Genomic DNA, 72,089 nt, shown 5'->3' with positions numbered 1-72,089 from the left:
CACCACATTGTGCATGATGTGCTCCAGTTTCACAAAGTGTGTGGAAGATGAGTGCCACGGCAGCTGACTCCTGACATGAGAGAAAGACGTGTTGATGCTTGTGAAGAACTTCTTCGGCGTTTTGAACGAGAAGATGATGGATTACTTGCAAGAATCGTTACTGGGGACGAAACCTGGGTTCACTTCGACTAACTGGAAACGAAGAGAGCGAGCAAGGAATGGCACCATTCTTCGTCACCAAGTGATTTCCATGTGTTTGGACCACTCAAAGACGCAATGGGAGGAAAGAAGTTCCGTTCTGATGAAGAGGTACGTCACGCGGTGCATGAGTGGTCGCGCGGACTACCAAAAGGTTCTTTTTTCTCTAAAGGAATTTATACACTTTGTAAGAGATGGAGGACTTGCATTGAGCGTGGGGGAGATAATGTTGTAAAGTCATACAGCTTTGTACTACTTCTGCACAATGAATAATATTTAAAAAAATATTTAAGATTTTCATTTGACTCACCCTCGTCCTTTGTGGTTATGAATTTGTTACTTTAACAAATGCCAATGGCATGAATAAAACATCTGGAATCCCTAGTGTACATTAAACTACGTCATGTAATGGCCTGCCGAAGCCTGAATATGCTAGTCTGTTATAGTAGCAATCCATTTCAGACTACAGCACCTGCTCAAGAACCAAGTCTCGCCTGACACTACACTGGAACAAACTATTTGGACGAAGAAAGCGAGGTTAGTACTACTTACTGAACTCTGCGATCTTCTCCGATGCGTTAAGACCTAACTGCAACTTCCAAACAGACTGCAGCCTCAGTAGAAATGATGTCAATGCTATAATTTAAGGGGCAATTATCGAAAATAAATTAAATTGTCCTACGTTTGACTCTGTACATATATCGTGTTTGTGCCTTGTTTTTAAGTTTATTTACGATCTCCGTTTGCAGTATGTCAGGTATCCCATCAGAATTTGTTTTCTTGCAAGTCCACTGTAATGTGTCAAGTGTTCTTCAAATACAGCGCCGACGTCTTGTTATGAGTTTGACGAGATCAGCCATTTAAGATGATGTCCAATCTCTTTTTTTCAGCCAGTCCATCAGTAAATATCAATAGGTTTCAGCTTTGGCGAACTGGCTGGACGTGCTGTGTATCCTATATGGAGCAGCCACTTGCCTAGAATTCAATCAGTATGCAAATACATTTCCAACAAGACGGCACGCTACTGAACTATCTTAATGAAGTCTGGTATTTGATCATTATTTCGCAGAATTAACAGTCTTTCAAAATGTCAAGGTACATTGATCTGTGTACTGTTCTCAATAGAAAAAGGAAGGGCGATGAAATGTTGTTCTTGCTTATGTTGCAAAATCCTTTAAATTGACAGCTATCACGAATGTGTTCTGAGCTATACTGAGAAATTTCACTGCCAGTACTTTGAGATTTATGTGTATTCACTTGTCACTTAGAAATTAGATCCTTCAATCAAGATGATGTTTGTAATTAATTCTTTCTCTTCATCCAAACAGTTCAACATTTCGGCACCGAAACTGTTAAAATCCATTGTATTTATTTCCTTTAATTCTTGCACAATATTGTAAATCTGTATGGTTTAACATGCCAACGTTTCGTCAACACATTCCAAAGCACGACGTGTAGAATTTGCAACTCATGAGACACATGTCGAGTCGATTTGATAGGACTGTTGACTTGATGTATGACCTAATTTGACACTTTTGGCTACTTAAGGATGTCACAGTAGCGCTGTCGTCACAGAATCGAAATATATGACGTGCACGTTTTTGTTTAGTGAAAATTTGCATCTTGCAACAACTGACACTAGCGCTTAAGGCCGTGCGTGCGATTCGATACTACACTATTACGCTAGTCAAAAGAATGAATGATAGCAGGGCTAAACTGGGCCATTACAGTAGATAAAACATTAAATATTGTTGTCAAGAGTAAAGTTTCTTGAAGTCAATTTTGCTTTAAAATAACAATTCGTCACAAAATACTGTAGATATTTTCGGCGTCATGATTGTTTTCACATAGGGATGCTAAGGTGATAGTTTTTGTCCGGAGGATGATCTTTTGAGCACTGCAGTTCTTTGCACTTCCTTGCTGGCGAAGAGAAACTGGCCATAATTTCCAGCTTATTTTACATTTATGTTTCAGCACTTTTTGTTTATTATTCGGTCTTACATATTGCTATCAGCTACTTTGAGCCGGCAGTGTTTATGTACCATACTTTACACTGTTATGATTTATGGTGCTTCACTGTTTATTACTGTTACATCAGAGGTATTAAAACACTTACTTGGTCAAAGTTCGGAGTTTTGACAGTCACGATATTTCATTTCATCACGAAAACATATAGCTGCAGAAAATTAAACTGAAATTCCCTCCAGTTTTTTCAGAAACCGCATGCTTTCACGATAAAATGTTAAAAAAAATCCATGTGTAATTGTTAAAACGGCGATAGTGAACGAAACACGGGGTGATTCAAAAAGAAAGAGGAGATTTCAGTGTTTAATACACACAAACTCTAAAAGATAGAAACACGCTGCGCATTTCGCTGGGCAGAGGAAGCCTCAAAATTTTTGACTCAGCTTCACAATGCAACTGCACCACAAGAGAAATCATTTTGTGTGTTGGAATCTGCGCGAAGTCAGTCTACTGTTCAAGCGCAATGTGCATTCCGCCACAGATTCAGCAAGAAGCCGCCTCTGCACAAGCAGATTTATGACTGACATACACAATTCTTCGAAGTTGGTTGCATGTGCAAAGGGAAGAGCACTCGTCAGATGAAAATGTCGAGCGTATCCGAGATGCGTTCACACGGAGCTACCGATTCGATGTTTCTCGAGCACTGCACGGAGCCCATGTTGAGTGTATGGTATATTGTCTGATTTTCGTTATATCTATTCTAAATTTTGCAGTGTTCATTGTAATACCATGGTATCTAAGCACACCAAACAACATATTAGACAACAGCTTAAGACTCATCAGCCTCTTTGGAGCACTGTTGATAGTGTTGAACTGGCTACCAGCCAGTTATCTCAGACTTCATGGCTCACCTAAGTTGTGGCATTGAAGTGGTACGTGGCAGTCGGTTGTGTGGAATCGGCACGGTAAGATGGGTAGACATGGTGACGTGTCAGGACAGAATGAGATATTCTGTTTGGACGCGTCCATGACAGAGCTGTGGACGAAGTTGCCCGATTTGTTGGTGCGTCAACACGATCTGTCCAACTTCTCAACAACAAATGCTGTATCACTCGCAACCATGTAACACAGCGTAAGAACAACGGTCATGAGAAGACCCTGACCTACAGGGACTGACACGTGTGTCACGCATTGCAACTAACAGTCTGTTTCATGCTCGACGGGAATTGCTGATGTCTGTGAATGAAGGTCCATCTCAATAAGTTTCAGAGTCAACTTTGTTAAGCAATCCGCTTTTAACGGTCTTCCGGAGTAACTCGCGGAAAGCCAGTGATCACAGGTGCACGTAAGGCAGCGTGTCTTCAGTGAACCAAACAACTCAGCAACTGGACATTAACTGACCGGCTGTAGCTAGCGTGCTCCCATGAGTCGCAATTTTTTTTTTTTTCCAAAAGATGCAAGTTGTGTGGGAACCGTGGGCCCAAAGAGGTATTAAGCTCCCAGACGTGCTTCTGTAATGATGTTTTTAGAGTGTATTACGTATTACGTAACATATCTTGGGACCAGTCATTCTGGTTGCAATGAACATGAACCAATGTGTTGAGTTCAATATTGTCGGCGACCAGTTGCTGCTCTTTCTTCATGGCGAGTATGCAGTGCATACTTCCAAGTTGACTACAGCCGTATTCCCAAGAATGCATGAGCGGATGGTTTCACGAACACTCTGCCACTCTGCTACATCTCGATTAGCTCGCTAAATCACCCCAGCTCAATCCTATAGAACTATGTGACATGTATGGAACACCTGGTGGAAGTGATGATCAGCATCCCCACAATTTGGTAGCACTGCAGGACTTAATAATGATGAGTGGCTTCAACTGGACATGTCGTACTGGGAGAAACTTTTTTTTAGTGGGACGTCGCCCAGGGAGTCCTGTGTGCGTAAGTCGCGAGTGTCCAGTGCAAGACATAACGTCATGAGATATGCAGGTGCGGGCAGGGGATCATGATAAGGGATTGATCAGTAATGTTAGTTTTACGTTTTGCAATGATTTCATCATCTATCATAGCAGCCCCGTAGAAGGCAGCCGTGCAGTAGATGTAAGGCGTGGTTCACACTGAGGCGATACGATTCGCTGTAATAAAGGTCGCACGATGCGATGCTTATCGGTGCGTCATTCGCGTTCCCACTGAGGCTGTACGATATGCTATGCGATCTGCAATACAGCAAAAATCACGTTTTTGGCTCAACTGCAATCATAAGCTCTTCTTAAGAGAACGCTATTGTGTCTTATCAATATTTAAGGCTCAAACAACTGAAAAAGAAAAGCAAGTACAGGATGCACCTATACAATGCTATTACTATCAAACATAGCTTGGTTGTGGTTTCTCATGAGCTCTCCAAGCACGAACATAAATTCCTCACAATCTGTAGAATGCGTCCAGACAGTTTCCACTTTTTGGATAACTGATATCTGCTACTGTGACAAAGCAGGACACAAATTTTCGAGTTGCCACGTCTTCTTTTGAGAAGCTACTGATTACAAAATATAGGTTTGCGGAAGTATTTGAGTGACTTTGAAAATGCCACAATGAAAAATTTATTTTTAGTAAGACCACCTAGTTTGGTACTTTAGTCAGTGTGGTTCATACACAAATAATGGTAACACATTAATAAAGCTATGATTGTATTTGTACAGCTCTTCAACTTAGCAAAGTAGTTTACAATTCAGTTTGAGGAGTACTGAGAAGAAATATTGTTACAACTGAAGCTAAATCAACCATCAATGGCGTACCAGTGGGTGGTGAATTCTGCATAGGGGTAGACAATGTATTTGAAGAAATAGTCTGTGATGATGAGGAAAATCCCGACGTGTCCTTGGGTTCGTCTAGGTGCTCGTTCAGAAGTAACAGGAATTCAGCTTTCAGATCTCTTTCGGAACCGTCACAAAGATTCCTGTATCAGGGAGGGGAGAATGAAAAAAGCATCCAGACAGTGCCATCAGATGATGACTCCCAGAGTGTTTTCATTTCAGTATTTTTCCATTTCAACGTTCGGCTTGTATCGGCAGCATAAGCAGAAGAAAGACACTTAGCTCCGCATCCAGAGAAGCAGAGGGCAACAGCCTCGCTTGTGGCGCCCAGTTGCCAACGTCGTCGCGGACAGCCTCCAGTATGCCTCAGGTATTTTCAGTTTTGTCATGTTAACTGTATTTCATACGCATTAATGTACGTCGTAGAAAACACCAAACGTAAACTGGCCAGCGTCTACATTTCTCATTGAAAACTTTTCAAAAAATGCGCCGTGTTTTACTTTCCTTAGAAGTGTCTCAGTAACTAAGGCAATAACGAAAATAAATCCAGTTGATCATCAAGCAATGATGTGTGGCTGTAAGATGGCAGACAAATTAATTTTTTTTTAGCGAACAGTTTCTTCAAATTCGAATGAGAAAGAGTGTCTTGTATATGAAACACAGGAATGTGAAGGAATTGAAAAGGGTGGGTGGGAAACTAGTGACTTCCAGCCGCACGGGTCATTTTGGAAATGCAGTGCAGAATGTAGAAAATGTGTGCCGGACCGGGCCTCGATCCCGGATTTACCGCTTCTCATGAGCGGCTGTTTTAACCGCTTTGGCCAACCGAATGCGATCACTGATCGACTCAAATTTCCAACTTATCTCGTTTATTAACCCCCTACTCGCAAATTACTGATTCCCATAAAGGTTTGGGCTGTATTACTGTATCCGCACTTAAACAAATGTCATGGAGCCGTCACGAGTAAGGTCTGCTCTAGCGGAGATGTCGACACAACTCGTATTTACGCTTTCCAAATTTCCAACTCGAAAGCCTGTTCAACTGTCTGACCCTGTGAAACAAACTATGAATAGCCGACTCCTCTCACATCGAAAAAGCAGATCAGCATTCTCTTAATCTTTGATCTCACCTGAGGAACTTTCCTGAAAGAAGGCCCAACGGTATCGACGGCACGGCCGGGAGAGCGGTGTGCTGTCTACATGACTCTCCGTATCCGCATCTGGTGACGCCAAAGGTCTGAGGATGACACGGCGGATGGTCGGTACCGCTCACGAAAATCAACCATTTGCAAAAACGACAATCACACAAATTAGTTGCCTCTGTAAAATCTGCCGAAACTAGTCCTGATCTTGTTCAGCGACGCTACTCAGCTTACAGACTCTGCAATGTTCGCTCCATGCGCTGCTAGAGACGACACGCGTTACTACAAAATCTCTGCCCACCAAAACATTAGTCCGGTTACTTTTGGGAACCCAATCCTACACACATTTCTGAAAAGGACTGCGTAGTGGAAAACACGCGCGAATCCTAAACCAGCGGGTTTTATTTTCTTTCGCGAGAAGTAAAAGCTCTACTGCCAAAGTAACTGCAGTGTCGGATGTAGCTTTGCTTCACCTTCAAAATACGATTTTTTTAAGACTAATCGGATGCGTTGCGTGGAGCGACTGGCACTCCGTGTTAAGCCGGGGGGGGGGGGGGGGGGGGTCGTATCGGTGGCGTCCCAGTGTGAAATCAATAAAGCCGCTTTCATTATGTTACTGCGCGCTCCACGGACGTGGGTTACTTCTGCATCGTAAGGCTCGCCCTCAACGCTCCAGTGTGACCGCGTCTGACAGTAGTAGTGCCGACACCCTTTTGGTGGTGAGCGGCTTAATAGAGAGGCGGTGCCGCCGGCCAGCACGGCCCCGGGCCTTTAATGCTTCCGCCACGCCGCACGTGCTCCTGCCGACGCCGCCTTTGTGTGCAGCCGCGCCGCCGTCGTGTGTGCCTCGGCACTGCAAAACTTTTCACTGCTGTCGTCCTCAAAAGTCACAGAAGCTGTTTACGGACAACTGGTTTACCCTCGCCTTTCCACAGTCACAAGGGTCGGCCATCTGAATATAATAATAGGAATGATAAACGGAACGATTTTAGTTCCTCGATCACACATCCGTACCAAAGCAATGAGCAAGTGAATTGCAACAGTAAAGTGAAAGGACAGAGATGACGTAGAAATCCATGTTGTTTCTGTTATGTTGGTACACGTGACGGAGTATAGGCTTCAAGGGGGAGTGCGCTGTGTCTGTAAAGGCACCGTTTGGAGTCCTTATCAAGTAGTGACAAAAGGCAGAGAATTATTTCTGAGACTAGCTGCCAGGGTCGTAACAGGTCGGCACAGCCAGTAGGAAAGTGTAACAGAAATGCTCTGGGGACTTAAATGAAAATCCTATTAAAAATAAATAAATGAATAAATGAAACGACGACGTAGTTCCCGCGAAACGCTGCGACCTGTATTCGAAAAAGACTGAGACGGTTACGATGCCACAGAAGTCGTTGGATAGCGATAGCCACATATGTAGACAGCGATAGTATCGCACACACTAGGGATAAAAGCGCACTGCATTGGCAGTGCCGTCATTCTTACTCAGATGATTTATCTGATTATAGCCGCACGACGGGATTTAACAGACTTTGAACGCGAAATGGTAGTTCGAGCTAGATCCATCAAACATTCCATTTCGGATATCGTTAGGGAATTCAGTATTCCGAGATCCACAATGTCAGGAGTGCGCCGAAAATACCAAATTCCAAGTATTACCTCTCACCATGGACAACGCAGTGGCCTAGGGCAGTGGCTGCGTTTGCATTGAGTTGTCAATGCTAACAGACAAGGGACACTGCATGAAATAACCTCAGATATCAGTGTGGGACATACGACGAACGTATCCGTTAGGACAGTGCGGCGAAATTTGGCGTTAATAGGATATTACAGCAGATCATCGATGCGAGCGCCTTTGCTAACCGTACGACATAGCCTGCAGCGCCTCTCCTGGGCTCGTGAAAGTGTCGGTTGGACTTTAGAGGACTGAAAAACCGTGGCCGGTCAAATAAGTTCTGATTTCAATTGGTAAGAGTTGATGGGAGGATTCGGTAGTGGCGCAGACCCTACGAAACTATGGACCCAAGCTGTCGACAAGGCACTGTGCAATGTGGTAGTGGCTCCATAAGTGTGTGAGCTGTGTTTACTTGGAATGGACTGGGTCCTATGGTCCAACTGAGCCCATCATTGACTGGAAATGGTTATGTCCGACCACTCAGAGATCATTTGACACCGTTTATGGATATTTTATAGGTGACAAACTGCCATGTCATGGAGACACAATTGTTCGCGATTCGTTTGAAGAGCATTCTGGACAATTCGCGAGCGAACGATTTGTCCACCCAGATCGCCCGGCATAAATCCCGTCGAACATATATAGGACATAATCGAGAAGTCAGTTCGTGCACGTAAGTCCTGCACCGGCAACACTTCAGCAGATATAGACGGCTATGGAGGCAACATGTTTCAATATGTCTGCAGGGGGCTTCCAGCGACTTGTTGAGTCCATGCCACGTTGAGCTGCTGCACTACGCCAAGCAAAACGAGGTAGGACATGGTATTGGGAGGTATCCAAATGGCTCTGAGCACTATGGGGCTTAACTTCTTTGGTCATCAGTCCCCTAGAACTTAGAACTACTTAAACCTAACTAACCTAAGGACATCACGCGCATCCATGCCGAGGCAAGATTCGAACCTGCGACCATAGCGGTCGCGTGGTTCCAAACTGTAGCGCCTAGAACCGCTTGGCCACACCGGCCGGCGGGAGGCATCCCTTGGCTTTTGTCACCTCATTGTATCACGCATAGGAATCACGAGAAAGAGATAAAATACTTTAGAGAATATACAAAGGCACACAAAGAGTCATTTTTCTCTCGTCAATTAATAGAATGGAATAGGAAAGGAAGTCGATTGGCATCATGTCCGCCATGTAGAGTACAATGGCGTGAGGAATATACATGCGGATGAAGATATTAGCATAAAAAATTCGAAAAGCTTATAAATTAAAAAAAAACAGCTTTAAATGTAGAATGTTCTTTCACAACTGAACCAGATGGCCTCTTCACGGCCAATCGGCCATCAGGCAGCCACCAGCGGAAGGCTGACGCGTCATACCGTCGGAAATACCCGTGCTGTGCTGTTATGCGCTGCACCCTCCACTCCACTTGGACAGGTACCAGCCGGACTTCGTCATGTGAGACAGCACAAAAAGAAAATAAAGGAGCGCCCATACAGCGCTATTCACTTAGCTCGCGCCGTAGCCACCCACGTCTTTTCTGTTGCTCCGTGTCATTTCATGTCGGTCGTTCTGTTGTTGTCAAAACGTGTTACAGGAGGTTCGAAATACCTGAAGTTCACTCATTTCTCGTTATTTTCGCGTTGTGAACCCTGAACGAAAGCTATATTCGGTGAAGAACGTTCTTTTCGTTCCACCGTGTATGAACGTTGGAGTGAAACTTCTGACAGCTTAAAACTGTCTACCAGACAACGATAATGTAACATTTACGTATCTTACTAAGCTTATCCACTAGATTGTAGAACACTGTCACTGAATAGTAATTAAATATAATTTCAGATAACTGCGACTAACGAAACGTTTATGGTCATAAACTAGTTTCCGAGCATATATCTGTCTGTGCTCACGACTGCGTACGTGGAACGGCTGAAGACTTTGAAAAGTGGAAAATGCTGTTCGGCGTATCCATGGTGCCGAGTGAGCCGACAAGTAACTAAAGGAACGCAGTGAAGATCATGGGCCATACCGGTGCGAGTAAGCGCAGTGTCGTTTACGTCAGCGCCACATTTGCCTTAAGACCAGTATCCCAAAGCACTCTGTCCACTGTAAAGCCCCCACAGGCGCCAATCTAATCGATGATACAAGTGATGAGGTGCACCACCCGGTCAGTATGGAGGGTGGAATTCCTGTCATTTTCACAGAATGAACCGAATGTTTTTGCTTTTTTTTTTGTTGTGGATCTGAAATTTTTAAGGACAACAAATGTTTACGTGTTGTTGTACCAAATATTCGTGGAACATACATCGAGAAAGGGACCTTGAAACGTCCCCTTAGAAAAATTAATGAATTACTGTGCTCATAAACCTCTTACGTTATTTAATTTTCAAACAGCTGAGCAGAACTGAACGTACTTGGACATTTCTCTCTTTACTTATTCTGATCAACACTAAACTGACACACAATATTTTTAGCGCAACGCAATCTGACTTTCAATAATCCCTACAAAAGAATGGCCCTCACTGACAATACTTATACCTTTCATGAATCACTTACCTCACAAAAATCTTCGTTACTCTAACTACTGCAGTACAGCGAGCGCCAATACTGCCGGCTAGATAAAAGAATCTAACTACTGAAGGCACTAACTACTGATAGACATAGCTAGCAAATGAAAGATTTTGATAGAGAACAAACAATGTATTTACCTTAATAGCGTTCAAAAGTCATAATATATATATCAGTTCATGACATCCAGTCCTACAAATTGACTGTCTCTGATCGATACATGTCCAGATCATCCGCTCTCAAAACTCCGCCATCTCACTCCCCACATCCACCACTGCTGGCGGCTCACCTCGCTACGCGCTGTTCACATCCAACTGCCCAATAGCGACTATTCCAACAATGTCACCCAGCTACAGACTGCACACAGCACAGCCAGTGATTTTCATACAGAGCGCTACGTGGCGTTACCAACATAAAAACCTAAACAGCCTACTTACAACCTGGTCCGTTTTTTTGCAGAAGGAGACGGTTTGGCAGCAGTCATTAAATAGTGCAACGTTAACTACAGTTAGACTGTAGAAATTGTCCACAGATGCCAGGAAATGTAGTTGACACGACATCCTGGCAGAGGATTCCTTCGGCGTGCCTCCCTTTTCCCCCGTTTCTTTCTTCCCCGTCATACGGCTGCAGGACACGCGTAGACCGCGATGTTTCCGTTAGGTGAGCGATGACGATACCTTCTGTGAACAAAGATGAGTTCAAGCAGCTCTATTTCAAGTTCCTCCTGCACTGTTTTGCTCTGATGGGCCATGTCTTAAACAGCTGGTAGTTCTTCAGAGGAAATTCGTCCCTGTGTTTTATTACTTGGCTCGGTGGCTAACTGCATAAGTAGCACAGTAAAGGTCTGGGGTTCGATCTCCAGTTTCTTTGTCTCACTTACCTCTTCCAGCTGTGGCAATGATCTTTTGGTGTGGTAAATACGGTAGTTCCAGAACGGTGGAGAAAGATCAAGGCATTCCACCTCCAATACGACAATGGCCAGTAGAGCACAGAAATATTCAAACCAACCTTTTTATGATCATCCTCCAGAGGCCATCGAAGAGACTATCTGGTTTCAGAAAAAAGATAAATAGTACGCTCTTCCTCGAGCGCGCCTTAGAAGCTTGCTGGATTCAGACCCATGACATGTAGAGGATCCAATGGCAATTTTACCAAGTACAGAACTTGAAAAAGATTATGACATGCTAATTTATTTAATTTTAGGTGACTGCATAGTAGTGTAGTATTCCTTACGACCACTGGCATGCTTAGCTGTCTCCTTAAATCGATTACCATTATCTCATACCTGCGCAACAATAATTGACAAATATCGTTTTGTTTTAGCATATATTCATGTCGAGCGAACGTCAAGCTGTGAGATAAATTAGTGTTATTTTGAGTTTGCTTGCGAGGACCGAAGTGTTAATTCTACACATGGTTAACTATATGTGGTACTGTAAATCACATTTATGTTATTTCTTTGAAGTCTAATCGCCTACGTCCTCACTCCAATCTGAGAGTAATGCACGTTTTGATGGCAACAGACGGATTATTTGGCTAGTGTTACCATGTGCGGAGTTGAGACAATTTTCGCGAGGAAATGCGTTTTGGAAGTATGGACTTCATCTCCTCGGTGTCTGAAGATACTGGGAGAAGACCACCGAAATGTTTGTGCCTTTCGATAGTTCTCTGTCGCTCTCTCGCTCAATAACTTCTGGAAATAGCGGTTACTTGGTGCCTTCAAATTTTCAAGTAATGCTGATAGTTTGTTGACGAGAACTGTGATATAAGCGAGTAGTCGCCCCACTTTTGGGTTCCCACGGAAGTGTTGTTCACGGAGCCTCCTGTGAGACTGCTGAGCACCTGGCATTGCGTCGTTTGTCAGTCCAAAGGAGGCCTTGCATGCTTCACTCTATGCGCTTATGCGCTTGCCCCAGATCTCATCAGGGGTTGGAGCAATGCTTCGTTGCAAGGCGTAAAGAGTTTCCCTGTACTTGTTTACTGTCACAGGTTCGAATTCTGCCTAGGGCATGGGTGTGTGTGATGTCCTTAGGTTAGTTAGGTTTAAGTAGTTCTAAGTTCTAGGGGACTGATGATCACAGCAGTTAAGACCCATAGGGCTCAGATCCATTTGAACCATATTTTGTACTTATTTACGTATTTATTAACATACAGAGGAGCCAGGAAGCTAGAAAATTGTAGGAAATGGAGAGAGACCTGCACAGGGTCGACGCTTGGTGCAGGGATTGGTAGTTGCATTTCAGCGTAAACAAATTTAACGTACTGCGTGTAAATCGAAGGATAGGCCTGCCACTATACGATCGACTGTTGGATAATCACTGGGAGCAGTCATATCCATCATATATCAACCGAGAGTAAGCGTAGGAACCATTTTAAAGTACAACTCTCATCTAAAATGAAATAGGAAAAGCATATGCCAGACTGAGATTCATTGGAAGAATAATCTGCTATGTAGTGCACCCACGAACGAGGTAGCTTACAAAATTATCGTTTGGCAATCTCGGATCATTGCCAGATAGGATTGCTAGAGGAAATACAGAAAATCCAGAGAGGAGCAGCGCGTTTCACCCTAGGCTCGTTTAGTAAGCGCGGAAGTGTACTCACCAATCTCCAGTAGCAGAATGCTACTTGAGAGAAATGTGCATGACGGTGTGATTTGCTGCTAAATTTATGAGATCGTTAAATAGTACACTAAATGATCAAAAGTATCCGGACACCTGGCAGAAAATAACTTACAATTTGGTGGCGCCCTCCATCGGTAATTCTGGAATTCAGTATGGTATTGTCCCATCCTTAGCCTTGATGACAGCTTCCACTCTAGCAGGCATACGTCCAATAAGGTGCTGGAAGGTTTCTTGGGGAATACGTTTTTCACGGACTGATGCATTGACGAGAAGTATCCTTGTTGGTCGGTGAGGCTCGGCACCAAGTCGGCGTTCCAAAATATGCCAAAGGTGTTCTATAGGATTCAAGTCAGGACTCTGTGCAGGCCAGTCCGTTACAGGGATGTCACTGTCGTGTAACCACTCCGCCACAGGCCGTGCATTATGAACAGGTGCTCGATTGTATTGAAAGACGCAATCGCCATCCCCGAATTGCTCTTCAACAGTGGGAAGAAAGAATGTGCTTAAAAGATAAGTGTAGGTCTGTGCTGTACTGTGGTAGTGACACGCAAAACAACAAGGGGTGCAAGCCCCTTCCATGAAAAACACGACTACTCTATAACACTACCGCCTCCGAATTTTACTGTTAGCAGTACACACACTGGCAGATGACGCTCATCGGGTACTCGCCATATCCACTCCCTGCCATCGGATCTCCACATTGTGTACAGTGATTCACCACTCGACACAACGCTTTTTCAATGTTCAGTTGTCCAATGTTTACGCCCTTTACACCAAGCGAGTCATCGTTTGGCACTTACTAGCGTGATGTGTGGCTCGACCAAGAAATCCAAGTTTTCTCACCTTCCGCTTAACTGCTATAGTACTTGCAGTGGATCCTGACGCAGTTTGGAGCTCCTGTGTGATGGTCTGAATAGATGTCTGCCTGTTACGCATTACGACCCTCTTGAACTGTCGGCGGTCGCTGTGTCAACAGACGAGATTGGCCTGTACGCTTTTCTGCTGGACGTGTCCCTTTACGTTTCCACTTCACTATCACATCTGAAACAGTGGAATGTCTAGGAGTGTGGAAATGTCGCGTACAGGCGTATGACACAAGAGGCACCCAGTCACCTGACCACGTTTGAAGTCTGTGAGTTCCGCGGAGCGCCCCATTCTACTCTCTCGCGATGTCTGATGACTAATGAGGTCGCTGATACGGAGTACCTGCCGGTAGGTGGTAGCACAATGCAACTAATATGAAAAACGCATGTTTCTGGCGGTGTCTGGGTACCTACGATCACATAGTGCATATTGATACCTCCTACGTACACCTCGCGAAATGAATGCAAAGTTAAATTTGGAGAGATTCGAGCTTGTCGATATACGGAAACTTAGCAACTACATTATTTCCTCGCGTCATTCGTGACTGGAACAGGTATTGGTGAAAATGATAATGTTATACCAAGTGCCTTCCGCCAGACACCATAAACTGGCTTGCGGAACATACAAGGTGTTTGAAAATTCCCGTTAACTTCTAGGGCTTATAGAGGGAATCAGAAGATAATATTTTGAATGGGAAGCCACGTCCGGAAACCTATCTTTTCTGTAATACGGCCTGTTGGAGGGAATGTTTGGTAGGTAGGAATGCAACAGGACAGTTATGTTGGAGGGTGGTTATGTCGGATCAGTTGAGTCATTTGACATTCATCCTACCTCTCTGACCTGGTTCGTGCCTCATTCACGCTTCCGTGAGTGTTAGCGCAACATGGTTGATTACAGGTTTTCAGAATACACCGACATGATCCTTTTGAATGTGAAGCTCTCGGTAAAGGAAGAGCTGTTAGTCTCCTTTATGAAGATCGTTTTGCATGATGTCCAATCCATCGCGTACCCTCCTCGTCACAATTGCGCAACGGCTTCGAGAAAGGGTGCCTTCAGTCAGCAGGCGTGGCTGTGGTGCTCCGAGGAGACGCCGCACACCCGAAGTGGAAGAGGCCTTGCTGCATCACGTTGAAGAGAACCCGTCAGTGTGTACACGAACAATTTCTTTGGCTTTTAATGAATGGAACTTTAAAACAAGTGGAGTACTACGTCTTGCATAATCAGTTACTTGTAAAAGTGGTCGCGTTGTCAATATATTTTCAAATTACTCTAGCATGGAAACAGTACGTTTCAGGATATATCTTCTTTTACTCTTTCAACAAGTCCTAAAAGTTTGTAACGGGAAATCCAAACACCCTGTAGACGTAGTTGTAGAACGCGGGCGCACCTTCTTGTAATTTCGTTACATTGCAATGTATGTTGTTGTTGTTGTCTTCAGTCCTGAGACTGGTTTGATGCAGCTCTCCAAGCTACTCTATCCTGTGCAAGCTGCTTCATCTCCCAGTACCTACTGCAACCTACATCCTTCTGAATCTGCTTAGTGTACTCATCTCTCGGTCTCCCTCTACGATTTTTACCCTCCACGCTGCCCTCCAACGCTAAATTTGTGATCCCTTGATGCCTTAAAACATGTCCTACCAACCGATCCCTTCTTCTAGTCAAGTTGTGCCACAAACTTCTCTTCTCCCCAATCCTATTCAATACCTCCTCATTAGTTACGTGATCTATCCACCTTATCTTCAGTATTCTTCTGTAGCACCACATTTCGAAAGCTTCTATTCTCTTCTTGTCCAAACTAGTTATCGTCCATGTTTCACTTCCATACATGGCTACACTCCAAACAAATACTTTCAGAAATGACTTCCTGACACTTAAATCTATATTCGATGTTAACAAATTTCTCTTCTTCAGAAACGCTTTCCTTCCCATTGCCAGTCTGCATTTTATATCCTCTCTACTTCGGCCATCATCAGTTATTTTACTTCCCAAATAGCAAAACTCCTTTACTACTTTAAGTGTCTCATTTCCTAATCTAATTCCCTCAGCGTCACCCGATTTAATTTGACTACATTCCATTATCCTCGTTTTGCTTTTGTTGATGTTCATCTTATATCCTCCTTTCAAGACACTGTCCATTCCATTCAACTGACCTTCCAAGTCCTTTGCCGTCTCTGACAGAATTACAATGTCATCGGCGAACCTCAAAGTTTTTACTTCGTCTCCATGAATTTTAATACCTACTCCAAATTTAAAATTAAAACCTACTCCAAATTTCCTCCCCCCATGAACCATGGACCTTGCCGTTGGTGGGGAGGCTTGCGCGCCTCAGCGATACAGATGGCCGTACCGTAGGTGCAACCACAACGGAGGGGTATCTGTTGAGAGGCCAGACAAACGTGTGGTTCCTGAAGAGGGGCAGCAGCCTTTTCAGTAGTTGCAGGGGCAACAGTCTGGATGATTGACTGATCTGGCCTTGCAACATTAACCAAAACGGCTTTGCTGTGCTGGTACTGCGAACGGCTGAAAGCAAGGGGAAACTACAGCCGTAATTTTTCCCGAGGACATGCAGCTTTACTGTATGATTAAATGATGATGGCATCCTCTTGGGTAAAATATTCCGGAGGTAAAATAGTCCCCCATTCGGATCTCCGGGCGGGGACTACTCAGGAGGATGTCGTTATCAGGAGAAAGAAAACTGGCGTTCTACGGATCGGAGCGTGGAATGTCAGATCCCTTAATCGGGCAGGTAGGTTAGAAAATTTAAAAAGGGAAATGGATAGGTTAAAGTTAGATATAGTGGGAATTAGTGAAGTTCGGTGGCAGGAGGAACAAGACTTCTGGTCAGGTGACTACAGGGTTATAAACACAAAATCAAATAGGGGTAATGCAGGAGTAGGTTTAATAATGAATAGGAAAATAGGAATGCGGGTAAGCTACTACAAACAGCATAGTGAACGCATTATTGTGGCCAAGATAGATACGAAGCCCACACCTACTACAGTAGTACAAGTTTATATGCCAACTAGCTCTGCAGATGATGAAGAAATTGAAGAAATGTACGATGAAATAAAAGAAATTATTCAGATAGTGAAGGGAGACGAAAATTTAATAGTAATGGGTGACTGGAATTCGAGTGTAGGAAAAGGGAGAGAAGGAAACATAGTAGGTGAATATGGATTGGGGCTAAGAAATGAAAGAGGAAGCCGCCTAGTAGAATTTTGCACAGAGCACAACTTAATCATAGCTAACACTTGGTTTAAGAATCACGAAAGAAGGTTGTATACGTTGAAGAACCCTGGAGATACTAAAAGGTATCAGATAGATTATATAATGGTAAGACAGAGATTTAGGAACCAGGTTTTAAGTTGTAAGACATTTCCAGGGGCAGATGTGGACTCTGACCACAATCTATTGGTTATGACCTGTAGATTAAAACTGAAGAAACTGCAAAAATGTGGGAAATTAAGGAGATGGGACCTGGATAAACTGAAAGAACCAGAGGTTGTACAGAGTTTCAGAGAGAGCATAAGGGAACAATTGACAGGAATAGGGGAAAGAAATACAGTAGAAGAAGAATGGGTAGCTCTGAGGGATGTAGTAGTGAAGGCAGCAGAGGATAAAGTAGGTACAAAGACGAGGGCTGCTAGAAATCCTTGGGTAACAGAAGAAATATTGAATTTAATTGATGAAAGGAGAAAATATAAAAATGCAGTAAATGAAGCAGGCAAAAAGGAATACAAACGTCTCAAAAATGAGATCGACAGGAAGTGCAAAATGGCTAAACAGGGATGGCTAGAGGACAAATGTAAGGATGTAGAAGCTTATCTCACTAGGGGTAAGATAGATATTGCCTACAGGAAAATTAAAGAGACCTTTGGAGAGAAGAGAACCACGTGTATGAATATCAAGAGCTCAGATGGCAGCCCAGTTCTAAGCAAAGAAGGGAAGGCAAAAAGGTGGAAGGAGTATATAGAAGGTTTATACAAGAGCGATGTACTTGAGGACAATATTATGGAAATAGAAGAGGATGTAGATGAAGACGAAATGGGAGATACGATACTGCGTGAAGAGTTTGACAGAGCACTGAAAGACCTGAGTCGAAACAAGGCCCCCGGAGTAGACAACATTCCATTAGAACTACTGACGGCCTTGGGAGAGCCAGTAATGACAAAACTCTACCAGCTGGTGAGCAAGATGTATGAGACAGGCGAAATACCCTCAGACTTCAAGAAGAATATAATAATTCCAATCCCAAAGAAAGCAGGTGCTGACAGATGTGAAAATTACCGAACTATCAGTTTAATAAGCCACGGCTGCAAAATACTAACGCGAATTCTTTACAGACGAATGGAAAAACTGATAGATGCAGACCTCGGGGAAGATCAGTTTGGATTCCGTAGAAATGTTGGAACACGTGAGGCAATACTGACCTTACGACTTATCTTAGAAGAAAGATTAAGAAAAGGCAAACCTACGTTTCTAGCATTTGTAGACTTAGAGAAAGCTTTTGACAATGTTGACTGGAATACTCTTTTTCAAATTCTAAAGGTGGCAGGGGTAAAATACAGGGAGCGAAAGGCTATTTATAATTTGTACAGAAACCAGATGGCAGTAATAAGAGTCGAGGGGCATGAAAGGGAAGCAGTGGTTGGGAAAGGAGTGAGACAGGGTTGTAGCCTCTCCCCGATGTTATTCAATCTGTATATTGAGCAAGCAGTAAAGGAAACAAAAGAAAAATTTGGAGTAGGTATTAAAATTCATGGAGACGAAGTAAAAACTTTGAGGTTCGCCGATGACATTGTAATTCTGTCAGAGACGGCAAAGGACTTGGAAGAGCAGTTGAACGGAATGGACAGTGTCTTGAAAGGAGGATATAAGATGAACATTAACAAAAGCAAAACGAGGATAATGGAATGTAGTCAAATTAAATCGGGTGATGCTGAGGGAATTAGATTAGGAAATGAGGCACTTAAAGTAGTAAAGGAGTTTTGCTATTTAGGAAGTAAAATAACTGATGATGGTCGAAGTAGAGAGGATATAAAATGTAGACTGGCAATGGCAAGGAAAGCGTTTCTGAAGAAGAGAAATTTGTTAACATCGAATATAGATTTATGTATCAGGAAGTCGTTTCTGAAAGTATTTGTTTGGAGTGTAGCCATGTATGGAAGTGAAACATGGACGATAACTAGTTTGGACAAGAAGAGAATAGAAGCTTTCGAAATGTGGTGCTACAGAAGAATACTGAAGATAAGGTGGATAGATCACGTAACTAATGAGGAGGTATTGAATAGGATTGGGGAGAAGAGAAGTTTGTGGCACAACTTGACTAGAAGAAGGGATCGGTTGGTAGGACATGTTTTGAGGCATCAAGGGATCACAAATTTAGCATTGGAGGGCAGCGTGGAGGGTAAAAATCGTAGAGGGAGACCGAGAGATGAATACACCAAGCAGATTCAGAAGGATGTAGGTTGCAGTAGGTACTGGGAGATGAAGCAGCTTGCACAGGATAGAGTAGCATGGAGAGCTGCATCAAACCAGTCTCAGGACTGAAGACAACAACAACAACAACACTCCAAATTTTTCTTTTGTTTCCTTTACTGCTTGCTCAATATACAGATTGAATAACATCGGGGAGAGGCTACAACCCTGTCTCACTCCTTTCTCAACCACTGCTTCCCTTTCATGCCCCTCGACTCTTATGACTGCCATCTGGTTTCTGTACAAATTGTAAATAGCCTTTCGCTCCCTGTATTTTACCCCTGCCACCTTTAGAATTTGAAAAAGAGTATTCCAGTCAACATTGTCAAAAGCTTTCTCTAAGTCTACAAATGCTAGAAACGTAGGTTTGCCTTTTCTTAATCTTTCTTCTAAGATAAGTCGTAAGGTCAGTATTGCCTCACGTGTTCCAACATTTCGACGGAATCCAAACTGATCCTCCCCGAGGTCCGCATCTACCAGTTCTTCCATTCGTCTGTAAAGAATTTGCGTTAGTATTTTGCAGCTGTGACTTATTAAACTGATAGTTCGGTAATTTTCACATCTGTCAGCACCTGCCTTCTCTGGGATTTGAATTGTTTTATTCTTCTTGAAGTCTGAGGGTATTTCACCTGTCTCATACATCTTGCTCACCAGCTGGTAGAGTTTTGTCATGACTGGTTCGCCCAAGGCCGTCAGTAGTTCTAATGGAATGTTGTCTACTCCGGGGGCCTTGTTTCGACTCAGGTCTTTCAGTGCTCTGTCAAACTCTTCACGCAGTATCGTATCTCCCATTTCGTCTTCATCTACATCCTCTTCCATTTCCATAATATTGTCCTCAAGTACATCACCCTTGTATAAACCTTCTATATACTCCTTTCACCTTTCTGCCTTCCCTTCTTTGCTTAGAACTGGGTTGCCATCTGAGCTCTTGATATTCATATTGCAGTGTATAATGGACAGAAAAGAGGAAACGAGACAAATGGGAAAAAAGAAAATAAACTGTTTGTTATTTCGAAAGTGATCGCCTTAACGGTTTTAATACATTTATCCCACTGTGATACAAGATGGACATTTTCTTCATGGAAAAATGTTCACTGTTGCCTACGAAACAATGATTGTATTTATTCGTCCGAAGCAAATCGACGGCAGTGAATGTCTTTTTTTCCAGGACTCCAAAAATATGGAAATCGTATGAAGAGAGATCGGGACTGTATGGAGGATGTGTAATTGCTTCCCAGCGAAATCTCTGCAATAGGCCCATAGTTGAAACAGCCTTAGGCCAGTATTACACTATCAAATATCTTTGTCCAGTATCTTTGTCAAAGATATTTGATGGTGTAATAGGGAACTTTTTCAAATGTCGTCCAATATTTGATCAAATCTAGGACCTCGCTGTAGATTTGATCAAAGAAGTCGCTTGTCTTCTGTTTACCGCAATGTGACATGTTACCACATGGAGCGCTAGCATCGCTGAATTCTGTCGTCTGTACTGTTTTTATAAACATTGCCGGTAAATACAATTGGTGCTTGCCAACCACTACAAAATTAATAGAGATGTATGAAGCTGATGAGACGCTTTACAACGTGAGGCACGCTGAATACAAAAATAGATTACGAAGATTGGAGACCTGACGAAACCTAATCTAACCTAACCTAACCCTCTCCTGTAGCAAGGAATCGGAGTGTTACAGTGAGCCTGTATTTTCCAGATGTAGCTGTTCTGAAGCGAATATTGTGCTTTTTGATATGAAGATACACTTCATTGAGCACATACAGAAATGTATGCTCATCCATTCTTGAGTAACTGATGTACTACTTGACGTCCACCACTATAAGTTTACGAAACAAATTTTGTTGAATGCTTTTATCGTGTCGTCGTAAAACCCACGGCTTCACCCAGGTATGTTTCCTTCCCCCCCCCCCCCCCCCCGCTTCTCTTCCGCATGTGCACACAGTGCAATTGTGGTACATGCAACTGCTGCGGTTAATAACAAGTTGCTGTTGTCAGCCATCTTGAACTTTGAGGAAAAATATGATGACAGTGTAATACCCCTTCTAGCGCTACGTCAAAGATCTTTGTCAAATATATTTGACGGAATATTTGATCACATCTTTGATAAAATCTCTGACAAAGAAATTTGATAGTGTAATACCGACCTTAGCAGATTAGGGGCTGCCACTATTCTGCGCACAATGATGCATTCCGTCAACACTCCTGGGCGTTTGGATTTGATTGCCACGTAGACACTTTGCAGTAGTTGAAGAGCTCATCAGCTCCAAATACCCAGGAGTGTTGACTGACGGCATCTTTGTGTTGCACGATAATGACCGCTCACATATTGCCAGGACTATTTAGACTTAGCTACAGGAATTTTGCTGGGAAATACTTACACGTCCTCCATGCAGTCCCGCACTCTTCCCATGCGATTTCCACATTTTTGGAGTCCAGAAGAAAGAAATTTGTGGCCGTCAATTTGCTTCGAGCGAAGGGTGCACGCCTGGGTAAGATGATGTTTGCATAGGCAACTGCAAACATTTTTCCATAAAGGCATTGACGATGTTGGCTCATAGCGGGATAGCTATATGAAAACAATCACAGCGGTCACTTTTGAAATAATAAACGGTGTACTTTTTACCATCTGTCTAGTTTTTATTTGACTGCCCCCTCATGTAATTGTCTTGCCCTCCTAATTACTCGTACCCTATTACATGAATGAACTGTCTTACAGCAAGGCTTTCACACAACCAGTGTGTAGATGATTTTCATCAACTTAGGAACTACATCTACACCTACATTTTTCCTCGGCAGACTTATGAAGTGCGTGGACAGGCGGAACTTACCATTGTACCAGTTGTTTAGGCTTCTTCCGAGTTGATTCTGGCATTGAGCACGGGCGGAATGACTGCTTAAACGCCGCTTGCGCGCTGAAATCTAATTTTGTCTTCACGATACCTGTAGGAAATATACTTTGAGAGTTTTAGTATATCAGCATTGGCGGCGAAGATATCAGGCATAAGAAGTCACCCTCACTATGCCAACGGTCGTGTCAAAGAGGGCGGAGTGACGGACAGAGGTTCATGGCACTCTCTTGCCCTTGTGTTGGGAAACCGCTCCTAATGGCGGAATAATCAGCAATGATCAATGGCATGAGGATGCGGAAGGCAAAGGAAACCACTGCTTTAAAGATGCGTAATGTGTATCCACAGGACATGTCGTCTGTAACTGAAAAACTGTCATGAAAATCTCTCCATAGGCAAAATATTTCTAACTAGTCTCCCTTTTAGATCTCAGAGAGGGGACTACTAGGGAGGAGGTGAATGTGAGAAGAAGACAAAATAACCAACAGAAAGATAACGTTCTGAAAGTCTGGGAATGGATTGCCAGATATTTGAACATGGTAGGGAAGCTAGAAAATTTAAGAATAGAAATGCTAATGCTGTATATAGTTATAGTAGGTGTCAGTAAAGTGAAATGGAAAGAAGTCAGACGAATATAGGGTAATATCAACAGAAGCAGAAAATGGTATAACGGGAGTAGGATTCGTTATGTGATTCCGAAATCAGATACTGGATTGTAAACCGTGCACAGGAGCAGATACAGACTCATGTCACAATGTAGTAGTGATGAATTGTAGGCTGAAGTTTGAGACTATGAATAATAGCTCAGTAGGCAGTATAGATGAAGGGAAATGGGAACCTTTAAAAAGGGCAAGAAGTTGGAAAGAAAACCTTAGGTGCAAAGAAGGTAAATGCGAAGAAACCATGGATAACAGAAAATACATAGCTTGATCGATGAAAGAAAAAAGGGCAAAAATATTAAGGGAAATTCAGGAATACAGAAATAAGTCACTTAGGAATGAATTAAATAGGCGAAGGAAACTAAAGCGAAATGGCTGCATGAAAAATGTGAAGAAATCGAAAAAGAAATGGTTGTCGGAAAAACTGACTCAGCATATATAGGAAAGGCAAAACAGCTTCCGGTATAATTAAAAGCTAGGGTAATAACAGTACGAGTGCAATGGGAATTCCAATGTTAAGTGCAGAGGAGAGAGCGGATTGGTGGGAAGAGTACATCGAATGCCTCTCTGATGGGGAAGATTTGTCTGATGTTATAGAGGAAAAAAGATGAGTCAATTTCGAAGAGATAGGAGATACAGTATTTGAATCAGAATTTAAAAGAACTGTGGAAGATTTAAGGGCAAATAAGGCAGAAACATTAAACTCTGTCCGAACAGGGCATGAAGGCCCAACGGTACTGACCGGCCGCCGTGATATCCTCAACCCAGAGGGATCCCTGGATGTGGACATGGAGGGGCATGTGGTCAGCACACCGCTCTCCCGGCTGTATGTCAGTTTCGAGCCGCTACTTCTTCGTCAAGCAGCTCTTCAGTTTGCTTCACAAGGACTGAGTGCACCCTGCTTGCCAACAGCGCCCATCAGACCGGATGGCCAACCATCCAAATGCTAGCCAGCCCGACAGCGCAGAAGGTCGGTGACATGACGGGAACCGGTGTTACCACTGCGGCAAGGAAATACGGCAGAAGGAGTAGATAATATCCATCAGCATTTGCAAAGTCGTTTGAGGAAATGGCAACAAAACGACTATTTACGTTGGCTTGTAGAATGTATGAGTTTGGCGACATGCCATCTGACTTTCGGGAAACATATCATCCACACAACTCCGAAGATTGCAAGAGTTGAAGAATGGGAGAATTATCACTCAATCGGCTTAACAGCTCACGCGTCGTAGTTGCTGACAAGAATAATAAGACTAGAATAATAAACAGAAAAGTGGGAAAGAAAAGTAAGCATATATTCGATGAAAATCAGTTTGGCTTTAGGAAAGGTAAAGGCACCAGAGATGCAGTTATGACGTTACAGTTGGAAGCAAGACTAAAGAAAAATCAAGACATGTTTCTAGGATTTGTCGACCTGGAAAAAGCTTTCGACAATGTAAAATGGTGCAAGACGTTCGAAATTCTGAGCAAATAGGGGTAAGTTGTAGGGAGGAACGGATAATTTACAACAGGCACAAGAACGAAGAGGGAATAACAAGAGTAGTGGAAAACACAGACTGAAGTGCCCGGATTAGAAAGGGTATAAGACAGGAATGTAGTCTTTCGCCCCTATTGTTCAATCTATAGATCGAAGAAGCAATGGCGGAAATAAAAGAAAGGTTCAAGAGTGGAATTAAAATTCAAGGTGACAGGATATCAGTAATAAGAATCGCTGATGACATTGTTATACTGAGTCAAAGTGAAGAAGAATTACTGGATCTGCTGAATGGAATGAAGAGTCTAATGCGTACAGAATATGGATTGAGATTAAATGGAAGAAAGACGAAACTAATGAAGTAGCAGAAATAAGAATAACGAAAAACTTAACATCAGGATTGGTGATCACGAAGTAGGTGTAGTTAAGGAATTCTGCTACCCAGGCAGCAAAATAACGGTTGTTGGACAGAGCAAGGAGGACATAAAAAGCAGACCAACATTGGCAAAGAGAGTATTCCTGGCCAAGAAAAGTCTACTAGTATCAAACGCAGGCCTTAATTTGAGGAAGACATTTCTGGAAATGGACGTTCAGTATACAGCATTATATGTTTATTAAACGTGGACTGTGGAAAAGCCGGAACAGAACAGAATTGAAACGTTTGATGCTATAGACGAACGTCGAAAATTAGGTTCTGATTTGATAAGGAATGAGGAATTTCTGCACAGAATCGGAGAGGAAAGGACTATATGGGAAACACTGACAAGAAGAAGGAACTGGATGATAGGATATCTGTTAAGACATCAGGGAAAGACTTTTGTGGTACTAGAGAAAGCTGTACAGGATGAAAACTGTAGAGGAAGACAGAGTCTGGAATATATCCAGCAAATAATCGAGGAGGTAGGTTGCAAGTGCTACTCTGAGATGAAGAGGTTGGCACAGGATAGGACTTTGTGGTAAGCCGCATCAAAACACTCAGAAGGTTGATGACCCAAAAAAAAAGTATATTCCTAAACTCCTCACTTAAAGCTGGTTATTTTAGCTTTTTAAATTGGCTTTATAGGGACAAATTGCTTCCACTTTAAAATGTCTCCCGTGCTATGGTACCTAACGGTTATTGCTGAACAGAGTCCATTCGAGCAAACCAATTGCGTCTCGTGCTTTAGGTTCTTGAGCTAAGCACCGCTCTGTTTAAAAAGAATAGTTCGATGTAGTCATAGGGTAGAGCCACTTACATCTGCTATCATGCCCCGCAATTAGTTCGCTGCAAATAATAACCCCTAGCTATGATCCTGCAGTCATGTCTATTCATTGCGTAGAATTGTGAGTTAATAAAATACGTGGAAATACAAAATAAAAGTTAAATGAATAATTTAAAAACAAGCGTAACGTCTGTAATTGATGCAGAAGATAAAGAATTAGGTTGAACAATATTTATTGAAGAAGTAAAGTCTCCAGTAAGTGGGAAGTGATCCAACGATATTCATTTAAAATACAGATAGAAAATGCCCTTATCAGATACTGTAAAGATACGTTGAGAGCGTTGTAAAAATGGTAGCAAAATCCCCAAACTAGATAGTCATAAAAGATACGCGAAAACTAGGTCCATTTTGTGATCACAATACACGAAAAATTCAGCAGCTCAAAATAGTTCAGAGTTCAACACAATGATTTACAAATTATCGTATGCAATAGAAAGAACAGTCATACTCTTTTCATCCTCAGTTCCATAACACAAGCGTAAAATATACGAGTCTTACTCTGGAGAAGATTCAGGCCTCTCGCAGTATGATGTGCCTTCAGAAGTTGAAGTATGGTGGCCGTCGTCGTTCACCACTCTGAATTAATTACCTACACAACTGAATCACGCACATTACCGTAAGCATGTCTGTCTTCTTCCAGCACTCGACATAAAGTGTCCAGAATCGGTCCATTGAGCTCTTCCTAGACTCCACTTGATTCCTGTAGTGTTCCACTGCTTTTTCTTTTCCACTAGCTGAAGGCTGTCCCCACCAAAAATCCACGGTTCTTAAGCTCTACAGTCATGATTTGTTTCAACTTGACTTCTCTCTAGACTAAACTAATATATTACAACAATATTTAAATAAAGAAATGTTGTAAATATTCGAGTACATTCAGATCATTTACAATAAATATAAGTTTATAAATAAAAAAGCCAGTATTATTACACAATCGCGTTCAGGATAAATAACAGCAGACTGTCGTTAAATATTGTTTAAACAATTATTTATGCCTTCATGACAGAAGCGTCGTTTGGTTCTCATTTCAGTTGTGGTGTCCGCCTAACATATACGCTGACCACTTTAAAATTGACTCAGTTTTTAATAGCACTTGCAATCAAAATTTAAATAATGTTGCTGGCAAAATATTAAATTGTTCATTAAACCACTGCACAAGTATAACAAGATATGAGGCGCTGATGCTGCGTTCATTTTCTGTGTAAATGTGGAGAATACTATGTTCTGACGAACATTTGCATAGTAAAGAGATATAAAAAGACACAGTAAATCAGGAAATGAAATTGACACAGATGTGTAGCTGTCAGAGATGATTGCCATAGTGGAATGCTATCATCTAAGATATCACATGCGTAAATTGCATGAAGTATTTAAAAGTTGTTAATTTAGAGGTTCATTTTGAAAATGTTTACTCACTGTGAAATGTTAACTATTGTTGTTTTACAGTGGTTCAAGTTCCTTTTATGTCATTGAATGTGCCTCGTTTTTCTTGGAGCGCCAATGTATTCAGATGCTGTATTCAGTTGACTATGCACCTGGAGTCGCCTGGACCTGTCGCTTAGCTGGATCTGCTGCGGCGTGTCCTGAGCCCTTGGGTCAGCTAGCATTCAGCTGTACAACAAATTCATCTTAGCTCGTACCAGTACTGTGCGACCGCTTAGCTCGTCTAACTACGCAAAACGTTATACCCAGTTCACGTTTTTCAAAGACACCGGTGAACTGTGATCGGTGCGCCATCTCTTCGCTGTAGCTACAATCAGTTTTACTTTTGATTCAGTCTTCTTATTGGTATTCCTCTGAGGCATGTATTTTAAATAAGGTCCGTTTGAACACAAGTACACATCGAAAGGTTATTTCAAAAAATAAATTTATTTTCAGAAAGTACATACTTCACTCTATTTTTCGACATAATTGCCAGGATTGTTCAAACATACCTCTCAACCACTTTTAAAATACCCTCTTCATAAAAACTTGCCACCTGCTCCGATAACCAAGAGTTCACAGCCGTTTTCACGTCGTCGTCATCATTGTAACGGTTGCTACTGAGGTGTTGTTTGAGGTGGAGGAACAGATGGTAATCGCGCGGCGCTAGCTCAGGAGTGTAGGGTGGGAGGTCTAAAACTTCCCAGCCAAAACAGTCCAATAAATCGCGGGTCTGACCTGCAGTGTGAGGTCTGGCATTGTCATGGAGAAGGACAATTCCCTCTGTCAGCATGCCGCATCTTTTGTTTCGAATCGCTCTGCTTAGATTTCGCAGGGTTTGGCAGTATGCTTCTGCATTGATAGTGGTTCCTCGTTGCATGAGGTCGACCAACAAAACACCACGCCTATCCCAAAACACTGACGCTAGGATTATGTACTGGGACAGAGTCTATTAAGCCTTCACCTTTACAGGCAAGTGCGTGTGTGTCCATTCCATGCTCTGTTGTTTCGATTTGGGCGTCATATGCGAAACCCATGTTTTGTCTCCAGTTACGATCTGTCTCAATAAGCCGTCACCTTCTTCGTGATAAAGAGTCAAGAACTTCATCACATACTCGAATCTTTGGTTTTTGTGGTCTAGGAGTTTCGGGACCCAATGGGTGTTCAGAAACAGTGTAACGCACTGATCTCGACACGTCAGAAAATTCGTTTGAGAGGCCTGTTATTGTGAAACGCCTGTTCTCACGAATCCACTTCAACTGAAGCCACCAAATCGTCTGTTATCAAAGAAGGGCGACCGCAGCGGTGCTCATCATGGGCGTTGTGAAGGCCATCTTCGAATTCTCTTACCCATTTATGCACTTTGCTTTCACTCGTAACAGTATCACCGTACACTTCGCAAATCTGTCGATGAATTCCTGCAGCAGACAGGTTCCTTGCTGATAAAAACTGTATCACTGAGCGAACCTCCCACGCAGTGGGCGACTTGATAGTCTTAAACATTTTGAAAGCACAGAACAGAACTGTAAAGGTTGTCTACAGAGCTGAAACTGGGCACAGTTGTTCCCGAGGCATGCCGGTACACGACGCACGCGCTCGGTGCGGTATGCGCGCGAACTACTAGTGTCTACAACAAAACGGTCCTTACTTAAAAAACACGCCTCGTATGACTGAATAAGGAATTCTAAAGTGGGTCTCCGAGCGGATTTCAAAAGACCGAGTGACACCTAAAGCCACTGGGCACTGTTCTGAGTCGCGTTTCGGAATCTGGAAGCTGGTTCATGACACCCAGTCTCAGTTGCAAGTTGTCAATCTAATGGCTTCCAGGGCAACAACAATTTGATTATCAGAATTTCATATGAATAAAGAGCAAATTTAAAAATTTTGTGTGCTGTCGTAAGCTACTCATTAAGAGGTACAATCTTATGTTAAAGCTGTAACACAGTAAGACAAGTACTGTAGATAGAAACTGTTTATATGTGTTGAGGCAGCATTAACTCACTGTGCACAAATACCCCGATTATATTCATTAAGTAATTGAGAATGAGAGCACTTACCGACTTGCAGCAAACTTCTACGAAACCTATTCTGCTAATGGAAGGAAAAATATTTATCCCTTACTATATTTTCGCTGTTCATGCAGCAAGACTTCAACACGATGCGTACTACAGAGTACTAAATCTATTCGCAGTACATGTTACAGTGACTACCCACGTATATCACTGAAATAGCACAGAACGTGCTTGCAAACTTACGTTGTAGTTCAACACATAGTTCAAGAGATATGACGTCGTTAACATTGAGCTCAGTGAAAAAGCAGCTTTTTTTTTGCACAGCGAAAATTTCCTATTTTACACCCATCTAATGTTTGATAAAGAGAACACTTAGAGACTTACAGAAGTCTGAATCTGTTTCATAGCTGGAAGTTAGACTCTTTAAAGAATCAGTTTACTGGTACATGAGCTATTCTGTGATTACGTGTCAATATAATCCCAACAATAACGGAGAAAGCTGACATAGGAACGCCCTTTATTCACTTTGTCTTGTGCTAACGACTCTTTCTCTTTCCTTTGCAGGGTCGATTTTTTTATGGGTTTGTGTCAGCTAATCCTATCAGTCGTTGGTCCTCCGGTAGTTTCTAACATAGTCTATCGGTTTCTTCTTTGGTCTTCCACTTTCCCTCGGGCCTTCCACTGGCCTCTACATCACCCTTCATCCAGTGCATGTTTGGTCTATTATCATGGCACGTCCTTACCACTTGAGTCTTTTGTTCGGGACTCTCTTGGACAACTTAATAACTTTCTCCGATTTTTTCAGCGTGCACCCTGTGATCTATCTCAGGACCCAGATTTACATTACTTGCCACAGTTGCTGCAAGGTCCTTAAAGCAATTCACTCTCATTAAACTTTCCCCCATTTATTAGGACTGTTTTACTATTATCACTTACCAAGCATAAATGTTCGGGTTTGTTTCACTAATTTTAAGCACTCTGCCATTCAGTGCTCTTACGTAGTTTTCTACCTGCCACTCTACATCATGTTTGTTGAACATACACCAAACGACACTGTATGGAAACAGCATGCAACTCCGTGCTTGGTCTCTAACTTTCTTTGATGTCTTTAAATCAAGTAAATCAAAGATGCAAGCGCTAGGTGTAGATTTATAGGGCGACCCAACTCACTGCTATCCATTCTGTCAGACTTATCACTGCTTTTTATTCTGCGTCGTGAATTGTAGTAGATGTGCTGTATGAGGCGTACTTACTTCTCTGCCGTTATCTTCTTTCTCCTGAATCTGCAAATTTCCTGTCGCTGGACTCTGTCGTGTACTTTCTCTTGGCCTCTGCACAAATATATGTAGTTCCTAGTTTCTCTTGCAGTGTTTATCGATAAGCTGGTGAAATGTGAAGCTCGCGTATGTTTCTCCTCATCCAGGTATAAATCCACACTTGCTCTACTGCTGATATTTCGTTCTTGATTCGTTTCTTCTACCGATATTGTTTTCACAGACTTTCGAGGTGGGTGACGCCTATTTAAATCATCTATAGTCAGTATTCTTGCATGTCGCCTTTCTCTTTGGATAGTTCATTCAGCAATGTGCACAGATATTGTAGCTGACTAAAGATAACTAAATGTAGGTGCTCTATCTGACCTCCGGAGTGCCAGATGCCCTCCTTCTCACACCGGCGATATGCGGATCTGCATTCACTCAGCAACGCGGCAAAGCAGTAGAACATTGCCCTAACTGCTTCGGAAGACAATCCAGCCAGTGGGGTTTATGCACTCCACGGTTCCGTCAGATCACTGACAACATGTGGCATTGGTTTCTTAGGCAAGTACTTCTCCTTCCCGTACGCGGAACTTTCTCTAGTGCATTCACTTTGAGTGTATCAGCCAACACAGACTTGTTCTGTGAGTGCGAAACACTTGCTGACAGTGCAGATATTTCAGTGAGTGTGCTGCAGACGAGTTAGCGCAGCGCTGACTTCGCTAAGCCAGACCTCGCAATGCTTATCAGTCGGCCCGTAGATATGGGCATGCACGTGAGCACGTATGAAGCTTCATTGCCCGGCCTTCTGAGCCAACAGCGTTATCGAAACAATCAAGCAGTAGGCAAACACTTCTGGCTGCGCTGTTTCCTTATACGAGAACGGCGGGTGTCATAAATCACTTGAGCTGCCTGATTAACGTCGCGGTGGAGACAAGTTTGTTCAGGAAACTAAAACGGCAGGGCAGCGTGTGATGGAAGTGGTAAAGTTCAAATGAACAATTAAAAACATAACAACAATATTTTTAAGCAATTTCGAAAATTTTCTAAAAATTTTGCTTTTGTATAATATTTTCTTTTATAGAAACAATATTTATAAAACCACTAAAAGTTCCCTTTATCCAAAACATTAGTCGTATTAACCCAGATCATAGGCCTAAATCCATAAAGGATTACTATACAGCCGGCCGGGGTGGCCAAGCGGTTCTAGGCGCTACAGTCTGGAACCGCGCGACTGCTACGGTCGCAGGTTCGAATCCTGCCTCGGGCATGGATGTGTGTGATGTCCTTAGGTTAGTTAGGTTTAAGTAGTTCTAAATTCTAGGGGACTGATGACCTCAGAAGTTAAGTCCCATAGTGCTCAGAGCCATTTGAACCATTACTATACACAAATAATCCAAAGCACAGACGGACACATGTGTCCCTTACACAAAATGGGCATTTACACTAACAGTGTGAAAGTTCTTAAACAAAATGTGCGTTTACTTTAACAGCATAAAAGCCTGTAGCGCCTAGAACCGCTGGGCCACTCCGGCCGGATGTAGAAAGATAAGATTTTACTTTAACTGAATCGAAGGTACCAAATAGCCAAAAGTCAGATACACCACTTTTAAGAAATGAGAATTGCACAAATAGAACCAAGACAGACAATGTGGTCGAGCGTGCCACACGTCACTTTTAAGAAAGTAGAAATTTACTTAAACAGAATTAAAAGCTATACAACACTTTAATTAAAATGATCTCAAATTATACAATAACTGGCCGTGAGGAGCGATGTCATTGAAGGGAGTAAGTGTTTCCTCCTTATTCTTATTAAACAATTGATACCCGTGTCAGAAGTGGAAAATAATATATCACCTCCCGCGCCTCAGTATGACAGAATGAGAAACCTTTAACAGCTGAAGCTATTTGTGAGACACGCAACGCAAAATGTCAAATAAAGAGCAAAAATTTAAGCAATCTTTCAAAATTTCGGAATAGTCACGATTGCACAACGGAGGCTTAGCATTAAAGGCCTAAGGCCAGTCATTTCAGTGGCTTTCAGAACAGGTTTTGATTAAGGCGTAAGTTGTAACTGAGATGGTATAGCGCCTATTGCTGAAATGCTGTGGTTAACCTTAAAACCAGATATTAAATCCTCAAGATAATTCTAACTACTGTTATCAATGCCAGCGACGAGAGATGACGTACTGCAAGGCAAAATGGCGCGGACGAAAGACAAATTTGAACCAACCGTCCGCCTACTCTCAACTGACACTTCTTAACTTATAGCTGTGCCTTCGCACGTAAACTGGACTATAGAGCAAATTACGGTAATCAAGTAAAATACGAGGACAGAATACAATCACCTTAGCACGAAATATTGACATCAGTTTGTAACACCATAGCTCTAATGCTGTACTGATTTATTTTGCCTTTTGTTTTATTTAGTGTCACATCGTTGAGCTTCTGCAAATGTGTTTGATTGAATCGAAAACACAAAATTGTATACTCCTTTCTTTATAAAAACTGTGATGTCTTTTAGAGTGTAGGAAGTGTAATCTATGAGCAAATTATATGTTCTGTCTTTGTCATATAATCTCTTTGGTTATCTTTAAAATTAAATAATTTTATTTAAATAATTTTTGTAGTAATACCAATATATGCAAATGTTCTGTTTTATTTAAAATGATTGTTTGCTGTTATGTAAATTGCTGACCTTCACCTAGGGTTCTTAGTTACACTCCTGGAAATTGAAATAAGAACACCGTGAATTCATTGTCCCAGGAAGGGGAAGCTTTATTGACATATTCCTGGGGTCAGATACATCACATGATCACACTGACAGAACCACAGGCACATAGACACAGGCAACAGAGCATGCACAATGTCGGCACTAGTACAGTGTATATCCACCTTTCGCAGCAATGCAGGCTGCTATTCTCCCATGGAGACGATCGTAGAGGTGCTGGATGTAGTCCTGTGGAACGGCTTGCCATGCCATTTCCACCTGGCGCCTCAGTTGGACCAGCGTTCGGGCTGGACGTGCAGACCGCGTGAGATGACGCTTCATCCAGTCCCAAACATGCTCCATGGGGGACAGATCCGGGGATCTTGCTGGCCAGGGTAGTTGACTTACACCTTCTAGAGCACGTTGGGTGGCACGGGATACATGCGGACGTGCATTGTCCTGTTGGAACAACAAGTTCCCTTGCCGGTCTAGGAATGGTAGAACGATGGGTTCGATGACGGTTTGGATGTACCGTGCACTATTCAGTGTCCCCTCGACGATCACCAGAGGTGTACGGCCAGTGTAGGAGATTGCTCCCCACACCATGATGCCGGGTGTTGGCCCTGTGTGCCTCGGTCGTATGCAGTCCTGATTGTGGCGCTCACCTGCACGGCGCCACACACGCATACGACCATCATTGGCGCCAAGGCAGAAGCGACTCTCATCGCTGAAGACGACACGTCTCCATTCGTCCCTCCATTCACGCCTGTCGCGACACCACTGGAGGCGGGCTGCTCGATGTTGGGGCGTGAGCGGAAGACGGCCTAACGGTGTGCGGGACCGTAGCCCAGCTTCATGGAGACGGTTGCGAATGGTCCTCGCCGATACCCCAGGAGCAACAGTGTCCCTAATTTGCTGGGAAGTGGCGTTGCGGTCCCCTACGGCACTGCGTAGGATCCTACGGTCTTGGCGTGCATCCGTGCGTCGCTGCGGTCCGGTCCCAGGTCGACGGGCACGTGCACCTTCCGCCGACCACTGGCGACAACATCGATGTACTGTGGAGACCTCACGCCCCACGTGTTGAGCAATTCGGCGGTACGTCCACCGGGCCTCCCGCATGCCCACTATACACCCTCGCTCAAAGTCCGTCAACTGCACATGCGGTTCACGTCCACGCTGTCGCGGCATGCTACCAGTGTTAAAGACTGCGATGGAGCTCCGTATGCCACGGCAAACTGGCTGACACTGACGGCGGCGGTGCACAAATGCTGCGCAGCTAGCGCCATTCGACGGCCAACACCGCGGTTCCTGGTGTATCCGCTGTGCCGTGCGTGTGATCATTGCTTGTACAGCCCTCTCGCAGTGTCCGGAGCAAGTATGGTGGGTCTGACACACCGGTGTCAATGTGTTCTTTTTTCCATTTCCAGGAGTGTATTTTGTATGTAAAAGTTGTTGTGGTTCCTCTCAGGAACGTAACTGTGTAGCGCGCGCAAATTGTGATTGGCCTAGGTAGAAAAGGTGGAACTGAGAGTCAGTCGGGGATGATCTACCAAACTGTCAGCTGCTCGTGTAAAAGTTGTGTATTGTGCTGGTTTTGAGAGAGGCTTTTCCTGGCGCTTTCCAATGCCTCCGATGTATGGAAAAAGAGCTGCAACTATTGTGGAATTGATGTCTATCATCGCCACCAAGAAATGACAGAGACCGGCAATTCCACCTGAAAATCCACCTACTAACATGCAATCGCCACCACATTGCGTAAGCACTTTAAAGGAACACTATATTAATGTACAGTGAAGGATCAGCTCATTGGATATTTAGTGTACTCAAATACAAGGTAATTTTTAACTGAACTCTTGTACCTACCGTGATTTATTCTCAGTCACATATCCACTTAGGGTCCCTCTCACGGTAAAGTGCTTACCGAGTGTCCTTCATTGAAAGAAAGTTAAAGTTAATGTGGCAAGAGAGTGAGCTAAAGTACATGATGCTTGCTGAAAACAATTTTTATATTAAAACTGCTTATTAATATGTTGTTGCCAACTTCAAAATCAAAAGTTCTTAAAACTGAGGCTTATAAAGTTTTGCTTAGTAAATGATCACATTGCTGCCTGTTGTAAATCGCAAAAGGTGAGTCAGTTGCTTACAGATAGGTGAAGTTGTGCTCTACTGTAGAAAGAGTTTAAAACTAATACTGTTGAAGGTTACATGTTCGTACTTGTTAAGGGCTTGTTTCTTTAGTGTATTGAAAGTGTGTTTAGTATGCTTTGCTACAGTGGTCAAGATTAAGGGCCCCACCTCGACTGAAAGTAGTGCAAATGTACAAAGTTACATAATTATAGCAAGTTTCAATTACTCTTCCTATTCAAGTGAACTTCTGTACAATATTGGATCCCCCCTTGTGTATTAAAAGTGCATGTTAATGTTGTAAGAGGATCTATAGTTTGCCTATTGTGCTCATGCTACATAACGATTAATAGAAAGACTACTATTTTTTATGAAAACAGTAACTTCTTTATTCAAAAGACAGTGAGAAGTACTCTGTTCGTGAATTCCATTTAAATTTCATTCTAATTAGAAAAGTATTTAGCTGAGATAGACTTATCCTATGACCAGTTCATAATTTTGCAGTGAAATACATTTACACTTTTTTGTCAGATAGGAAAGCGTTTGAAAAGTAATACTGAACCTATATCCAATTTATGTTTCTACAGTGAATATTAATATTAATGTTATAAAGACCATTTAGTTTGAATAAGCCCTGAAAGTCATAGTGTGTATTGTTAACTGTTATATTTATGCCAATAGTTCGTTCTGGTCTGTTAACTCCAACCTTAGTATGAACACACTGCATTCAGGTGCCAGAATTCATTGCACTGGCGTGTGGCAAAGTATAGGTTGTGTTTGTCCGTCAAAGTTACTCATACCTACTTTCTTAAACAAGAATGTTAATTATTCTCATGCCTAATTAGGCTGGCGACCGTTTTCTTATTCTTTGAACAGTGTGGATAAGTAAATAATTGTTTGTTACTGTTCGAATATTGACGTAATTCTGACTTCCACTTCCGATAAGCCACCTCCGTTAGGTACAACTGCGTCAACATAACAAAATTCCTCTCAGAGCGTAACACTGCTCTGTCGCGTTATAATATAATTGCCTTAACAAGATAGTTTTATTTCACGACCTGCCTTCAACTTTAAGTTTATGGTATAGCAGAAGCGGAAAGGAGTGTTATAAGTGGGCACTGTGCTATGCTAATGCAGTCATTGCAAGTGCGTCTGAACATTAATAAACTTGGTGCGAACAACAGGTTCATAAATCTCGTGCGGTTTCGGACCAAATTAAACTAACATCACATGACTCTTGAAATGACAATTAAATACAGCAACGAAATATTTTAACACTAAACAGTTATCGAGAAACCTCACTAAGAAAAAAATTCAGGTACTGCAAATGGCTGGTGCTATGCACGAGCTAATATTTTGCTCATCTAGGTTAATGAGTATTACTTTCGCAGAATCGTGTCTCAGAATATCTGATCATACATTCTCAAGCAATAAAGATACAGTAATGACACTGGCAGACGTACTTACACTACAGCTGAGTCTACGTTAATTGATCCCTGACAGCTGCAGTGGGCTGGGCGCTTCATCTTCGAGGCCCTACCTCAACCAATAACGTAGCGCGATTTGGTAAACATGACTATGGCAACGCCTCAGGGTTGTGACAGCTCTGTAGACGGAACTTTTTTCGCCTACAGTCGTTAGCGATCGCAGTCGAAGGATGGCAACAGCGCTGCGAGCTGTCAGGGACCATCTACGCCCGCTCGACTGTTGGCAACCCTCTCTACTTATACACTGGCAGTTATCACGAAGACGCGAGAAACGCATGGACTTGAAACAAATGTATTTCAAAAAGTGAGATTTCATAAGGACTGAAGTGCCACAAATGCACTAGTGAGCAACTCGGACTTGCGCCAGGCTTTGTCAGTACTAACAGAACTACGCATGCCTCCACTTTGTGACGATGGATGCTACGGCAGCACTCACCAGTCCAGTTTAATCCAACAGCATCAGCGGCACTGCCCGGCACCTCACGCTGTTGCCTCAACCCAGCACCAAAGACTTCCGTAGCTTGTAACCACCGGTATTTCGATACCCAAGAAACCATCGATATACCCGCTGCACGGCAAAAAAACAGTTCTCTTTACTGAAACGTAACTAGCTATCCTTCCTAGGCTGTTCTAATACAGGGTACATGCAAAACTGATAATGCCCTTCCGGAGTGTGTAGGCGAGGTCGTAACTGTCGACATCCATTCTGACGCCGTGAAAAATACAGTTATCATAGAGCTTTATTCTTTAAATGCTCTCTGTGAACTTGTTTCACTGAACGAGATGATTGTCTACAAATCCTAACAAACTAAATCACACAGCTATTGAATGGTCTGAGAAGGGCAGCAACACTACAACTTGACTTTTTTCTTGACACGGTTCTCGATGTTTGTGCGTTTAACCGTCACGAACCACACACTCTAAAGCACTGTTTTCAGAGACATGCAGAAGGTACTATGCTAATATACACTCCTGGAAATTGAAATAAGAACACCGTGAATTCATTGTCCCAGGAAGGGGAAACTTTATTGACACATTCCTGGGGTCAGATACATCACATGATCACACTGACAGAACCACAGGCACATAGACACAGGCAACAGAGCATGCACAATGTCGGCACTAGTACAGTGTATATCCACCTTTCGCAGCAATGCAGGCTGCTATTCTCCCATGGAGACGATCGTAGAGATGCTGGATGTAGTCCTGTGGAACGGCTTGCCATGCCATTTCCACCTGGCGCCTCAGTTGGACCAGCGTTCGTGCTGGACGTGCAGACCGCGTGAGACGACGCTTCATCCAGTCCCAAACATGCTCAATGGGGGACAGATCCGGAGATCTTGCTGGCCAGGGTAGTTGACTTACACCTACTAGAGCACGTTGGGTGGCACGGGATACATGCAGACGTGCATTGTCCTGTTGGAACAACAAGTTTCCTAGCCGGTCTAGGAATGATAGAACGATGGGTTCGATGACGGTTTGGATGTACCGTGCACTATTCAGTGTCCCCTCGACGATCACCAGAGGTGTACGGCCAGTGTAGGAGATCGGTCCCCACACCATGATGCCGGGTGTTGGCCCTGTGTGCCTCGGTCGTATGCAGTCCTGTTTGTGGCACTCACCTGCACGGCGCCAAACACGCATACGACCATCATTGGCACCAAGGCAGAAGCGACTCTCATCGCTGAAGACGACACGTCTCCATTCGTCCCTCCATTCATGCCTGTCACGACACCACTGGAGGCGGGCTGCACGATGTTGGGGCGTGAGCGGAAGACGGCCTAACGGTGTGCTGTACCGTAGCCCAGCTTCATGGAGACGGTTGCGAATGGTCCTCGCCGATACCCCAGGAGCAACAGTGTCCCTAATTTGCTGGGAAGTGGCGTTGCGGTCCCCTACGGCACTGCGTAGGATCCTACGGTCTTGGCATGCATCCGTGCGTCGCTGCGGTCCGGTCCAAGGTCAACGGGCACGTGCACCTTCCGCCGACTACTGGCGACAACATCAATTTACTATGGAGACCTCACGCCCCACGTGTTGAGCAATTCGGCGGTACGTCCACCCGGCCTCCCGCATGTCCACTATACGCCCTCGCTCAAAGTCCGTCAACTGCACATACGGTTCACGTCCACGCTGTCGCGGCATGCTACCAGTGTTAAAGACTGCGATGGAGCTCCGTATGCCACGGCAAACTGGCTGACACTGACGGCGGCGGTGCACAAATACTGCGCAGCTAGCGCCATTCGACGGCCAACACCGCGGTTCCTGGTGTGTCCGCTGTGCCGTACGTGTGATCATTGCTTGTACAGCCCTCTCGTAGTGTCCGGAGCAAGTATGGTGGGTCTGACACACCGGTGTCAATGTGTTCTTTTTTCCATTTCCAGGAGTGTTTAAGTGTAGTTACACCAAAAAAGGTGATGCAGTGTTTCAGAATTTGGCTCACATTTGGAAAAACGAACCATCCAAATACAGATTTTATAAATCACTTCGGATGAACAGAATTTTTCTTGCGATAGTATGTAGGATATTTTGTACTCCATCCTGGTCCAAAGGAACTTGTGTAATTAACGGTGGTGTTCTAGAGCGCAATTACCGAGTGTCTTATTTTGACACATTGAACTGATTCTCTTCATAGCCGTTACCATAGCTGTGAATTAATTTAGACAAGGCGAATTTTCCATTTTTGCTGTTTTAATTTTATTTGTTCATATCCAACTTCAGCCTTTTGAGCCATTCTCAAAGTGATGTTGTGGTTCTGCCATACAAAACTAAACGTCTTTAAATTTGGGTTTACATTCGTTTTGGTTCACAAATGTTGTCTTGTTGATTTGTCAGCTTGACATTTATGAAGTACTTTTACCTGGGGGTTAATGTTCAAGAAGCACTTAATTGTAGACCAGGGGAAGCTAAAGTCTTTAGTAAATGCTTACTTACAGTAAAATGACTCATTTTTTCACGGTAACAGGGTCAGTCTCCTCCATTCATCCGAAAATTTGCTCTCCTCCTACAGACTCTGTTCGTTCAGTAGTGGTAGACGACTTCTACTCCGGCGACCAGTCTACAGTTTCTATCCGCCTTACGTAAATAACAGTGTCAGAAAGAAAACCACCCAACTGGATACTCTGGAAGGCAAACTGGACTCCAGTTGGCTGTACCTGAGAGCCAAGACAGCGTAATGTTTCAAACGTAATCCTTTCCCTTGCTGCCGAATCTATGCTAAAACCCTTGGGCCGTCATGGTAAGCAACCTGTTCCTTGGTGGATCAGTGTTGTTGTGCAGTACCAGGCGGAGACACAAGCTGAATTCGCCTGCAGACAAATTTAGTCTTTCGAATAGCGAGAGCGAAAGCTGGACGAACTATAGGGGAGAGCAAGAAATGGTCACGGTGCGAATTTCTGAAGTCTTAACTGGGCAGAATAACCCATTGCCGTATAGAAATTAGTAAGGAAGATATCTAGGAAAAGGGTGTTATTCCATTTGCTGGTTTACCGGACAATGGAGATCCGCGCCACCACCTGTACAGATAACACAGACCATGGAATGGTATTCCAACGATATAACGTCATCCCTAAGTCCAGCTTTGGGTTTCAGACTTACCGAGAAGCTAAAGAGAGAGAGGACGGATTCATTTCAGGGTGTAGAAAAATTTCAGCTACCAGTCACAATAGAAGATTATTTTTTTGTCACACGGCCGGTTTCGGGCTTGCGCCCATTTTCAGATTTTTATACATTCATGTTCATGTTTATATACTGGCGATCACTGTATAAATACAAAAAAAATATTTGCCGGTGACTAATCAGATACAGGTGGGACAATTGTAAGTGGTATCTGTCGAAAATACATATGTGCTTACATAAAGCTGAAGCATCATTGTTATAGTTACGCTGTGGTGACCGTTTTTCCACTTAGTTACGCACTTATTATCATTTTCACGTCCATATTTCAGTTTTATAAAGTTTAGTTGCATGTTTCACTATTACAATGTGCACTCGTGAAATACACTGTGTTTACATACAAACATGTGAGCTGTGGTCAAAGAACTTAGACGTAACAGGTGTAAAGATGTTGCTCATGCACGAACATAAAGATTATGGTCTGTTCCTTCGCACATGCCCGACGAACACAACACCTACCTATACAAATGTGCTCTGCAAACTACGAAAAGCCCTTTTCCATGTCAGCAAAATGTTCTCCCACATATCAGTTTCACGCGACGCGAAGACAGTTAAAAGAAATTCGCATTAGTGTGCTTTGAACGCGGGATCTTTGACACGATGACCACACTCTCTAAAACGTACCCACAAATACGCATTTTCTGTTCCCCGTAGTTCTGGTGTTACTTTTAATTACCATTTACCTGTGTTGTACTGGGCGGCAGCACATAACACGAACGAAATCAGTGTTTTGGTTGATACTCTATCTACAAACAACGTATCTTACATCTGGAGGTTTGGGTGTTAGCTCCGTCACGCTGTACTCACAACTACACAGAACACTATTTCGACCACGACGGACACTAGCAAAGTATTAAGTAAGTGCACAGATGCCGTTCGTGGTTGAATAGAACTGCGCAATCCTCAGGCTTCGCTAGCAGCTACATTTATGTTCAAGCATGCATTTCTCGTGGTGTTTCCTTGTCTTTGTCCAGCCCCTGTGGACACACTTTTACTTTTCATTTATGACGGGAAAGAAATAACTGTTGTGATATTCGTCAGTTTTATGCTTTTTCCTCCGATTCTTATTAGAAAGCAACAGAGATTTACCTTATACCTGATTCAAAAATGGTTCAAATGGGTCTAAGCACTATGGGACTCAACATCTGAGGTCATCAGTCCCCTAGAACTTAGAACTATTTAAACCTAACTAAGGTGAGGACATCACACACATCCATGCCCGAGGCAGGATTCGAACCTGCGACCGTAGCGGTCGCGCGGTTCCAGTACTGGGCGGCAGCACATAACACGAACGAAATCAGTGTTTTGGTTGATACTCTATCTACAAACAACGTATCTTACATCTGGAGGTTTGGGTGTTAGCTCCGTCACGCTGTACTCACAACTACACAGAACACTATTTCGACCACGACGGACACTAGCAAAGTATTAAGTAAGTGCACAGATGCCGTTCGTGGTTGAATAGAACTGCGCAATCCTCAGGCTTCGCTAGCAGCTACATTTATGTTCAAACATGCATTTCTCGTGGTGTTTCCTTGTCTTTGTCCAGCCCCTGTGGACACACTTTTACTTTTCATTTATGACGGGAAAGAAATAACTGTTGTGATATTCGTCAGTTTTATGCTTTTTCCTCCGATTCTTATTAGAATGCAACAGAGATTTACCTTATACCTGATTCAAAAATGGTTCAAATGGGTCTAAGCACTATGGGACTCAACATCTGAGGTCATCAGTCCCCTAGAACTTAGAACTATTTAAACCTAACTAAGGTGAGGACATCACACACATCCATGCCCGAGGCAGGATTCGAACCTGCGACCGTAGCGGTCGCGCGGTTCCAGACTGTAGCGCCTAGAACGGCTTGGCCACACCGGCCGGCTGATACCTGATTCATTGCCCTTCAAGACCATTCCGATCCTGCTTGATACCTTTTTATTTTCATATTTTGTGAGGAATGAGGCACTTAAACCAGTAAATGAATTTTGCTGTTTGGGGAGTAAAATAACTGATGATAGTGGAAATGGAGAGGATATAAAGTGTAACCTGGAGATGGCAAGGAAAGCGTTTCTGAAGAAGAGAAATTTGTTAATATCGAGTATAAATTTAGGTGTCAGGAAGACTTTTCTGTAAGTATTTGTATGAAGTGTAGCCATGTAGCGAAGTGAAACATTGTTTAGACAAGAAGAGAATAGAAGCTTTAGAAATGTGGTGCTACAGAAGAGTGTTAAAGATTTGATGGGTAGATCATGTAACTAATGAGGAGGTACTGAATAGAATTTGGGAGAAGAGGAATTTGTGGCACAGCTTGACTAGAAGAAGGAACCGATTGGTAGGACACGTTCTGAGGCATCAAGGGATCACCAGTTTAGTACTGGAGGGAACCGTGGAGGGTAAAAATCGTAGAGAGAGAGAGACAAAGAGATGAATACACTAAGCAGATTCAGGAGGATGTAGGTTGGTGAAGTTAATAGGAGACGAAAAGGGTGCGCAGGATACAGTAGCATGCAGAGCTGCATCAAACCAGTCTATGGACTAAAGACCACAACGACAACAAGGAATATCTATCTCTATGAAAACGAAAGATGTGGTGTTTGACCATTAAAGGTAAGAGGAGATGATTAGAACAGCACATACACCCGGTCTCCGAGCGAACAAAATCTCCTACCCGGGAGGAAAGACACTGAAGCGCCAAAGAAACTGGTATAGGCATGCGTATTCAAATACGAAATAAACAGAGTCGTCCATTGATCGTGACCGGGTCAAATATCTCACGAAATAAGCGTCAAACGAAAAACTACAGAGAACGAAACTTGTCTATCTTGAAGGGGAAACCAGATGGCGCTATGGTTGTCCCGCTAGATGGCGCTGCCTTAGGTTACACGGATATCAGCTGCGTTTTTTTAAAAAAATAGGAATCCCCATTTTTTATTACATAATCGTGTAGTACGTAAAGAAATATGAATGTTTTAGATGGACCGCTTTTTTCGCTTTGTGATAGATGGCGCTGAATTTAAGCACTTCCGCTGGCCACCAAACTTCCCAGACCTGAACATTATGGAGCATATCTGGGATGCCTTGCAACCTGCTGTTCAGAAGAGATCTCCACCCGTTCGTTCTCTTTCGGATTTATGGACAACACTGCAGGATTCATGGTGTCAGTTCCGTTCAGCCACTTCATATTGCGGCACTTCTGCGTGTTCGCGGGGGCCCTAAACGATATTAGACAGGTGTACCAGTTTCTTTGACTCTTCAGTGTAGAACACGAGACCCCACGACTTTTACAGGCAGTAAGGCTAATATTTCTTAAGCACTACCTGTGGCTATAACTATTTTTTATCTTTTATTTGTATCTGTTTTTTCTTTCTGTTTCTTCTGCAGTCCTGTGCGGATGTCGTAAGACCTCTCTCACATTGCATTAATGAGATATTCATCAACTTTTTCATTACAGATGGTGGACTAACCGAACACCCTGAGCTACCATGCCGACAACCACTAGACCACTTCTTGCAGACTCTAAGTAAATAATAAAATACGCTATATATATTCTTGCCATAGTTACAAATTTCCCATGCGATACAATTAGAATTGAAAACCGATGAACAATATTTAGAATCCCAAATGTTTCACGAGCGTCAATGGTGAGAATGACCAAGTGAAGTGACCTTGCTGAGCTTTAGCTATCGTTAGCGGACTGCTGCTATTGGCTTAGATGCAGAGGGTATTGACGCGCAACTGGGCTGTTAACCTCTGTCGTGTTTACGTTCAGTTTACGTCAAGTTGTCACGTTTATGAATTTAGCCTTACTGGATAGACGAGATTGGTAATCGGAGAGTTTAACGCGAAACTGCGTATCACCAAAAGGCTTTGATCTCTTGTTCTACTGAGTGATTCGTTGTCAGTGCAGTTAACTGCCTGGTAACAGCAGGAACTGGTGGGTACTTAAACCTATTCATAAAATTCAATATTCTGATTTATGACGTAGGGCCATATTCTGAAGCATAGTCTTCGAAATACTCCGCTTGATAACGGCCATATAGCTAAAACTGCATTGGTAGATTATTATTCTTACACTCAAAATCGATGTTGATGTCGTTTAAAAAAATTACCTGTCTGCAAACCCCCAGGCACGAAACGTTAATCTGTCTGCTACGGTAGCACACTTTAAAACATCGGCCACTCATGTAAGGGTACCTGTTACTCCGTTATAGGGAATATCTAAGAGAAAATAAATCAAGAAAACATTAACTTTATCTTGGAACTCTTTCACAGACAAACAACAATATCAGAATTCGAGTCCGCCTTGATGCAAAACGCCTTGCTACTTGTTTACTTATTTATTTTTCCAAACTAGTTTTGACGATAAATATCAAAATCATCAGTGGGCTTTTTAAATCTTATTTATTGTATATTATGGCATGTTTTTAAGAATTATTCTCGCTGTTTGCGGCGTATTTTCTGTGCTTTTTTTCTGTTGACGTTTTTTCTTAGCGTACATCATGTTATTTGCAAGTTCGTTGGGCTGCATGTAGCTGATTCTGTACACAGAAAAACAAAACTATTGCACTTTGTTTATTATCAGAAACAAGAAGGTGGCCCAATGTTCTTGATCATAAACTAAGTGAGAAAGCTTTTGTTTTTCTTTGTACAGAACCAGCCACATGCAGTCCAACGAACTTGCAGATCGGTGAAGTATTTGCCCTCAGAAAAGACTTCCTAGCAAAGAATTTCTCTTCTTCGGAAACTCTTTTCTTGTCATTGTCAATGTACCTTTTTTTCCTCTCTGCTTCGGTCATCTTCAGTTATTTTACTGTCCAAATAGCAAAACAAATCTACTACATTTCGTTTCTCGTTTCCTAATATAATTCCCTCGACACTGCCTAATTTATATCCGCAATATTCCATTGGCCTTGTTTTGCTTTTGTTGATGTTCGTCTTATATCCTCCTTTCAAGACACTGTCTATTCCGTTCAATTGCACATCCAAATCCATTTTTGTCCATGACATAATGACGATGCCATCGCTGAACTTTTTAATTCTCCCTAACTTTTAATTCCCTTTTCAGATTCCTTTACTGCATTCTCAATAAACGCATTGCCGAACACCTAGCATAGGCTACAATACTCTCACCCCCTTCTCAACTACTGCGTCCCTTTCATGGTTCAAATTGCTCTGAGCACTATGCGACTTAACTTCTGAGGTCATCAGTCGCCTAGAACTTAGAACTAGGATTCAAACCTGCGACCGTAGCAGTCACGCGGTTCTGGACTGAAGCGCCTAGAACCGCACGGCCACCGCGGCCGGCTCTGTGGCTGTAACAGCAGTTCTTCAGTGAAGATATTTTTCAAAATTAGTGACTGAATTTTTAATGTTTTGTTGCCGTGGAGTTGTAAAGAACTTGTTTCAAGGCCAATTTTATGAAGCCCTTTACCTTAAAAAAATCGTGTATTTATACATATTATAAATTAAAGTGCTCCACTGCTTTTTTTCTGTCTGTGCAGGCTAATCTCAGGTACTACTGTAGGAATTTTGATTCGGTTTTCACTAATTGGTAGATTGATTCACGAGGTATATTTTTCTGGATAATTTTGTCCAATAATATTTAAGTCATATTGGAACGATAGTGATCGTATTTAACAGTTTATAACAAAAACTGCCATCTCAGACGTAACAAATATTTATTTATTTATTCTGATAACCGGTTTCAGTGGAAAGTGATATCTTCAGACGCTCTTTGATGATCCGTGGAGACGGATCACGGAGCTACTTTACGTACCAGAAGGTAACAGGTGACAGCTGTTTTGTTGTGATTTATTTTCGCCACGCCGGGTAAGTAGTTCGACTGTTGACAGTAAGTGCTACCCGTGCGATGCCGGTGCGTGTCGCTAGCATATTTAAATTTATGAATTTCATTTATATATATTATATAGGGTGATTATGATTAAAGTTAAACTTTCCAAACGCTGGCCAGAATGACGTCAAATTGCAACGGAATATTATCGGAGAAGGGGGAAAACGCTGGCCAGAATGACGTCAAATTGCAACGGAATATTATCGGAGGAGGGGGAAAACGCTGGCCAGAATGACGTCAAATTGCAACGGAATATTATCGGAGAAGGGGGAAAACGTATGCCGGAAGAAAAAAATGGTGTGAAAATTGATCAATAGATGGCACTGTATGTGTCAGAATACGTAAATGAAAACACCTGTAATGCCTATTGTGGTGTCACCGCCAGACACCACACTTGCTAGGTGGTAGCCTTTAAATCGGCCGCGGTCCGGTAGTATACGTCGGACCCGCGTGTCGCCACTATCAGTGATTGCAGAGCGCCGCCATACGGCAGGTCTAGAGAGACTTCCTAGCACTCACCCCAGTTGTACAGCCGACTTCTACGCTCTCATTTGCCGAGACGATAGTTAGCATAGTCTTCAGCTACGTTATTTGCTACGACCTAGCAAGGCGCCATTATCCGTACTATTGAGATTGTGAAATATGTACCGTCCAGACCGACGTCAATAATTAATGGATTAAAGTTAAGTTTTCCACCAGCTACGTCCGTTTTTCTCAATGCTAATTCCCTTGTCATGTTGCAGACCTCACGCCGGCCTGCGTGAGCTAAAACGCGTGCATTTCGGCCTCCTTTACTAACCCTGGTTGGCTCTCCTGCCAACCACAACACCTATTGGAATTGGTATAACCATGCCGGGTACACGGCTTTTCCTCCTTTCGCGTCTGCGACGTTCGCCGTGACTGTCTCAATGCAGGATCGCGCTCTGCTTGTAAAGTTGTATTACATGAATGCTCTGCGGGAGTTCCGGGCACTGAAGGGGTTCCAGGCTCTGAAGGGTTTGAAAAAAGGCGTTGGTCCGATGACTGCCGTGGGCCTGGAGAAAATGATTCGGAAATTCGAAATGACGGGTTCTTTTGGTGTTCAACCTGGTAGAGTGAGGAAACGAACTGATTCGACGTCAGTGGAAGCAGTGGCCACGGCAATGCAGGAGGAGACGAGTGGTGGTGTGCAAACGTAGTGCACGGAGGATTGTCCGAACAGTACACATACCCGTGACCACGGTTCGCAGAATCCTACGAAACATCCTTCTTTGCTATCCATTCAAAATTACCCATGTATACGAGTTGCTTCCTGTAGACCTGCCCGCAAGAGAGACCTTTGCTTTAGAATTTCTCGCTCTCATGGAAGAGGACAATGATTGGCCGTGGAAGATTTTGTGGACAGACGAAGATCACTTCCATCTGACACGATATGGCAAAACACAGAATTGTCGAATATGGACAACAGGAAATCCACACGCAAATCAACCAGTACCACTCCATCCTGAAAAGTTCACTGTGTAGTGCGGGCTTACGGCAAATATCATAGGGCCATATTTTTTCGAAGAGACAGGTGCTTCCGGTCCTGTTACCTGTACCGTCACTGGTAACCGCTATGAGTGTCTTTTGCGCAAGCACATCACGTCAGATCTCCAACAGCGTGGGGGTGTGGATGCGATCATTTTTATACAAATGTCGCACCTCCGCACATTGCGAACCCAGTCAAGCAGGCTGCTGAAGCGACATTTCGGAAATTCTATAATTATCAGCCGCCATTTTCCTACAGCCTGGCCGTCCCAATCACCTGATCTTAATCCGTATGACTTCTGGCTGTGGGATTATCTAAAAGATGTGTTCAGTGTTCCGATTGCAAACTTAGCGGCATTGGAGGACACGCATTGCACGACACGTTCTGAGCGTGACCCCGGAAACACTTCGATCAGTTGTGGAACATGCTGCTTCTCGATTTCAACTTGTTGAAGAAAACGGTAGACAGCATATTGAACATGTTTTGCAACAGTCACACGGAATTAATAATCCGATTTGATTTTGGTTGATGCTTTTTATGCGGGTTTTGGCCTCAAGACAATTAAGAACCAATGTGGGTGATGCTTTTTATGCGGATTTTGGCCTCAGGGCACTTAAAAACTGATTTTACCCATCCGATGTGATATGACCTTGCCGTGGTGGTAGGGTTTACGTAACTAACGGTATCACACCTGTACACCCATGCACAGTGGGTAGTATAGTTTGTTCAACGTCAACCGTACACCTTAGGCATTGCTGTATGATTCATTTGTCATTTGTAGTCCACCTCTATTAAATTATGATGCTTCTAGCGTCATATATTGCTACATTTTGTAACTATTTTTTTTTTTTTTTTTGCTTCTGCCATGAGTTTTCCCTCTTCTCCGAAAAATATTCCGTTGCAATTTGACTCATTCTGACCAGTGGTGTTATTTCTACAGCGGTTTGCAAGTTTAACTTTAATTACACTAGTCAACAGCCATTTTGCATCTGGGATGTGATACATCAACTAGCATGTATTTTGGTGTCTAGAATCCGAATATACCTTTCAAAACCTTCGAGCACGTACAATTTGTTGTGTTTAAGTTTTTTTATTTTTCGTATTCAGTATTTCGTTTTTCGCTGTTCTTCTGTTTTGATGTTTAATTGTTTTTGATTTGCAGATGAGAACTAGAAGATCTACAAATCGTCAGTAAACGGTTGGTGTGGTAATCCAGTGGTGTGAAAGAGATGCTCAGTGAGTCTTTCCTGTGAAAAATAGTGCAAAATTTTTATGTTTAAAACTTACACTAAAAAAATGGCAACTAGTAAATCTCGTTGCTGTCTAAATCACCCCGACAACTTTTGTTACATGTGTGGGAAATTCTCTCCAAAAGCCCAAAGAAAATCTATGACTGATTTGGTTAAGACAGCACATAAATGGTATTTTGACTGCCCCGTTGGTGATCAAGACAAAAATTCTGCACCTCATATTGCCTGCATAACCTGTACTACAACATTAACCGAATGGTTGAAAGGATAACGCCGAGCCATACCATTCGCTGTTCCGATGGTGTGGTGTGAGGCTAATGACCATTATTCATACTGGTACTTCTGTCTTACAAAAAATTTCGGGACATTCAATCAAAAGTATCCAAATGTATCTTCAGCGATTTTGCTGTGCCCCATGATGAGGGGTTGCCTGACCCTGTCTGTAACTTGAAAACCACGGAACCAGACACCATGTCAACTGAATCAGAAAGTGTTGAGCATATAGAAGGGTACTGCCCTCAATATCATGACACTTCGCCTCAGCTCTTTAATCAAAAGGAACTCAACTATTTGGTTCGCGATAAAACTTTCGAAACAGCAAGCTGAACTCCTGGGGTCGAGACTGCAACAACAGAACCTTCTAGCTCCAAGGGCAAAAATTTCCTGTTTCACATCAAGAGGTGCTTCCTTCGCTCAATATTTCGATATGCAGAATTCAGTGTGTGTATGTGGAGATGTCAATGGTCTGATGATGCACCTAGGTGCACAACATAGTCCACAGGAGTGGCGACTATTTATTGACTCCAGTAAAACCAGCTTGAAAGCAGTACTACTGCATAATGGTAATGCATTTCCATAGGTACCTTAGGCTTACGCAGTAGACATGGAAGGAACTTATGAAACCATGGCTTTGCTGCTGGAGGCAATCAAATATAACGAACATGAATGACAGCTTTACTGCGATTTAAAAGTTGTTGCACTCCTTACAAGTTTACAAACTGGATTCAGGAAATTCTGCTGCTTTTAGGACAGCCGTGACACCAAGAACACAGTAGGTCAAGGAATGGCCTTTAAGGAAGTCATATGTTCCTGGAAACTTAAATGTTAACAATACCTCACTGGTTGAGCCGGATAAAATCATTTTGCCTCCCCTTCATATCAAGTTGGGTCTTATCAAGAACTTTGTAAAAGCTCTGGATAAAGAAAGTGAGGCCTTCAATCACTTAAAAGAAAAATTTCCAAAATTAAGCGAGGAAAAAGCGGAAAGAGGGTATATTTGTTGGACCACAAATAAGAAAATTGCTGAAAGATCCAACATTTCATACCAAACTCACAGATATCCAATTATTTGCTTGGTCTTCTTTTAAAGCAATTGTGAAGGACTTTTTGGGTAACAGAAAAGACAAAAACTATCTTACCATTGTGAATGATCTGTTGGACAACTGTAAGAACATTGGGTGTAGAATGTCGCTTTAAATTCGCTTTTTACATTCTCACTTTGATTTCTTTCCGGAAAATTTGGGAGCCGTAAGCGATGACCATGGTGAACGCTTTCACCAAGACATTCTTATCATGGAACACCGTTACCAAGGCCGTTGGAACCTATCGATGATGGGTGACTACTGCTGGGGTCTTATTAGGGAGAGTGATGAAACGGCAAACAAAAGAAGAGCTCCGTCGTCGCATTTTTCAAAAACCAAAGACGATTATTGGTATCATTCCCTACAAAACAGTATTGATTTCAAACGTTCTGAATGTGTATTTTTGTTTGACTTAATTCTGTCAATTTTCGCTATTATAATTTTTTTTATTCTGCCGTGTATCTAGGAAATGAGACGTTATAGAGAAAAACTGATTTTACCAGTGTATTCAGCACTCCAAAATTACGTAAATCCACCCATTTACAAACCAGATACTGAAAAAAAGTTTAAATTTGTTAACTAGTATTATAATAGCCCTTTATATTACGGATTAACTAATAATATTAGAGTTTAAAGAAAACTTGGCTACAAAATTGCTGTGGTAAATGAGACATATCAATTTACAAAATTTCCTAAAATTTTGTCAGTTTCACGTATGAATGATATAATAATAACAGCATTGGTCAGTAGTTGCTGAGCGTTTCCTCACAAATAAATATAAAATAAAATTTTATGAATCAAAAAATAAAAATGGGAAGCTGCCATTTGACACGGAAGCTGTAAGTGACAGACGAGAAGGAAATGATTCAATTGGCTCTCAGCACTATGGACTTAACTTCTGAGGTCATCAGTCCCCTAGAACTTAGAACTACTTAAACCTAACTAACCTAAGGACATCACACACATCCATGTCCGAGGCAGGATTCGAACCTGCGACCGTAGCGGTAGCTCGGTTCCAGACTGCAGCGCCTAGAACCGCTCGGCGACTCCGGCCGGCACAGATGAGAAAACAAAGTAATGTGTAGTTGCACTGAAACTGGACATTTAAATAAGTATGTGGAAGATGGAAAAACTAATTGATGGAAGCAATAACGGACTGCGGATGGGAAAAGAATTTTTACTTGCACTAAACAGGTTAAAATCAAATAAAGCAAAGGATGTAGATAACGTACCAGTATAGCTCCTACAAAAAGGTAGTTACAACACCAAAAATTAATTGATTACTGTGGTATGTAAGTTTTACGAGGAAGGTATCATACCACCAGATTTCACAAAAAGTATAAGTGTACATTACATCAGGCGACAAATGCAAAGGACGCCAGATCTTTTGTCAAATGTATCGAAAATATTACTGTCAGTAATTAAATAGAGGATTAAAAAGAAAATAGATTGGAATTCAGTCAATGACCAATTTGATTTCAGATCAGGGAAAGGAACGAGAGAAGCAGTATTGGCCTACGTCACAACTGTAACTGATGGGTCTAACTAGATGACCACTGGGAAAGTATGTTATCAGCAATAGGAAGAACAAGAGAAGGAAGATTGGATTTAACCTCATTTAAATATCAAAGGAGATCGATTACAAGCTCAGATGGAACATGGGTGAAGAGGAAACAGGTAGTGGGCATTTTGCATAACTGTCCCAGTAGTCAACTTAAATTAGGAAGAGACAGATTGTAAAGACTGATGACAACCAATAACAAGTAAACTGCATGTAAGACGCAGAGACAGAAATTTATTACGAAAAAATAAATTAAATTAAAAAAAACAATATAAGTTTGTTGACGCCCTTTTCCTTTTGATTATTGACAAGGACTGGTACACGCTCGCTTTATCAGCTGGTGCTCATTTCATAATAAACTGAAGAATGCGAACAACAAGTACAGAATTTGTATCTTATGCCAAAGAGCACGTAAAGATTGGTTTTTATAATTTGGCCCAAAACGAAAGAAAAATGTTATTCTATAAATATTGTTCAACATACAACTGATGCTATACGTACAGAGCACAGTAACTGATACCACACTTCCCTTTAACATTGCACACTACGGTTGTCATTCACGAGAAGGAAGACGCACTTATTTCTACGAAACCAACACACGTTGTCTCAAGAGCAAATTTTGGAATGCTGAGCGTAGACTGAGATATGGGCGCAAAGTGCGTGGAATTTTTGATGCATTTTATGCTTAAAGAATTATAATAAAAAAATTATTATTTTGCCGTTGATATATTCAAGAAAACCTCAATGTGCACATAAATTAAAAAGGGAAAACTTTGTAAAAATCTCGTGAATGGTTTCTGAGGAAAAGGCGCGTTAGAGGAGATCGGGGCGGAATGGACTACCGGAGCAGATATGCCTCGATACAAATTTCGTCCAGGGTCGCTAGGGTCCGCTCAGACTTACAAGTGTTTAACAAACCAATGTTATTGTTTAGTAAGACTGCAGTCGTTGTCGCGCTTGAGTTGCGTAGTCTGCCTGTAAAACTGAGGGAATTCACTGTTCTGTTATTACTTTCCGGACCATTTCCAACTAGGGTAAACCTGTCATATTTTTTCCTTCACAATTAACGTTTAGGCCACCTAAATCAGGATGTTCTTAGCTTTCGTTGTATACAATGCAGATGGAAAAAATTGTATATGATAATTACTGCATATTTTCTCAATAGATATCCGTTTGGGACGAAATGGTCTATTGGTATAGTCTACTCCTTCCCGGTTGCCTTTTATTCTTCATTTGACAAATTCTACTACGTGGTTTTCCTTTCTCGTTTGCAGGTGGTACGTCATTATGTCTGGAAAACGGAGAGACGAAATCGGTCCACGAAAACATGGACAACTGTTGAATCGCTAATTAATGAAACGAAGACCCACGGGAAAACGTCGAAACAATTTGTCGTACCTTTAACTACTTTAAGGCGACACAGAAAAATGGAAAAGGCAATCTCTTTTCATAAACTAATAAAACCTGTGGAAAATATCAGTGTGTTTTCAATAAGAAGCAAGAGTTAGAATTTGTCAGATATCGTAAGGATGTGCAAAAGTGGCGTTTTGCTAAGAACATGAAAGAATTGCGCAGTTTGGGGTATCAGCTCGCAGAAAGAATTGGATGCTCGCAACTATTTCACAACGGAAAGAAGATGGATGGAGAAATTGGGTCCTTGGATTTCTGGCTCGCCATCCTGACTTGAGTTACACTAATCAGTGCAAGCATGGGGCTCATAACTCTTCTGCTGACATAGATATTGAGGACGATGAAGCCCAATTTCATTGAAGAAGATAAATACATTTATTTAGCTCATTGACATAACAAACATATTATATTACGTTATTTTCATTTGAAAAAATGTTTAAATAAACGGTTCCTAATTTTTCTAAAAAATTTTTTCGTTATTGAGACCTCCAAAGTTTGCTTCATGTTAGGCGAACAGTTCCGCCCCGGTCACTCCTAAATTATTTTTGAAAATAAAATTTTTAATTTTCATTAAAAAGTTAAATATACGAGGCGTGTTTTCTAAGTAAGTACCGTTTTGTCACACCGCGGCGTTCTGCGCATGCGCGCTGTGTACCTACATCTGTTGTCTACGCACTGACGCCATTACAGTCTGATTCATCCTTTTTTAGGTTGTGAACTGAGTGTTTAATATGCCTCCGATAATCGTGAGTGAAGTACGGGCTGTTATAAGATTTCTTAGTGCTAAAGACCTAAAAGCGATCGATATTCATCGTGAGATCCGTGCAGTTTACGGAGAAAACATTATGAGTGATGGAATGGTGAGAAAGTGGGTGAGAGCATTTAAAGACGGCCGCACAAATGTGCATGATGACCAACGGAGTAGGCGTCCTTCGGTCGTTAATGAAAGTTTGGTGCAGGAAGTGGACAATAAGGGGAGAGAAAACAGACGCTTTACGATTTCCTCCTTGCGGGATGACTTTTCTAATGTTTCTCCTAGTGTTTCGTATTGCATTGTGACCGAGTACTTGAAGTACCGAAATTGTGCGCATGTTGGGTATTGAAAATGTTGACGGATGTGCACAAAAACAATCGTTTAGACAGTGCATTGACTTTCCTTGAGCGGTACCACAACTACGGTGATGATTTCTTAAGCGATATTGTTATGGGCGATGAAACATGGGTGGCCTACGTCACACCAGAATCAAAACAACAGTCCATGCAATGGCGGCATGAAGATTCACCCAGAAAAGTGTAGTTTAAGCAAAAAATTTCTGCCTGGAAAATCATATGCACAGTTTTTTGGGACAGAAAAGGAGTACTGCTTGTGGAATTTCTGTCTCGTAATGAGACAATCAATGCAGCAGCTTACTGTAAGACATTGCGCAATCTGCGCCGTTCAATTAAGAACTAAAGACGTGGCAAGCTGAGCAAGGGCATCGTTTTGCTGCAAGACAATGCCCGACCGCATGTGGCGAATCAAACCAAATATCTCATCACATATTTTCAATGGGAAACTCTAGATCATCCTCCGTACAGCCCCGATCTTGCGCCCAGCACTTGAAGAAACACCTGGGCGGTCAGCGTCTTAAAGACGATGACGAAGTCAAAACAGTGGTGACGCAGTGGTTAACAAGTCAGGCGGCAGACTTCTATGAGGAGGGTACTCAAGAACTGGTACAGGGTTATGACAAGTGCCTCAATATTGACGAAAATTATGTAGGAAAGTAGATTAAGGTACAGGCTTTCATGTAAAAATAAAATTATTGAGGTACCTTAGCACGTCTTTTTTCAATTTCAAAACGGTACTTACTTAAAGATGGAAACAGAGGACGGTACCATTATTGAAAGTCCAGGGAATATAAAAGATCTATGGAAAGAACATTTTAAGAAGCTGTTAAACGCTGAGAAGCAGGTACATGAGGAAACAACAAATAATGGAGAAATTGAGAGAAGTTGGGAAGCAGAATTAGGACAAATTACGTGGGAAGAAATGGAAAAAGCTGTGAAGAAGATGAATGGGGGGAAGCCCCAGGACTTGATGAAGTATCAGTGGACATGAAAAAAGCAGCAGGTCCAGTGGGAATGCAGTGGGTGTAGAGAGTACTATTAAGTGTGTGGAGAAATAGTACAATATCTGATGACTGGAGAACAGGAGACATTGTTCCCACCACCCAGAAAGGCAATAAAAGACTTTGTAAAAACTACAGAGGAATAACCCTTATGAGTCATACAGCTAAGATTTTTGAAAGAATTTTACTAAATCGAATAAGTGAAAAGATAGAAAAGGAGCTGAGTGAAGAACAGCATGGGTTTAGGAAAGGAAGAAGCACGATCGACCTGATATTTTCTATCCGTCAACTGATGGAAAAAAGTTGGGAGTATAACAAAAGGGTGATAATGGTTTTTATAGACAATAGGAAAAGCATATGACTCAGTTGACAGGGAAAGACTCTGGGTAGAAACGAAGAAGATAGATGTAGAAGATGGATACATTAATGTCATAAAGACAATGTACAGAGGACACAATTGTAGAATTACAGCACCATTGGGGAACTCTGAATACTTCGAAATAAGACAAGGACTTAAGCAAGGAAGTATTCTATCTCCTGCACTTTTTAATGTTGTGATGGAGGGTATGAATAGGGCAGTTAAAGATATAGTAAAAGAAAAAGACAAAAAGATGATTTTTGCAGATGATATGGTAGTATGGGGTGATAAAGAGGTAGATGTACAGTTACAGCTTGATGCGTGGAAGGTAATAATGAAAAGGTATGGATTAAAAATAAATAAAGATAAGAGTGAAGTAATGGTATTTTGGAAGAGAGAAAGGGATCAACGGAAATATTACCCTGAATGGAGAACCCCTCAAAGTGGTAGAAAGTTTCACTTATTTACGGAGTGAAATATCGAGGGATGGAAGAATAACTAACGAAATTAATAGGAGGTTACAGAGGGGAGGCAGTTTCTACCAAACAATAAAATACCTGATTTGGAATAATGAGATTTCAGAAAGAGCAAAACTCCATATTTATAAGAATTATTACATCCCTATTGTGACGTATGGTGTAAAAACATGGGCAATGACAGAAAGGAACTGGAGCAGACTGCAAGCAGGGGAAATGAAATTTCTCAGAGCAGTTAAGGGAAAAACAAGAATGGACAGAGTAAGGAATGTAGAGATTAGAAAGGACCTTAAACATGATAGTATAAGAGAAGGAATTGACAGAAAGAAATTAAGATGGTATGGGCATGTTAAGAGGATGCGTGGGCAGAGAATCCCCAAAATTGTGGAAGAAGATGGATGAGAAAAGACCCAGAGGGCGCCCAAGAACACGGTGGAAAATGGGAGTGAGAATATCTGTAGGAAGGAGAGGTGTGACCTGGCAGCAAGTGGAGGAAGAAAAGTGGTGGGAGGACCGAGAATGGAGAGGACTCATCAGCACCCAGACCCGGCAGTAGCTGGAGCGGGATTCGGATATGGATAGATAGACTTACTTAAAAAACATGCCCCGTATATATCCGAGGAACCTAACAGTAAATGTGTTAGTTTCATGTAAAGCACGGTACAAAATTTCACTGCTGTATCTTCAAAGTTGCGGATTTTGTGCATCTTTTAAATAGTGTGTGTTTTATCATGAAAGTCCCCGCCACCGCCTTAAGGCATGTAATACTAGAGAGTAGGACGTTCCCGGTGCCACACAGCCGTGATTTGTGAAATAGAGACGTAGACGAAGAGCCTGTATATTGCGTACGCGAGGTGAAAGATCGCTGCCGTTCTCTGGGTGCTGTTTTAGGTACGGTATGATCAAGTGGCCTACGTCGCGAACGCAGTGCTCCACAGATGGGGCAGACCCGGCGTAATGACGGAGTGGCAGGATGGGCGTGGAGCGCAGGGGCGGCCGCTCAGTATATACTCTGCTCATACCGGCTGCTGCTGCCGCCGACATTATTTAGGCGGATGCAGAGCGGCTGCGCCGATGGCGCCGATAGCTGCAGATTACACGCCGCGAGCCGGGCTGCGGGGCAGGCGGTTCCCTAATTACGTAATTGATGTGGTCAGCGCCGGCTAATTGATGAGTCCCGGCCAACGGGCGCGGGCGGAACGTAATACGCCTTGCTGGCCGATCTGTATAATTCCCGCGTGCCAGCAAGGCACGGGGTTGAGGTAAGAGGAGCGTGGGGAACGTTAGAGAGTAGGCAAGCGCGCTGCTCTCCGTTGTGAACAAATGGTCCCAGGAAGGACAACACCGTAAGCGTGTGGAGGAGGAGATCAGTGTTTAGCCTCGACAACGAGGTCATTACGGAGCACAAGCTCAGGTTAGGGAAGGAAGGAGACGGAAATTTGCTTCAAGCGATTTAGGAAAATCACGGAAACCCTAAAACTGGGTGTGCGGACGCGGGTTTGAGCCGTCGTCCTCCCAAATGCGAGTCCAGTGTGCTACTACGGCGCCACCTCGCTCGGTCTTAAGCGTGTCAGAACACCAAAGCCATTTTCCTGATTAGTAAAAAGGTGACAATGACGACATTGGCAGCTACATAATCACATTGGACAAAAAATTCCCTCAGAAGACAAATACCGCCTCTAGTCTTCATAATTACCTCAATTGGACGCTATTGAATGACGACCCATAATTTGTCTGTCAATAAATGCTGGAATTGACGATTGGCGCAAATATTAGGAGATTCAGTGTAAACGCCAAGGTGTTGTAGCGCGCACATGGCGTGTGTACGTGTGGTTGCCTAATGTGTCCCCAGTGGAAGAATCATGGCTATAAATCAAATAAGCAGCCGTGGCATTCAGAGCCTACATCTAGAGGTATACACTAGATGCTGTATATAGTGGTGATGATATTCTACTCGCCGGACGGTGTGGCCGGGCGGTTCTAGGTGCTACAGTCTGGAACGGCGCGACCGCTACGGTCGCAGGTTCGAATCCTGCCCCGGGTATGGATGTGTGTGATGTCCTTAACTTACTTAGGTTCAATTAGTTCCAAGTTCTAGGGGACTGATGACCTTAGAAGTTAGGTCCCGCAGAGTTCAGAGCCATCTGAGCCATATTCTATTCTAGCTTAATTAGGAGTCCCTTAAGCCAGTGGTAACACCAATTCCGTAAGATCACCGAAGTAAGATCTGTCGTGCTTGACGGGTGGGTGACCGTCCAGGTCTGCCGAACACTGTCGGCAACCGGGGTGCACCCAGCCCTTGTGAGGCCAATTGAGGAGCTACTTGCTGAAGAAGTGTGGCCTGGCCACGAAAAATGACAATGGCCGGGAGAGCAGCGTGCTGACTACATGCCCTGCCACATTCACATCCAATGTCGCCTATCAGCTGAGCATCACACGGCGGTCAATCGGTACTATTGGGCCTTGCGAGGCCTGTTCGAACAGAGTTTAATTATGAGGTCGACACTGTTGACCAGATATCCTGCTAGATTCAATACAACAAGATTCCGTGAAAGTATTTTTTTTTCGAACAACAGAAAAAAGGCGAAAGTATGAATTCAATATGGGATGGTAAATCCTACTCTTAATTCAGATTTGACATTGAGAGAACATAGGTTACTCTCCTCAAAATCGCACCAACTTTCATTAGACGGATACATAGCAGGCTGGGTGATACTGAGCAGCCCTGAGAAACAAAAGACCTGCCCCCTGACTGGTACTGATAGTAAAGAGCTCGGAGAACATGCAGATGGAACTCCATAAATTTACTGTGACTGTTTCCCTATCTGCTGAGCAGTCCTGCGTGTATCACCGATTACGGTGCTGGGAGAAGTGGTTCAAAAATGGTTCAAATGGCTCTGAGCACAATGGACTTAACATCTTAGTTCATCAGTCCCCTAGAACAAGGGCATCACACACATCCATGCCCGATGCAAGATTCGAACCTGCGACCGTAGCAGTTCCGCGGTTCCGGACTGTAGCGCCTAGAACTGCACGGCCACCGCGGCCGGCGAGAAGTGGTTATGCAGTCTCGATCTACTCGGTGCGTTTCGTCGCCGTGAGGAGGATATACGTTGTACATAAATTCTGCCTATACAGTGGATGTAATTTACCTTCCGCAAACTCCTAAAGCTGATACTACTTCAGGATATCACAGAACTTCAGTCGTGATGTCTGTCTGCTCATAAGCTAGGAACAGAAACTCAACTCAGATATTCATTCGCAAAGAAGTATTCAGTATATGTCAGACTCCACAGAGAAGCAAAGAATCGTCACTCTGCTTACGGAGAAATGATTTTATTCGCTCCTAGTGGCGAAATCGACACTTTGCAACTTCTAATGGTGAGACTCTTGTTAGCGAAGTCGCTAAGTCGTTCCCTGCGCGACGATCCTCTGTCAACATGCGTAGGAGGGTCCCTCTTTTCACGCTGTACGCCGCTTTTCAGGAAGACCTGCGGCATCGGCCTGTGCACCTCCTGTAACGAATCCCCACATACATTACAAAAGTACGTAAGCATCCTGTCTAATCACCTGCATCCATTCATGTCCATTGTGCATTCCAATGGACTTGAGAGTAAGGGTCTTCGCATGCATTATCCTGTTGGAACTGAAACTTTTTTTTCTTCTGGAAGCTTAGGTTAGTGGACGTAGCACAATTGGACTATTCTCCCACCAAAATCCGCCATCTTGGATGACGTCATGCGATGTTGCCAAGTCTACATGCCGCCATCTTGGATGACGTCATCCCCGCCATCTTGAATAAATTTGGCAACAATGCAGCGTGGCCTGGCACGAACCTTTCCCTCTACTCTTGAGTAATTCCAGCAAGACAATGCGACACCCCACACGTCCATAATTTCTACAGAGTGGCTCCAGGAACTCTTCCGAGTTTAAACACTTCCGCTGGCCACCAAACTTTCCAGACATGAACATTATTGAGCGTATTTGGGATGCCTAGCAACGTGCTGTTCAGAAGAGATCTTCACTCTCTCGTACTCTTACGGATTAATGGAGCGTCGTGTTGCGGCACTTCTGCGTGCTCGCGGGAGACCTGCACGATATTAGGCACGTATTAATAGTTGGCAACCAATGCTGTAAACTCGCAATAAAGTCATGAGATGTTCAATTGACTCTCTTATTGGAACATGTTACGCGTTTCGGGATTACACCCAACTTCAGACATCACAAATTTCAACTCCTTCCTAACCAACCAGGCGTACAGCCTTGACAACTCAAAGAAAGTTCTAATAACATATAACTATAACTGTGACACAAGCAACCTTGAAGCAAAGCGTATAAGCGGCAGGAGGCCCGTACCCAACCCTCTAGCCCCTCCCCTCCCCTGTCCGCCTGATATGTTTAATTTTCTACTACCAAAATGCTTTCTTAATATTATTTATTCCTGATTGTGGCTGAAAGTCAAGTGCAGGAATTTCAGGTGTACAGAAGTTGATGAAAAACAGCAGCGGAATATTCATGAAACTGTATGACGCTTCAACTGTTGTAAAGCAGAGTAGATGGTGGACATTTTCATAACATTCCTAAATCTGTATTTACGATAATGATGGAAACTGAAGAACTGAAATAAAATTTGTGCTACAGCCGGGACATTTTTTAAAATCTCATTTCGTTCGCTCTTGTTCGTTGTATCTGCTCGTGGCGGACGTCGTTGATCCAGTAACTCAGTTTTTTTATTACAGAGGGCAGCTACCTCTCTGACGGTGTTGGTCTGCTGTCGATTCTGATTAGAATAACCTGGTCACTAAACTGTTCACAGTAACACACCCTCTGCCCTACCTTCCTATTCACAATGAATCCTACACCTGTTATACCATTTTCTGCTGCTGTTGATATTACCCGATACTCATCTGACCAGAAATCCTTGTCATCGTTCCACTTCACTTCACTGACCCCTACTATAAGTAGATTGAGGCTTTGCATTTCCCTTTTCAGATTTTCTAGTTTCCCTACCACGTTCAAGCTTCTGATATTCCACCCCCCCCCACCCCCCACTCGAAGAACATTATCCTTTCGTTGATTATTCAATCTTTTTCTCATGGTAACCTCCCCCTTGGCAGCCCCCTCCCGGAGATCCGAATGGGGGACTATTCCGGAATCTTTGCTAATGGAGAGATCATCATGACACTTCTTCAACTAGAGGCCACATGTCCTGTGGATACACGTTACGTGTCTTTAATGCAGTGGTTTCCATTGCCTTCTGCATCCTCATGTCGTTGATCATTGCTGATTCTTCCACCTTTAGGGGCAATTTCCCACCCCTAGGACAACAGAGTGCCCTGAACCTCTATCCGCTCCTCCGCCCTCTTTGACAAGGCCGTTGGCAGAATGAGGCTGACTTTTTATGCCGGAAGTCTTCGGCCGCCAATGCTGATTATTTATCAAAATTTAGGCAGTGGCGTGGATCGAACCTGGGACCGAGGACGTTTTGATTATGAATCAAAGACGCTACCCCTAGACCACAGGTAGAATCCCCTACTCTCTCACGGTGTCTTATGACTACTGAGGGCGCTGGTATGGAGTACGTGGTAGTAGGTCGCAGCACGATGCACCTAATATGAAAAACGTACGTTTTTCAGGGTGTCCGAATACTTTTGATCACATAGCGTACAATTAAAAAACGTCGTGTCATATAAAGACTACCGTGCCGGCTGGACTTGAACACGGATCTTCTTGCTTACAAGGCAGGAGTGCTTACCATTACACCACCGTAGTACTGTCGTCAACAGTGTTGCACCAACTATCCAAGTCTAGTGCCCTGCCCAACAAACTTCGATTCAAATCTGTATTTGCATAAATATTTGCGTGTACTTGAAAACAGATCACTCAAAGGACAAGTTTGAGCTAATTAGCTTCCTATGAGTCCAGTCTCAGTGCCATACTTAACCTTACTAGGACAAATTTAGGTGCAACATTGCTGCGTCTGGACTAGACTCAAGATTATTAAGGTTAATATCTTTCTCCGGAAACTTGGGTTAAGTAAAAAGATGGCTTTTAAGTAGAAAAAAATTACAAATGATTTTAGCAGGAGGGATCACATGGAGTGGAATAGACCTATCAAAGCGAGAGTTACCTTCAAGCTCCCATTCATCAAGCGACATGTTAATGAGAACCACAACATTATAACTCACGTATCGCTCGATCCAGTCGGTGACTCGACTTGACTTTGCAACTTTTGAATTTTTCGAGATGTTTGCTTTTCTACTGCATACTATGTGAAACATATTTCAGTACCATTGTTGTAAATTAAATGCATATTTATCTAGTACTTTTGCGGAAATTTGAGCTATTAATATGTTTATGTATCATTTAAGGCGAATGAAATCAGCAAATCAATTCTTGTCCACCTGTCTGATCTATTAAAAGGTTTAGTTATTATAACATAAAAGGTCGCACTAGGTCGAATTAGCTCCCCCCCCCCCCCCCCCTCCCCGTCCCGAAAAATGCGAGCCTGGATCTTACTCTTTTAGTAGGATATTTTTGCAGCTAGTTTGTTAGGCACGAGTAATTGCATTAAAATGTAAAAAAAAGCAGCTCATTGAAAAATTATGTTGTGTATCCATTACACATCTGACGTATTCGACTCTTCGTTAGGAGTAGAAACAGTCCGTCAAACAATCTCAGGTTCATTGGTAAACCGAATTTGAGAAACTTGTACGTCTTGGACATTCTCTACCTCTACCCCTTACTAATGTAGTGCAAAAGAATTATTTTTATATTTACATTCAGAATAACTCTCATGTATGGTAAAGATGTCGCAGAGAGACAGGAAGAAAGGAACAATTGAAAAGGGAGCAGTCGATTACTGATTTTCTGTCACTGATACAGTTGTCAGTGGTCACAGTGACATCTGTAGGACGTCGGATGTCTTCACAATGGGGCAACGCTAAGCTGTTTAGAATCTATGTTTTGGTTTATTGAGAGTATCACGTTTGCCTGAGACTGCTGAAGTACTTAGCGCAGTCAAAGGATAGGCTGTTCAAAAAATGGCTCTGAGCACTATGGGACTTAACATCTATGGTCATCAGTCCCCTAGAACTTAGAACTACTTAAACCTAACTAACCTAAGGACAGCACACAACACCCAGATAGGCTGTGCCCCACTCCCCACTTCTCATCCGAAATTTGTGTGATTAAGTATTGATACGCACATCGACAGATGTATTTATAAAAAGGCTTCAGTAAGTAATTTGTTCGTGACGTGCATATAAGTAAAAGAGTTTGAAATTGAACAAAAACCAACCAACAACAGATAACAATTCTGAAACCTGGAATTCTAGGGAAGGCAGGATTCCGATTGTAGACGGGGCCGTAATCAGTTAATATTGGTTGCCGTTTACAGTTACACACAATTTATTTTAAACCAGTAATTCCAGACTCAATAAAAAATAAAAATAGCACACGTTATTAATGAAGGAATAAACAACTGAGTAAATAATAGTGTTTTCAGTTAGTTACAATTTACCAAATCACCATTACATAGAGATACAGCAGATATTGTTTTAAAATCAAGCCACTGTGATCTGGGCAGAAGGCCTTACACGCCAGGAATGGCAATAAATTAAGAATTGCTTAAAACTCGCTGCAACTTACAAATTACAGGTATTGAAATATTAAAGGCAAGTCACCACAAACACAGCAGAAGGCATCAGACACCAGGAATGGCAGTAAATAAATTTGTAAGGCTTAGTGTAGAAATACAAATACCAAATTAGAATTTTAAGGCAAATGCCCACAATCATGGCTGAAGGCCTTATACACCAGGAATGGCAATAACATAAAAAAAATTTGGAAACCTGCTGCAAAACAGCAAATGAAATAGCAACGGTTACTTAAAGAAACAAGCAACTGATCACCAAACGGGTGAAATAAGATGATAAACTTTGTAACACAACCCTTAACATCCACTGAACACCACACTGCTAGATTTATTCCAGAAGGCGACCAGAACTATTAACTAAACATATATAACCTTTATTGTAGGCATTACAAGGTATTGTAATAAACGATACAATAATAAAACAGGAGGACCAGTATATAAGTTCCTTGAAAGGTACTGAGGCAGATTATACCTGCAGAAGGCGTGGACTGAAGGAGCGTTACACTGAACTACTCGCCATAAGACCTCCTTTTAGAACAAACGTCTTACAAAAACCAAGGGGCCACAGATGGTGCTCCAGGAGTCGACCTCTGAGAAGGTCCGGCAACAAACACTTTCGCGAGCGATGAAATAGGCAGCCAAGAGTTGCATTCACTTTACAAGATGGTAGCTCAGACTAGTGGCAGTCTACCGAATGACTAATGATAATCTTGCTGAAGCTACCTGACGTCCGATAAACCAAATGCAACGATGGAATAATAGGCCCAAGCCGGAACCGGCGGTCTGCACTGCGTCCCCAGAATACCGTGCTTAGAGCGCCCGGAACGAGAAAGGAATGACTACCGTACGTTCCGCCAACGATCCCGGCGTGTTCGCGCACGGCACGGACCTGGCTCCTCCCGAGTCCCCAAGCGAACTGCCACACTCACACGACCCGGAAAAACAACGACGTCGCCCCAAAGATAGGGCAACAGTTACTACATATCGATAACCGCCGCTACTGCCACTAGCGGACTGGCAACGCTTGCGAAACAGAGTGGCGCCAGTCAACACGAGAAGAAGACAAACAACCGCAACCATGCCAACCAAACGATACCGTTTGGCCTCCGACAGAGGGCGGAAACCAGCACCAACGCGAGCCGCAGCGTGGCTCAAATTATTGATGACTTTCTTGTGTACATAATTTCTTTAAGTCTCTCCCTCTCTCTATTCATGCGGTCACCTTAAAACTCTGTTCCGCTCATTCTAATTCTCTTTCGACGTCCTAAGTAACGGTACCGCACCCCGATCCTCCGAAAATGAGCAGTGAGGAACATGTTTCGCGTGTATATTATATTACGAGATAATGATTCTCTGCTCTGCTCGTTATATTTCTAAAACTATGCGTAATTCCGAAAGGAATTTTTCCTATTTCGTTAAGGCACAGTTTAATATTTCCTTTTTCTATAAAAGCCTTCATTTTTCGCCTCATTTATAGCGATTCAAGAGAAATCCTTCAACAACGCTGTGGGCACTTAGAATGAAATGGTGCCGAAGAAATTAAAGGATTCCCTTTTGTCTTGCTGTATTCCTCGTGTCTTTCGCATGCGTGAGTACTCTGGTCCTACGTCAAGAACGTAAGAAGAAATCTTCTGCAAGTTATTTCCTGTCATGCTAAATGGTGGATTCGCTAGTAGTTCTAAAGAATGTAAAAACGTTAAAACAATAAGACCACATCATTACCAGTCCCTAAAATTTATCCTTATATGTTAAGGCCCGTTTTGTAGACTTCTGTACCTTCAAATCACAGTATGAGCATCTGACACATGAGCTTTGCTCCCTTGAAAACAAGGTCTTTAGATGCACTACAGTTAATCCCATTTGCAATGTTTTTTCCTGGTGCACACTGCATAGGTCTTAACTGAAAAACATGAAGTTTGCTTATAGAGCTGACCAAAATAACACATAGTGGAAATGGTAGAAAACTGCAGAACATCTAACGTCGTCGCTTTCGCAAGTGCCATGACCCATGAGTGTCAGCTGAAGATACAACTAATTCTCCGCAACGCACCGTGACTGTAAATGTAAATTTCAGCGACTGATTACAGAGTGTTTTTATTATTGTAATAGTTTATATAGTCACTGATACAGCCTTCAGAAATATTGTGCGAAGTTACAAGTTTACTAGATACAAAAGAAAAACAAATACCCAGGTGGCAGTAGGACAAACGCACTCAGGGTTCCGCAAAACCTTAATTATGTATGTAGACAGTTTTTTCATCCATTTCCGGAATCGAGAATCCCCACCATTTTTACCTGTTATCGAAGTTCATACTGGAAAGATATCGGTCCCAGGGATTCCAAAATTCTCGAGAATGTTTTAATTTCAATAATATAAATGTTGCATAAAGTCATGAAGGAGTCAGGCAACCGTTATTATAATAATCAGTAGACCGACATTCAAACTGACTGGGTCGCAATGGTGAAAATGAAACATCAGGCAAGGAATGATTTTACTGCTCATCTGACGCGCTTCGGAATTTTTCTATCATTATATATCGAGGAGACTACTCTGCAAATGTTTCTATCACAAACACTTGAAACGCCATATCTGTGTGCAGTAATCGCTCCTGGATATCAGATGATGCATAGATTCCGAAACGCGTCATACAAGCAATAAAGTCATTCCTTGCCTGATGGCCGGCCGGGGAGACCGTGCGGTTCTAGGCGCTACAGTCTGGAACCGCGGGACTGCTACGGTCGCAGGTTCGAATCCTGCCTCGGGCATGGATGTGTGTGATGTCCTTAGGTTAGTTAGGTTTAAGTAGTTCTAAGTTCTAGGGGACTGATGACCTCAGATGTTAAGTCCCATAGTGCTCAGAGCCATTTGAACCTTGCCTGATTTTTGACTTTCACCACTGCGATCCAGTCAGCCTGAACGGAGAACTACTGATTGTTTTCATTTCAAATTTGACGTCAGATAACAATGATAAATTACAAATTAAACATTTTAAGATTTTTCCCTTTTCCCTTTACTTGTATCGTGAAACTTTCTTTTCTGCCAATGGGAAGTACCCTATATATAGGTTTTGATGAGTGAGTCTGCGAGTTTTAAAATATGTGATATAAACGGCTGTATCTTTTCACTGCATTGACTAAGAAGCTTCCATTCTGTACAGTGCCAAGAACCTATCGACGTTAGTACGTGACACAAATTTCACTCCGATACGTCTAGCAGTTATTGAGTAAAACACACCTACTAACAGAGATTCAGATAAGAAAAGACAAAAAAAAATTTTTCGTGCGATGTAATTACATATTTACTGTTTTAGGCGTTTTCGCTTTGGTTGTGCTGTGAACCCTTCCTTCTTGCCAAATTTAATGATTGTCAGCCTACGGGAAGTATCCTATAAATTTTGCTGAGTTTCCGAGTCCTAAAATATGTGACAAATGGGCGTATCTTTTGACTGCATTGACTTAGAAGTTTCAATTTTTTACACAGCCAAGGGTCCATACATTTCAGTATGTGACATGAATTTCAACTTGATACGTCTACGCGTTACTGAGAAAAAGGGTGGTATAATTACATACACTATTGGCCATTAAAATTGCTACACCACGAAGATGACGTGCTACAGACGTGAAATTTAACCGACAGGAGGAAGATGCTGTGATATGCAAATGATTAGGTTCTCAGAACATTCACACAATGCTGGCACCGGTGGCGACAGCTACAACGTGTTGACACGAGGAAAGTTTACAACAGATTTCTCGTACACAAACAGCAGTTGACCGGCGTTCTCTGGTGAAACGCGTTGTGATGCCTCGTGTAAGGAGGGGAAATGCGTACCATCACGTTTCCAACTTTGATAAAGGTCGGATTGTAGCATATCGCGATTGCGGTTTGACGTATCGCGACGTTGCTGCTCGCGTTGGTAGAGATCCAATGACTGTTAGCAGAATATGGAATCGGTGAGTTCAGGAGGGTAATACGGAACGCAGTGCTGGATCCCAACGGCCTCGTATAGCTAGCAGTCGAGATTATAGGCATCTTATCCGCATGTCTTTAACGGATGGTGCAGCCACGTCTCGATCCCTGAGTCAACAGATGGGGACGTTTGCGAGACAACAACCATCTGCACGAACAGTTAGATGACGTTTGCAGCAGCAGGAACTATTAGCTCGGAGACCATGGCTGTGGTTGCCCTTGACGCCGCATCACAGACAGGAGCGCCTGCGATGGTGTACTCAACGACGAACCTGAGTGCACGAATGGCAAAACGTCTTTTTTTCGGATGAATACAAGTTCTGTTTACAGCATCATGATGGTCGCATCCGTGTTTGGCGACATCGCGCTGAACGCACATTGGAAGCGCGTATTCGTCATCTCCATACTGGCGTTATCACCCGGCGTGATGGTATGGGGTGCCATTGGTTACACGTCTCGGTCACCTCTTGTTCGCATTGACGGCACTCTGAACAGTGGACGTTACATTTCAGATGTGTTACGACCCGTGGCTCTACCCTAAGAAACCCTACATTTCAGCAGGATAATGCACGACCGCATGTTGCAGGTCCTGTACGGACCTTTATGGATACAGAAAATGTTCGACAGTTGCCCTGGCCAGCACATTCTCCAGATCTCTCACCAAGTGAAAGCGTCTGGTCACTTGTGGCAGAGCAACTGGCTCGTCACAATACGCCAGTCACTACTCTTGATGAACTGTGGTATCGTGTTGGAGCTGCATCGGCAGCTGTACGTGTACACCCCATCCAATCTCTGACTCAATGCCCAGGCGTGTCAAGGCCGTTATTACGGCCAGAGGTGTTTGTTCTAGGTACTGATTTCTCAGGATCTGTGCACCCAAACTGCATGAAAATGTAATCACCTGCCAGTTCTAGTATAATATATTTGTCCAATGAATACCCGTTTATCATCTGCATTTCTTCTTCGTGTAGCAATTTTAATGGCCAGTAGTGTACTATGAAACATTTCTTTCTGCCAGACTTAATGGTTTTTGACAGACAGACACGACTAACGGACAACAAAGCGATCATGTAAGACTTCCATGTTTGCCGTCTGAGGTATGGATAATTCATGGGAAACTACATTGATGTTCTGCCCATGTGTATACGGTCCTGATCTATTTGGTAAATCGTGTTTGGTGAAGAGTCAGAGTTAGTAAGGAAGTGACACCGTCTGACTGTGAGCATCCTCCCGTTCAAAGGACACTCTCGCGAGAGATACTAGCGTCAGACTGTTTACAGTATCGCACAGTGAGCGCAGATCTGACGTTGCACAACCTCCTGAAAGAGAGTAGAGAGTTTACAAACGGCGCAGCGCGACTGCCGAGTTTTGGCGAAAGTGGCGTGAGCTACGTCAAGGCAGGCCGCGGGCTCTTTGTCTGACGTACGGGCCTCAGCGTGTGCTGGCTGGAGGCGGGCTGATGCAACAGCAGGCAGCCTGCTTTGACTAGGGAACTACGTAGCTTTTGTCAGACAGCGATATCAAAACGGCACAGCGTATGCGTTATTATCGTTGCAATAAATCTTTCTTTCCGCTTTCGTTAATAAAGCTCTGAGGCAACATTGTACTGGCTACGCTGTGAAAGAACAATACTATTGACAATTTTATCTGGCCAGAACTGTGAAATCATTCCTCTGATAACGTGTAAAAGCGAATAAATCAAAACAAAAGGAGTGAATAACTGTCGTTGGATCCCAACCCGGTTAGAGTCTTTTCGATCTGCTACCACTTTGGCTGCTTGCCTTTCAGTTTCGCTATATATTTACTCGTCTGGTTTTACGAGGCTGGGTGGACACAGCTCCTGACATTTCCACCACTTAAAAATCTGGAGTCGTCACCGGAAATATAGTCTTGGCCCACTGCATTAGCAGCCAGCTAGCCGACTACTTGTCACGGAGGTGCCGTACAAAAGGAAGGGAATGTTAATGTCAATAGGTGAAGTTACTGGAGACTGAACGCTGGCTCACTTAGATGACAATGAGCATGGAAAGAGTCTCCCCTCTTACCTTTATTCTGGGACCGTTCGAGAATAAGGCTGAAGTCATGTAGTGAAACCCCGGAAAACGAAAATTACATCGTCAGACATTCATTCGAGCCCGGCTGAACTTTGATTCACATAGCCCTCGAAGAAGAAGCAGAGTCGCGGAAGATATCATTTACGGCGAGGCCAAAACTCCGCATTCTTCCCGATGCAGGGGACGAGAGACAGACAGCGCGACATATTGCGCCACTGATTAACAAAGAAATGTTGATCGGCATGTCCCGAATCAATTCCCGACACTGCTGCACGTATATAATTCGGAAATGGAAATATCAAACATTTTAAGTGCCAAATCCCAAATTTGTCAAGGGAATGAAAAAACATTTTATATCCTATTGTACATTACTTATTTGTATTTAAAAAGTTGAAAAGGTTTTCCGACCCGACAGAATTATACTGCTCAGCTCATCATTGCAAATAATAAAGAGACAAATTTTAAAGTAAACAGTTTAGTAAGAACGTTCTTAGTGCCGCTCCACGATACCGGTTCCAACTGCCAATAGGAAAGTTTTTTTTCAGCTGCCTTTGGTACTGAGACGCAAAGTTTGTAACATCATAGCTCTAATGCTGTACTGATTTACTTTGCATTTTGTTTTGTTTAGTGTTATGTCGTTGAGTTTTTGTAAATGTTGTTGGATTGAATCGATACCATGAGAGTAGTTATTCTTTTCTGTGTAAAAAAACTTTTGATGTCATGGTTTGATTCTATGCAATGTAGTGTATCTATCATTTAAATTCTTTGTCTCATTTGGAGGGAGACAAAACTTACTGTATATAATTGTAATTTTGTTTAAATTTTTTGTAGAAATGTCAGTATGTGCAAATGTTCTGTTTTATTTAATATGTTTGGTTACTGTTATTTAAACTGCTGACCTTCACCTAGGGTTCTTAGTTATTTTGCACGTAAAAGGTGGTGTGGTTCCCCTAGGGAACGGAACTGTGTAGCGCGCGCAAAATGTGGTTGGCATAGGTATAAAAGATGGAATTAAGAGTCAGTCGGGGACGAGCTACCAAACTGTCAACTGCTGATGTAAAAAATGTATATTGTGCTGGTGCCGAGAGAGACTTTCCGTGACGCTTTCTAATGCATCGGATGGATGGGTAAAGCGCTGGAACTATTCTGGAATTGATATCTATCATCGCCACCAAGAAATGACAGAGTGCAACAATTCTACCTGCAAATCCACCTACCAACATGCAATCGCCACCACACTGCGCAGTCACTGTAAAGGAACCAAGGAATAGTTGAAATGTATTGTGAAGGATCAGCTCATTGGATGTTTTAGTTTGCACAAATATAAGGTAACTTATACTCGAACTCTTGTAGCTACCTTGATTTTTTTATCCCTAGTCACACAACCACTTTGATTCCTTCCCATGCTAAAGTGATTACCGATTGCCCTTATTGAAAGAACGTTGAAGCTCAGTGTTTTAGCAGAACTGAGTAATATAGTAAATAATGCATGCTGAAAATAATTTTTCTATTAAAACTGCTTATTAAAATTTAGTTACCGACTTCTAAAGTGAAAGTTCTCAAAACTAAGGCTTATAAAGTTTTGCTTAGTAAATGATCACAGTGCAGTCTTATAACCACATCAAGCTGTGTTCTACTGCAGTAAGAGTTGAGAACTACTACTGTTGAAGGTTACATGTTCAGACTTGTTAAGGGCTTGTTTCTTTAGTGTACTGAGAGTGTGTTTAGTATGTTCTGCTACAGTGGTCAACATTAAGAGCCCCTCCTCCGTTGAAAGTAGTTAAAATGCAATTATAGCAAGTTTCAGTTACTCTTGCCACTCAAGTGAAATTCTGTACAATATTGGGCTCCTCTTGTGTATTTAAAGTGCATATTAATGGTGTAACAGGATCAACAGTTTGTCTATTGTGCCCATACTAGATAACGATTAATAGACTGGCCACTATTTATGAAAACAATAATTTCTTTATTCAAAAGACAGTGAGAAGTAATCTGTTAGTGAATTTCATTTAATTTTCATTCTAAGTAGAAAGTTGTTTAGTAGTGAAAGACTTAATCTATGCACAGTAACTAAATTTGCTGTAGACCATATCCATATTTCATGTCAGATAGGAATTTCTTTGAAAAGTAATACTAAAGCTATGTCCAATTTACGATTCTACAGTGCATATTAAGAGCAACGCTATTGAGATCATTCAATTTGACTAAGTCATCAAGGTAATAGTGTGTTTAGTTATCTGTTATATTTATGCAAACAGTTTTTTCTGATCT

This window comes from Schistocerca gregaria, chromosome 3 (assembly GCF_023897955.1).
Source record: "Schistocerca gregaria isolate iqSchGreg1 chromosome 3, iqSchGreg1.2, whole genome shotgun sequence".
In the NCBI taxonomy this organism is placed as follows: Eukaryota; Metazoa; Arthropoda; class Insecta; order Orthoptera; family Acrididae; genus Schistocerca; species Schistocerca gregaria.
The sequence above is the reverse complement of the archived record's forward strand: the minus strand, read 5'-3'. Positions refer to the sequence as shown.